Here is a 72,089-nt window from a genome sequence, read left to right on the forward strand (position 1 = left end):
TGGCCAGCTGTGGGTTCTTAGGGAGAAGATATGCATATTCTGATTTTGTAATCACCCCCTGTTCTAGACCATGTTGAAGGATCTCTTTCAATTGTTGCTGGAAGACTAGACTAGGGTCACTCGGTAGAACTCTATAGCTGGTGGGATCCCTAAGAAGGTCAAGACACATTTTTTTATAATTAGAATGGTCTAAAATTACTAGATTGCCACCTTTATCCGATGGTTTTATGATGATGGTGTTATCTGTCTCCAGGTTTCTAAGAGCCATCGCCTCGTCTCGGGACAGATTATATTCTCTCGGGTACTTGACATTTAGCTGTTCCAGGTCATTGCTGACCATTTTAACAAAAATGTCGATATGTTCGGAGCTCATAGGGGGTGGGAGTCTAGTGCTAGTGGGGCGGAGATTGGTAAAGGGACCATCTCCGGGGTTTTTGTTCCCCTCCTCATACAGATCCATGAGGTTTTGGAGGTCGGGAAAGTCCTCTAGGTCGATCCCCAAATCATGGCATGTTTGCCTATTACTATTTTGATAAAATTTATGCCATTTGAGCCTTCTGCCAAACAGATTAAGATCCTTAATCCATGTAAAGATGTTAAACCTGGTAGTTGGTACAAATGAAAGACCCTTTTGGAGGATGGTGATTTCGACATCTGTCAGGGGTCTAGAGGACAGATTGATTATTTGCAGATTGTCGGTTAAGGGCGACTCTCGCCTGCCCTTACCCCCTTCCTTAGATGATAGGGGCCCTGGCTGTTGGTTAAAAAAGGAACCAGGGGTTGTTGTTGAGTAGAAGAGGAGGTGGAGGAAGAGGAGGGAGGGGAGGACTGAGATGGTCCTCCACGTGTTTGACCCGGGTATCCCCTTTGTCTCCCCCATCTCTGCCACCTTCGTCCCGGTCTCCGACCCTGACCACCTCTATTATAGTTTACACTTTGGTCTATTTTGGTTGGTTCAGAATCGGAGAAATCGGCCTCTGAAGAGGATACTTCAGATTCTGAGAGAGTTGGTATTTTCGTCTCAAGCTTGTAGGCCCGATTTTCTCGGAATTCAGCTAAATCTTTAGTGAATTGGCGATGTTTTCTTTCCTTTAGGAGGTTTTGGAAACGTTCTACCGACGTCTGCAGTGAGGACTCCCTCTTATTGAATTCGGGATCAGTCTTGAATTTTAGGACCCCTTCAGTGAGGTCTTTGAGATTGGTTGACGTTCTCTCAAAGACTTTTTTCTCTTCCTCCAACAAAAGGGTCATCAACCTAAGGGAACTAAGGGTTAATTCCTGTTCCCACTTGGTGATCAATTGTGCTGAGAGGATACGATCGGCTGGTTTAATCGGGATGCGTAATCCCCTAGGGACAATTTTATGTTCTATATAGCTCTCCAGGGACCTGACTTCCCACCACGACTTGATGTTGTCTTTGTAGCCGGAATACAGGTCCCTGAAGGCTATTTTACAAGATGTGGATGAGGCTAAACCCGGAATTTCCTTATCAGAGAAGATGTCTTTGGCTTCTCTTATTAATTCCTCTGTAAAGAAAGTCCCAGACAGAAAGCTTGCCATGCTCTATATAAATTGTTATTTAAAGACACTTAACAAGATATCTATTGATAGGTTACACGTAGGAAATAGGTCAAAAGAAAATAGAGAGTTGACGTGCTTAATTAACGAAACTTGATACCTTTATTAATGAATGGGTATGAGCAAGAGTGATCAATATACTCGGATGCTCTTGATATAAAAAATTGCAAACAGCGAACCTCCTATTAGAGATAGGTGGTACAAGTAAATCACTATAGTGACGGGGATGATAATGGGTAGGTCTGTGGGAAAGTTTCTCTCCCTAGACAACCCTGCGGAACTATGTCCTGAAGCACAGGGATGTCCTCTAATGGTGGAGACACCCTGCCCCCGTACCTAAGCCTAGATATGGCCCTAGTGATGCCCTACTTAGCAAAGCTGGATCGAGAAATATTAATCCAGAGAAGCAAAACGAAAAAATAAGTCAAATATAAATGATAGAAAGAAAACTCCAACGCGTTTCGGCTGCATACGGCAGCTCATCAGGAGGTGATGGCAGTGTAGTAAACGTAGGGAATGAAATAAGCAAAAGAATTTCTATTATAAGAAACTGTGGTGCTTAGAAAAATAAGATGGTACTTAGCTCCTTGGCATACTTGATGGTGCTGTGTATACAGATATGTATCTCTTGTCCGTATATATGATGGATTCTGAGGGTAAAGAACGTGCTATATGTCAGACATTTATATAGGCCTGCAAAGACAAAGTACTCTGTGTCTAACATTCATATATGATTCTGAGCAAGTAAAGTACTTAGTCACAAGTGTTCATATAGCCATAGTGTACTGATCAATATAACAAAGTATATTATATGCCACTCAGACATTGACATCAGGGGACAAGTCAGTGGTGTAAGTGATGCAATGTACTCACCAGACAGAGGGAGACCCTGTAACAGGCACAGCTGGTATGCTGGGAGGCTGGAGGGCTCATAGCAGTGTCTCTGCGCTTGCTATTTAAGCGCTGGTGCCGGCATGTGTTTCCGGACGCCGAGAGGAGAGCACTTCCGGTCGGTGGACCGCATCGTAGTGACGCGATGCGTCACTTCCGGTCTATGGAACGCATATTGGAACGCATGAGCGGCCAATAATGCTGGAAGTTCCTGATCTATGTGTGCTTCTCACTAGCTGTTGATTTAACCATAGTAATTGGGTTAAAATGGTTCTACAGTCCCCTACTTATAAAAGACTTGGTGATGGGAGGACTATAACATGAATATTGAGCCCCAGAAGGTACCAGCTATTTAGTTGGAGGATTCTAATGATAACATAATATAAGCATTCTCACGTGTATATAGCGAAGATTACGGGAGCCACGTAGACGTGAGAAGGGATGATTAAAGTGACAGTGATGTATGTCACTTGTCCTAAAATATGGTGCTTCACGCACCGGCATTGGCAAAAGAGGGGACGAACAATTAGGGATATTTATATGGGATAGAACAGAGGAAAAATCTCTGATAGAGGAGTTAAGGGGTTTGTGACGGCATGTTTTCAATCAAATAAAACATGTATATGTGAGTCGCTCATTGAGACCGCTTGGTGACTGTGACCGGAATCGATAAATCCATTCGGATTCTTTTTGGAGTATCTTCCGGTCCCAGTCACCCCCTCTTAGAGGTCTAGGAATTACCTCAAGTACTAGAAACTTAAGGGTACCTGGGTCTCCCCCATGTTGATCATTAATATGGTTGGCAACGGGGGTGTCTTTTTTCTTTACTATGTCGTTGATGTGTTCGCAGACTCTGCGTCTAAGTTCCCTGAAAGTCTTGCCGATGTAATCTTTCGGACAGGTACACTGACATATATAGACAACTCCCTGTGTTTTACAGTTAGCGAAGGAGTCTAACGTTTGGACGATGTTGGTTGTGGAGCAGGTGACTGTTTTCGAAATACGTATATATCTGCAGGCCTTACAGCTACCGCATCTAAATGTCCCTTTTGGTTGTCTATCCAGCCATGTTCCCTCCTTTTTTATGCCAGTGTAGTGGCTATGCACGAGCCTATCTCTGAGGCTCCTACCCTTGCGATATGTTATTTGGGGGTAGTTAGAGATGGCTTTAGACAGGTCTTTGTCCATCATTAGGATTGGCCAGTGAGTTTTTAGAATGGCAGTGACTTCGCTGTTAGCTGTGTCATACGTAGAAATTAGACGAATGGTTGTGCTGTCCTTATTGTCCTTTGTTTTTGGTATTAGTAAATCGCCCCTATCCCTGTTCTCAGCTAACTGAAAGGCTTCCCTTAGAGTGGACCTAGGGTACCCTCTCTGTAATAGTCTGTTTCTTAGTTTTCTCGACTCCTGGTAAAAGTTTTCTTTGTCAGAGCAGTTACGGCGCATACGTAAATATTGGCCTTTTGGAATACCTCTTTTGACTGTATGTGGGTGGTGACTTTTCCAATGTAGAATGTTATTTGTGGCGGTCGGTTTTCGATATATATTTGTTTGAGTACAGTAGTTTTATGTTGAGACCTTGAGTATTGAGTACATATAATTTCAGCTGTATGGTGTTTGTTGGGAGTGGCCTATTATATGTAGGAGGAGCTTATAACAATGGGCTTGGCCTAAACATTTGCACAGCGCTCTATGCACCCAGCCTTTTTTTCTACCCGGACCCCCACCCTAGACAAAAATTCTAAGTTCTTCCCTGTCATCTCATCTGGCTCTGGATTCCTGTATGAACATGCATACAATAATCCTCAGTAAACTGCTGAAAAAGAAAATATGTGCATTCATTTATTAATAATTGGTGGTCATTCCTAGCATATTAAAGGGGCTGTCTCATAGGACAAATAGATATAGAGGGGGATTCCATGTGAATCTGGAATTCTCCACAGCAGATGCATTTTAATGAGGACCTGTCACATCCTTACAGAACTAAAACCAGCTTCATACCAGTAGAGTTGGCTCTTTACTGATTCCGGCATTTTTCCCCCATCATAATTATTTTTTAAACAGCTACAGTCGTTGCTGTTAGTTGCGGCATCTTAGCCTAAGGAATTATTAGGTGAGCGGTAGGTCTCTACCGCCTAGTGTCATATGAAACTGGGTCATGAAGAGACCTGACAGTTCACTAGTATCGTGCGCCAAAATGAATAGCACTGACTATGGGAAAACAAGAGATATAGAAGAAAAATAGCATTGGAACCAAAGATATGCAGCCAGTTCTAGTTCCACGAGGACAGTAGCTTTTTAATGGTATTTGATACCTTTCTTATTAGTTGGCAACCCGCAAGTCTATTTTTTTTTTTTTTTTTTTTTGCTGATCAAATAGTTTTCTAAGCTCAGATATGTTATAATTCACATCCCCTACTGAAAGCAGACAGGCCAAGCACAATAGATTCAATAGATAGTCGGCATAGCTTGTGTCCCCCCTCCCATTTAACAAGCTTTGTGCTTTTAATGTAATGCACTAAACATATGACAAAAAACATTGCCACAAGGCTGATGACAGCCGTTGCCAGCGCACCCTGTACTGACGGCATGTGAAGACTTGACATTAATATCTTCCTGGTTTTGTTTTAGTAGCATCAGTGGCATGCCTCTACGAGCAGAAGCTAAGAATGCATTCCTCAGAGCTGCACTCCTGCTGTATAAAGGTGGAAGTCAGGGTGATGGTTGACACCTCCTGCAAAAAAAAAAACTTTCAGGATGACTGATATCTCACTAAGGCCTCATGCACACGACCGTTCCGTTTTTTGCGGTCTTCAAATTGCGGATCCGCAAAACACGAGAGCCGTCGTGTGCCTTCCGCAATTTGCGGAACGGAACAGTCGGCCTATTGTAGAAATGCCTATTTTTGTCCTCAAAACGGACAAGAATAGGACATGTTATATTTTTTTTGCGGGGCTACATAACGGAGCAACGGATGTGGACAGCACTCCGTGTGCTGTCCGCATTTTTGGTGGCCCCTTTGAAGTGAATGGGTCCGCACCCGAGCCGCAAATACTGCGGCTCAGATGCGGACCAGAACAATGGTCGTGTGCATGAGGCCTAACAAAATTATTTATTGAAAGTAGAAGAAAAAAGCGGCACTCACCAAATCTTCACAATTAGTAGCTTTATTCAGGTTATAACATAGCGGGTCCCAATTTGCAGAAGAAAAAGGCAACAGCCGTTTCGCGCAACAATCGCGCTTTGTCAAGCCAGCTGTTGCCCTTTTCTTCTGCACATTGGGACCCGCACCCGCTATGTTTTAACCCGAATAAAGCTACGAATTATGAAGATTCGGTGAGTGCCGCTTTTTTCTTCTACTTTTTATGACACTTTTGGTCTGCTCGTTCTGGCTGAGCACCACTCGTTTTTTTCTGCATGGTTGCTGAGAGATACGTTACTGACACCGTAGCGCATGTAGTAGTGCCGACTGTGTCTTCTTCTTTTTACTGTAAAAATATTTATTGAGGCTGTAGCAACAGATGCAGATCCAACAATTTACCAACATGTTACTGTTGTTCTGAAGCCCCCCTGTATGTATTCCACTGGTAAACTTGTATAACTCTAGCTTATCATTTTTACAGGATGCAGTCTGGCCTGTAATTTAAAATGGTGGCCAGCAACCTGTCCTGGAATTTGAATAGAACTGGTTGCCACCATTTGAAGTGGCAGGGGATCACTACACACTGCACTGCTGTACAATAGATGGTAATGATGCGATCCTGCCTATAATATGCCATTATGGCCTCATGCACACGACCGTTGTTTTATTCCGTGTCTGTTGTTCCGTTTTTTGTGATTTTTTTTTTTTGTTGAAAACTCGGCTAATGCACCGTTTGTCATCCGCGTCCGTGATCCGTGATTCCAGTCCGTCAAAAAAATATAACCTGTCCTATTATTTTTCGCGGAAAACGATTTGCGGACCCATTCAAGTCAATGGGACCGCTAAAGAACACGGAGGCACACAAGATTGTCGTCCACGTCCGTTTTTTTCCTATCATTTGCATTGCAAACTTGACTTAGAATTTTTGTTTACTTTCCTTTATGTCTGTTGGTCCTCCAAAAATAAAGGAAGACACACGAAAACAAAAACGGAAACGGATCACAGAACAACGGAACCCCATTTTGCGGAACGGAACACAACAACGGTCGTGTGCATAAGGCCTATGGCTGAGCAGCCTGACAGGAACACTTACCAATATGTTGTATATGCAAGTGCAAGAGTGTAGTCAAAGTGCATAGTAAGGGCTTCACCACATCAACCCCTAGCAAGCTCTGCAAGTGGAGGAAACCAGCCCTGCTCAAATTCAAGGACAGGTTGCAAACAGCCATTTTAAGTTATCAAAACGGACATCAGGTGAATTTTAACAACAAACAATTGTTTTAGGTGACCGATGACAGACCATCATTAAAAGAAGTTGCACATATTTGAAATTTATTGAAAGATTCTTTGTGGATTAAAGATCTTTGAAAGAACATTTGGTGAAAGATGAAAGCGGGTGCGGGTCCCAATTTGCACAAGAAAAAGGCAACATGTTGCGCGAAATGGCTGTTGCCTTTTTCTTCTGCACATTGGGACCCGCACCCGCTATGTTTTAACCCGAATAAAGCTACGAATTACGAAGATTCGGTACATCTAATGTGTATGGCCTCCTTTAGATGGTGGTGGGCAGTCTAGCTCATCTAATAGTATAGCTGTGACCAAAGCTGCATGGAGCAGTACAGGTAACTGTGTGCCTGGCACCCTATAAAAGCTTTATTTAAACGGGTTGTCGGCTTTCCTCAAGATAGATCATCAATATCATATTGGCGAAGGTCCGACACCCGACACCCCCGCTGATTGAAAATGAAAAAGCCGTCTAATTGAAGTGACTTGACAGCGTAGTTGTAATTACACCTGCTAACCTCTGCGGTAGCGATGATGAGCAGGTAAACAGCAGCGCTGCATTCTCTTGAAATAACTGATTAGTGGGTGGTGTCAGAAGTTGGACCCTCGCCAATCTGATATTGATGACCTATCAGATCAGTGGACAAGTACAATACTATGGTAGATGTGTGATTGGCTGTGTAGTATTTTGTATCCCATGGACTTCCCTCATATAAAATTGGGGCTATTCTTCATAATGCTGGTGTTTGAACATGCCCTTGTATAAGTAAGTAGGGCCTTTTTCTGTGTGTTTTTTCGACTGGTAGGTGGCAACAGAAATCAATAGACCCCCATGGCAAAACTAAAAATGGGCTCTACTCAAAACACAACTTGATAAGGGTTGTAATACTTGATATAAAAACTCACTGAAAAAAGTGGCCTAAACGGCTGGAAATGCTCCAAACCCAGACACTGTAGCAAGTCTATAACCGGGGGAGCAATTCCTCCGCATGCGGTCCACAGGCAACGGCAATCCCCAGCAAAAAATGCGTACAATAGAGGATGCCGGGGCGGACCGCATGCACCACACGGACATCTTACACAAAATGATACATTGTGCAGATGAAAAAATATACATACACAAATCACTGCAAAAAATGCACCAAAATTATACGCAACTGACAATACTAGCCAATTCCTCAAGCCAATGTCAAAAGCTGAGAACTTTGCCAATATCTTCCAGTCAGGAACATATCGCAGCCCCTTATGCACCACGTCACGGTGTCTCAGCACGCATGGGGTCCCACCACTCAACCACCCGTTGTGTGTAAACAGGGTACCTCACAGTGCATTGGTGATACCACTATGGAGGCATGCGAGAGTCTGGCTGTGAGTTGGTTTCTAGCACTGTTCAGACCCTGTTCACACACCATGGGTGGTTGAGTGGTGGGACCCCATGCTTGCTGAGACACTGTGACGTGGTGCATGAGGGGCTTCGATATGTTCCTGACTGGAAGATATTGGCAAAGTTCTCAGTTTTTGACAACGGCTTGAGAAATTGGCTAGTATTGTCAGTTGCGTATCATTTTGGTGCATTTTTGCAGTGATTTGTGTATATATATATATATATATATATATATATATATATATATATATATATATATATATATATATATATATTTTTATCTGCACAATGTGTCATTTTTGTAAGATGTCCTTGTGGTGCATGTGGTCCGCCCTGGCATCCTCCATTGTACGCATTTTTTGCTGGGGATTGCCGTTATCTGCGGACCGCATGCGGAGGAATTGCTCCCCCGGTTATAGACACACTACAGTGTCTGGATTTAGAGCATTTCCAGCCACTTAGGCCACTTTTTTCAGTGAGTTTTTGTCTTTATGTGTATGGAATGTGCCACTTCATTGTGGAGGTAACGTTCTTTTGGTCTGTTGTGGGTGCGGCTCACAGCTTTATTCTACCTCACAGTGCATTGGTGATACCACTATGGAGGCATGTGAGAGTCTAGCTGTGAGTTGGTTTCTAGCACTGTTCAGACCCTGTTCACACACCACAGGTGGTTGAGTGGTGGGACCCCATGCTTGCTGAGACACCGGGACGTGGTGAATGAGGGGCTCCAATATGTTCTTGATTGGAAGATATTGGCAAAGTTCTCAGCTTTTGATATCGGCTTGAGGAATTGCCTAGTATTGTCAGTTGCGTATCATTTTGGTGCATTTTTTGCAGTGATTTGTGTCTGGTCTTGATATACCCTGCGCAGGCCTCTATATAAACTAGGCGCATACTCTGGCAGTCCATGTGTCTAAACAGAAATCTATGGCAGTTCTGAGCTGCCGTAGATTTCTGGCTTTATTTAGGCCAGAAAACTGGTGTAATTGAAGATAAATCTGTCACAGGTGTTGGCCACGTCCCGTTTTTGCCCCTTTTGGAAAAGTGGTGAGGGTGGTGTAAAAAGAGGCACTTGCCATTTTTTTTTTTTAAGTTGCATTTAAAAAGTCACAAACGCACAGCTTGTGACTTTTTAAAGCCACTTTTCTAGAGCAGAGGTGATGATAAATCACTTTCCCTTTTACAAAGTACATGTTATAACTCTGGCTGTCTCCAACCATATCAATCCATATGAGTTTATACAGCTGGAATTGAACACATAAAAGTATGTACCGTATATACTCGAGTATAAGCCGACCCGAATATAAGCCGAGGCCCCTAATTTTAGTATATAATGTTCTGCCATCAAAACCTTTTTGTACAAACACATCTCTCTGTATAATTTGAACACCTCTGGCTCTCTGCTGTCACCATCCTAGGACCAGTTGCCAGGGCAGAAGGACCTCCTTAGACACTTCCTTGCAGCAGCTCGGTAAACAATTGCTGGACACTGGAATCCTATAAGCACCCTGGCCATGGGGCCTTTATAAACAGGCTGAATTACATCTTGCGGATGGAGGAGCTGATGGTGGTTGGCAATAACACCCACTCCTTTTTTATTTCCTGGTCTCCCTGGTTCCTTGTTTATGATTCCAGTTCTTTGTGCATGGCTCATTCTCAGCTTATAATTTTAGCAAAATTTTTTTTTGATTCCCTGGGGCAGAATTATGCACCTGGTTTTGGCTCTAAATCACTGATGGAAATCACTAACAAGAACACTGATGTGTGAATAAGGCATTAGGCGGAGTTCACATTTCAGTTTTTTGGTCAGTTATTTCCATCAGTTATTGTGAGCCAAACCAGGTGGAGGTCAAAAACACCGAACAGATGCAAATCTTTCCATTATACCTTGTCTCTGTGTAGGCTTCACTACGGTTTTTGGCTCACGATAACTGATGGAAATAAATGACCAAGGCTACATGCACACGACCATTGTGTGTTTTGCGGTCCGCCTTTAATATAACTGCCTATTCTTGTCTGCAAAGCGCGGACAAGAATAGGACATGATCTATTTTTTTGCGGGGCCACGGAACGGAGCAACGGAGTGCTGTCCGCATCTTTTGCGCCCCTATTGAAGTGAATGGGTCCGCATCCGAGCCGCCAAAACTGCGGCTCGGATGCGGACCAAAACAGCCGTGTGCATGAGGCCTAATGCCTCATTCACAGATCACTGTTTTGCTTAACGATTTCCATCAGTGATTTTGAGCCAAAACCAGGTGCGGCTCTAAACCCAGAAGAGGTGCAGATCTTTCCCTTATAGCTTGGCTCACAATCACTGATATAAATCACTGACCAAAACACTGACATGTGAATGAGGCTTAGGCCTCTTGCACACAACCGTATGTATTTTGCGGTCCGCAAAAAACGGATCCGCAAAAAATATGAATGACATCCGTGTGCATTCCGTATTTTGCAGAACGGAACAGCTGGCCCCTAATAGAACAGTACTATTCTTGTCCGTAATACGGGCCATAATAGGACAAGTTCTATCTTTTAGCGGAACGGATATAAGGAAAAACGGAATGCACGCGGAGTACATTCCTTTTTTTTTTTTGCAGAACCATTAATGGTTCTGCATACGGACTGCAAACAAAAACGGCCAAAAGGAAACGGAAATAAAATACGTTCGTGTGCAAGAGGCCTTAAGGTCTCATCCACATTTCCGTTTTTCACTTACGTGTCCTGTCTGCATTTTCCACGGACAGAACACGTACTCATTGATTTAAATGTGTCTGTTCACATTTCAGTATTTTTCTACTGACCATGGGTGAATTACAGTGAAAATCAGATGACACACGGATGGTAAAAAAGGACACACGGACCAACCACAGATCCTTTACGGACATCTTCACGGATGAAACACGTACACTTTTCTTTTCACGGATGTGTCACTGACACGGAAATGTGCCATCTACATGTGGAACCTGCACTCCCTAAATTTTATGGTGGCCGTTATGGCACATAACAGGTAGCATTTAGTGTTAGGTTCCCGTCTTATAGAGATCGCCTTGACGTGTGGCAGACGGACCCAAATAATTTTGTACAAAATGTATTTGCAAGGAATCTCAAATTTGCTAAATAAGCGTAGCATTAGCACCAGACAATTTTTTTATTACTATGATATTATTGTATTCTATTTGGTTTGCAGAGTGCTGTTGCATTGTATTTTTTTTTTTTCTATGTGTTTCTAGCCATGGCAGCGCGCACGTGCGCATTGGGTTGTGCTGACTGACCCCCTTTTTTCTTTTCTGAAATTACAGTAATTTATAAATTTGATTTACCTTTTTCTCCATAATTGTAACAAAGTGAAAAGGACTATTGCTCCATCTAGTGGATTATTTGCAACAAGACAATAATAGTGAAGGATTTGGAATTCAGTGTTAAAGGGATTATTGAGAGCACCATTAGGCATGACTGTGCTGTTAAACAGAAAACTCAGACCTGACTAGTGGTGAGTCAGGTCATTTACATAATGGGGGATATTTATAATCTCCATACCCCAGAAAACTGGTCTTGATAAATCTCCCCCAAAGTTTGCATCCTCTGTAATGTACCTATTTTTGTAAAGTCTGATTATATTTCAGCCTTCACACATTACATTATCCAGGTGATCGGTCACTCTGTCTCCTGTCTTCCGTCACATTTGTGCTGAAGCTGGGTGGACTTGTTCTAGCTTCATCTTCATGCCATACATCCACAGGAAGGTGGAATACCAAGAGACAGAGATATGAACAGATTCTAGTGATGAAGGAGTCTTTTTGAAAGTCATGCTTCAATCAGCAAGGTTACAGCACAGACTGCATGGCTATTCATAGGCCTGGCCCAGATGACTAGTAGGAGGTCATTTGCATACAGTTCTTAACATAACTGTCATGCCGGGGAGTGGGGGAAAACCCCCAGCCGGTGGTGTCAATGGGTAAAAGGGAATCAGCCTGGCCAAAAGGAGTAATAAGGGAGCAGGTCACCTCCTACAACCCTAATCCACTCCCTGACTCCTCAACGTATGAGCGGACCCTGATGGTAGGACGACTCATACTCAGGATACCTAGAGACCCTAAGTCGCCCTGGTAATCCCTCACCAAGGAGCAGGGAAGAGACGACCTGTTCATCCCAGTAATGGAGGAACAGGAGTCTCTATCTGAGGCCAGGCTGCAAGGAGAGGGGAACCCATACAGCTTAAGGAGATGGCAGATAAGCAAAACAAATAACACACTTACCTGCCACAAACACACTGACTGGAACCTGTGCACAAGTGCTGGTGTCCACACCTACATTAAAAGGACACAGCACACACAACAAACCACACAGGAACCCAGGACACCATAGCTGCAATAACATGAGACTGGGGAATGTCTAGTAAACATGACACCAAGCACCACCAGACATATAACACCAAGCTAGACACCCAAACGCCCTGAAAATAACCCCCTCCATACAAATAGGGACAGGAAGGGAAGGAGACACCGGGATGACATAGAACATCTATGACCACAAGGGTGGCCCTCACTGGACAGATGGTAAAGCCAGGAGCAGTGAACCACCAGCACACACCAAGCCTGGAGGAACACTGAGCTACAGGCTTCCAGCAGAGACTAAATAAGCCCAAGCAGCCACACCCACAAAACACATAAACCCAGTGTTCACAAAACACTAGGAAGGGAGTTAACCCTTCCAACACCAGACAGAGGAAGGAAGCCACATAAAGGGGAAATGCACACACAAGCAAACTAAGCCACATGTTACCACCGGCAACAGCATGCGTGGCAACCATGTCACGGCAATCATCCAGAAGGCCGAGACACTGCCACCGGATGCTCTAACAGCAACACGTTGCTGCGGGCAACCCCAAGTGTGGCAACAGGGTCACAGTGCAAACCAAAGTCTGTGACAATAACTTTTTTCTTTACAGTATTCAGTATCAGATTATATAAAAGCATCCTGCTAAAGCTACTAACTGGCTGAATAACATGTTGGTGGTATATAGAGTTTACTTTTTCTGTATACTTTATTTCTTTTTTTGTTACATTTTGTGTGTCCCACCAAGGAACTTGACCCTGCAATTATTTAATCATTTAGATAAAATAATAATTCTACTGTATTGCAATATAATATGCCAGTCACTAATATGCCTGGCAGGGCCTAGTAGGCTCTCTTACAATAAAATCCTGAGGTCCTTTTTGTACCACTGGCTACCATGGCAAGCGATCAGCATCCAGAGATCACTAGGGTGCTAAGGGGTTATAAAATAAGGCTGATTATAGACAGTGCAGCAGAATGTCAGCTGTATTTTACACCTAAAAGCCATTGGAACAGCTTTTGAGCCTACACCATCCATGCAGTCTACCAGCAATGCCAACAAGATAGATATACTGTATGTACACAATATTAAGTGCATCACTAGTCATATATTGTATCACATATTCTCAATGTACACCAAAAGTATACCTAGTGCATACAATAACTATATAGACCTACAAAACAACGCACCAGACAAACCACCAAATATTCTAAAACCATCAAATCTTAAAAAAAAAAAGAAGGGGAGAATAAATATACAAATGGTAAAACAAAATGTCCATTAGCATTATTGCTAAAATCACCAAAGTAAGATGGCCAGCCTAGACTATAAAAGATTGTAATGGTTAATGATAATGCACAAATAATCTAATACTTGCAGTAGTGCTCAGATTTGTGATATTAAAATTTGCTAAGCAAAGTATGCTGAAACTAAAACCATGCAATCAAAATGAGCATCAGTCATTCTATCTTACCCATGTTGCTCCCATGCTCCAGGATGGCACCTACCCCATTGTGCACTTCGGTGCTGCCTTCTTCCATGGAATATCTTCGATGTGACCCTAAGCTGGTGGTACCAACCCCACTATGTTAATGCATTAGGTAAGCACTTCGGAAAATAATAGCTGCATAAAATAAGCGTGCCTATGTGTCACGGCGCGGTGTGGGTGGTAAACTTCACACTGAACACAGGAGGGAAGGGAAAAGGTACTAGGCCTGGAAACTAGGGAAAGGTCACCACCTAGTGAATCCCTAAACCGAGCACTGACTACTATCAGTATGAACAAACCTTGATGGTAGGAATGTTCATACGCTGGAACCTAGAGTCCTATCTGATCCTAAAGGGCCCTGGAAATAGTGTCAGGACAAAAGATGACCTGTTCCTTCCCAGCTGAAGGAACAGGAGACTCCCTCAGGCCTAGTACCAAAAGATAGGGAAATATAACAAACTAGAGATAGGGAAAAGACACTTAACTCTGAAGTACGCGGATGAGCAGGAACTCAGAGAAGATCCAAACTCCAGCACTTCCACAACCAGAAAGGAGCTATCAACCGCATAGCATGATGGGTGAGACCAGGCTAAATAGAGGAATTGAAATGACCACTTAAGCTACACCTGAGACAAGAGGTGTGGTCACAACCAGCACCAACACAGAAACAAGTGAAACCAAAGAGGCTGTCAGATCACATCACATGCATCCATTCTCTTAGATCCCTGACCCCTGTCACGGGAGAGACCATGACAGTACCCCCCTTTCTACGGGTGGCCTCCGGACATCAAGGACTGACTTTATCTGGATGAGCTCTGTGAAAGGCTTTCACCAGATGACTAGCATAAACGTCGGCCGCTGGACCCCACATCCTCTCCTCTGGTCCATAACCCTTCGAGTGAATGAGATACTGTAGGGATCTACGGTGAGTTCGGGGGTCCACTTTCCTGGCGATCTCAAATTCCAGATTACCATCCACCATGACAGGAGCCTGGAGACAAGGAGGACTGTTCAACAGGTTTGACTTATCTCTTCAACGACTTATTGAACACATTATGAATCTTCAAAGCCTGAGGAAGTTCAAGACGAAAGGCTACCGGGTTAATAATGGAAGTGATCTTGTTCTGCTTCGCGTTATTGAACTGTTGTATAACACTAGTCAGACAGCTTAACAATAATTCAGAAGTCAAGAAACGTGAGACATTAGATCTGTATGTATTCTTTTTTCTGAATAACTTTGTAAAACTACAACATAAGCATAAACAAAACATATGTGTCAGTACATTAAACATAATTCAGCAGCCTCACTCCATCAGTGAGAGTACTCACAGACAATTCCATCATAAGTCCAGGAATAGATGAAGAGCTCCTCTGCATGCAGTCTGCTAGATCAAGGAGCAGTCATGAAATGGAGGAAATATAGTTCCAGGTTAAAGGTTACTGCCTCTGACTCAGAGAAAAATACACTTTTTGTAAAGTTCTGGCAAGGTAGTAACTAACTTTGACCACTAGATGGCAGCAACGTCAAACATAACATTGCAGTATAATCTTTTCAGCACATTACATACATTTACTATGCACAATATGGGCAGAACAGATCTTATATGGACCAATAATCCTTGGGCCCAACTTCCAAGAAGGTACTTTCAACTTAATGTTTCTTGTAGACAGCCACACAGAATCACACACTCTCAGGTCCGGACCATTCATACGTCTCTTGTTAGCCATACGTTTATTCTTGTTGCACATTTTTTTCTGATTATTTAGAATTTTCCTCCAAATAGATGACAAAGAAGAGGAAAATAATTCCTCCTCAGGTATACCAGAAGTCTCCGTACCAGAAAATGTGCCAAATTGCGGGTGGAACCCATATGCCCCAAAAAACTGCGACTTATCGGTGGACTCCTGTCTACGGTTATTTATAACAAACTCAGCTAAAGACAAAAATGAAGACCACTCCTCCTGGTTCTCCGAGACAAAACATCTCAAATAAGTCTCCAGATTCTGATTAGTGCGTTCAGTCTGTCCGACTGAGGATGAAAGGCAGAAGAGAAGGACAATTGTACCCCCAGACGAGTACAGAATGCCTTCCAGAATTTGGAAAAAAACTGTCCCCCTATCAGACACCACATCAGAAGGAATACCATGTAATTTCATGATGTTATCGACAAACACTTGTGCAAGAGTTTTATCATTAGGTAGACCTGGCAATTCTATAAATATCTTACTAAAGTGATCAACAACCACCAAAATCACAGTTTTTTCCTGAAGAATTAGGTAAATCTGTGATAAAGTCCATGGATAAATGAGTCCAAGGTCTGGACGGGATGGGCAACGGAAGTAAAAATCCGTAGGGCCGAGTGTGTGTCACCTTAGTACGTGCACAAGTACTACAAGAAGACACATAGTCCTCAACACACTTACGCAACCCCGGCCACCAGAATCTACAAGAGATGAGATCGACAGTGGATCTGCTCCCAGGGTGTCCTGTGAGAACCGTAGAGTGATGTTCCTCGAACACCTTGTGATGTAATTCAGAAGGAACAAACAACTTCCCCAGAGGACAAGAATCTGGTACATCTCCCTGGGCCTCCAACACCTCTTCCTCAAGGTCCGGATATAGGGCGGATATAACTACCCCTTCAGACAATATCGGGCCAGGATATACCGAATCACCCCTTACCCAGTAAAGCTATGTGACAAAGCATCAGCATTGACATTCTTAAGCCGTGGGCGATAGGTGACGATGAAATTAAATCTGGTAAAAAACAATGACCATCTGGCCTGCCTTGGGTTCAGTCATTTAGTAGACTCCAGGAAAGCCAGATTTTTGTGATCAGTAAACACAGTAATAGAATGGATTACTCCTTCCAACCAATGACGCCACTCATCAAAAGCCAACTTAATGGCCAGCAACTTTCTATTACCCACATAATAATTCCTTTCTGCAGCCGAGAGTTTCTTAGAGAAGAATGCACATGGGCACCATTTACTAGGTGAAGGACCCTGCGACAAGACTGGTCCTACCCCTACCTCGGATGCGTCAACTTCCACAATGAATGGCTGTGACACATCTGGTTGCACCAGTATAGAAGCAAAAGCAAAACATTCCTTCAACTCAGAAAAAGCTTGTAATGCCGCATCAGACCAGACTGAGACATCCGAACCTTTCCTAGTCATGTCCGTTAAAGGTTTAACCACAGTCGAGTAGTTCAAAATGAATTTACGGTAGTAGTTGCTGAACCCCAAAAACGGAGCAATGACTACTATCAGTATGAACAGACCTCAATAGTAGGAATGTTCATACGCTGTAACCTAGAGCCCTATATGACCCTTAAGGGCCCTGGAAATAGTGTCAGAACAAAAGATGACCTGTTCCTTCCCAGCTAAAGGAACAGGAGACTCCCTCAGGCCTTATACCAAAAGATAGGGGAATACAACAAACTAGAAATAGGGAAAATACACTTAACTCCGAAGTATGCAGATGAGCAGGAATTCAGAGGACAACCAAACACCATCACTTCCACAACCAGAAAGGAGCTATCAACCGCAAAGCATGATGGGTGAGACCAGACTAAATAGAGGAGTTGGAATGACCACTTAAGCTACACCTGAGACAAGAGGTGTGGTCATAACTAGCAACAACACAGAAACAAGTGAGGCTGTCAGATCACATTACATGCAGTCAGTCTCTTAGATCTTCTGACCCCTGTCACGGGAGAGACCGTGACACTATGTGTTTCAACTGGACTGTAGGGTCCAGTCTCCTTGGGGGAATAAAGGTACAAGTATGCAGGAAGATTGGATAAAGGTATGCTACCATACAGCCTACAGCTATTTAGCAAAATATTGTAAGTATAGCCAGGCAATTTTTACAGCCTCACTAGCTGCAAGTCCTTTTTTTTGTCAGAGTGTATGGCTGTAAAGGACCGAGCAAGAACGTAGTCTTGAGGTGTGTATGGCAGGTGCTCCCCTAATACATTAACATAGTGGGGTTGGTATCACCTGCTTAGATCATATGGATTGTCAAGGGGAGTTGCTCATTTTAGGGCAGGTTCTCCACCTATATGTATGTAATTACCATGCCAGGCCAAGTAGGGTGAAATTATGGAAAGTTACTCACCCTGCCTTGACCCACTCTGGAGCAATATGTGTCTCTCCCTCCATCTGACCTACATGGGGCAGTAAGACTGTTCTTTTGTAATGTATGTGCACTGGTTATCTCTGTCGTACAAATGGACCTATTATTTTGTACAAAGGGGATACAGGTGCCCTTAACAAATTTGGGCCTATCCACCTAAGTGTTTGATGGGTTTGTGTTTATTATTGATTCATTTTTGATCTTTTAATTGAGATTTATTTTAACTGGTGTGAAATTGTTAAATTGTTGAATTTCACTGTGGTTGCCCTCAAAGTAGTTCCCTAGCGCATCTTCCATATTTCAAAGCAATTTTGGAATTGGTTTCGTGGAATGGCCTTTAGCACCACTGTCATATTACGTTTAATGTCATCAAAATGCCTTCCTTTCAATATTTCCTTTATCTTTAGGTACAGAAAAAAGTAATTGGGGGACTAGATCCGGTGAATAGGGACAGTGTTTTTTGTTTACTAGCTAAAAACTCCCTTACAGACAGTGTCTCACTGTTTGTTGCCCTAAATCAAGCTCCGATCATCTGTGTGAGGAGATGGCACGCGCAGCGGACAGGAAGAGAGAAGGGAGATGGCACATGCACACTGCACGAGTCACCTACTCATACAGCTGATCGGCGGTGGTGCCGGGTGTAGGACCCTGGATGATCTGGCATTGATGACCTATCCTGAGGACAATCCCAATAAGAGATTGCTGTGTGTTTACAAAAACGCAGTTGTAAAACACTGATATGAATAAGGTTATGGAACAATATTCAAACCTCTGTATAATGCTGCCCACGAAAAATTCACCATGAGGAATTTGTAAACTTTGTTGCCAGAGCTTGTATGTATAGATAAAGCACCTCCAATGTCCACAGAAAGAACCTACTGAAGTGTTCCCCAAATGTGACCTTGACATTTGGGGCCCACTATTGCATCAGAGTCTGGCTGGAGGATCCTCTGGTACTCTGGCTGGCCAGTTTAGGGTCAGTACTGGGATCAATAAAATAAAATAGAGATGTCAGTCCTGTGTCCCAGAACACGGACAGTTACTTGCGCTGCTGGTTCCGGTGTAGTGTGGTGGGTAATTCACACTCGAGAGTCATACAGTAAAAGGTTTGAGACCGCGCTGCTTAAGATTCAGCCAAACGCTGCACAGGTGAAAGAATCAGGGTATTTGCCTTCATCCTCCTCGTTCAAGGGGTTCGATCCTCCTCAGACCTCCTCCTCTGTAGGATTAAATGACCGGCATATAGTGAAGTACCCTCTTAGTTGTTGGTAAAAAAGGTTTTATTCTACTCACAGACAATGGTAGATAACAGGCATGTCACAATAAAATCAATTCAAACTGGGCAGGAGTTTGAATTGATTTTATTGTGACATGCCTGTTATCTACCATTGTCTGTGAGTAGAATAAAACCTTTTTTACCAACAACTAAGAGGGTACTTCACTATATGCCGGTCATTAAATCGTACAGATGAGGCGGTCTGAGGAGGATCAAACCCCTTGAGAGAGGAGGACGAAGGCTAACACCCTGATTCTTTCACCTGTGCAGCGTTTGGCTGAATCTTAAGCAGTACTGGGATCAGGCAGCTCAGGGTCAAATCTGAGAACAGGCAGAAGTCAGTATGTAAGCAGATAAATGTAGAACAGCACACCTTTGCAGGACACTAGTGGACTACAGCCTATTTCTTGGGCAAATTCCTATAGGCTAGCCAGTCATTGGCTGTAAGCAGAAAGAGGCCTAGTCAGCAAGAAGCAGGCCACAGCCTGCATGGAAAAACAGAGCTACTCCGGTGGCCATGCCTGCTGGGAAGGAGGAGAGCGGGCTGGTGGATAGAGATGTCGCGAACATAAAATTTTCCGTTCACGAACGGCGAACGCGGATTTCTGCAAATGTTCGCGAAAGGGCAAACCGCCATTGACTTCAATAGGCAGGTGAATTTTAAAACCCACAGGGACTCTTTCTAGCCACAATAGTGATAGAAAAGTTGTTTCAAGGGGACTAACACCTGAACTGTGGCATGCCAGAGGGGGATCCATGGCAAAACTCCCATGGAAAATTACATAGTTGACGCAGAGTTGGATTTTTTTTTTTTTTTAAATATTTTATTATTATAATACAAAAATTTAAATCCATATTACATAATTAATATTATAGAGTCCATAAATCCGCCAATTCTAATCTGTGAACATAATTAACAATAATTTCATACAAGTATACATAATAGTGTCAACATTTAAAAATCAAATGGAGGTCTCCTACTGGGGAGGGTGACAGGACTCACCCGACATCCAAAGCTTAATAAAGCAGATGGACAAAAGTCCCTTTTAGCCCAAATTCTATATAGACTACAGGGATAAGAGGCCTGAAGTCCAGTCAGCCGCCAAGCAGCGAGCGCCGCTCGCGCACGCCCTCCCCCAGACACGGGTAAGTACAAACGGAAGGATTGGCACCCATGTGGCCGATCGCTTGATATTCCCATACTGCGAGCTTACAGCGATCTTTAATCGCAAGCATTTGATAAAGCAAATACCGGAAGGGGGGGGGGGGGGTCCAGCAGTCTTTTACCACAGTGGTGGAAAACCCACTCGCATATTTTACTGCCTCATCCCCATATGATTAAATTGAATATCCGGACCATGATTCGCCGTGCCTCGCGTTTATTCACATAGATATTTCGTGCGGCAGAGAACTCAAATCGAGTGTCACTCGGCAGTCACCGGCAGTTGAAAAGAATATAAACAGAAAACAGAGCCAGAAACCCGCTCTGTCTCCTTAAAGGAACACATAATAGCGTGCCCATCACGTGTGACACATCCCTGCCCGCAATCGAACCCCATGTCTGACGGGAAGAGCTGTACCCCGAGCCGCGCCCGGTCCCCGGACGCCCCCGGGTTCCAACCCACAGTCCCCTGCCCATATACCGCTCGATATTATAAATAGATGAGAATTCCCACCATTATTTAATGCCGGGAAGCCCCCCCTCCACCAGTCCTAGAGACCCTCCTGTGCTCGGATATACCTTCACATTCTTCATCTATAGAATACATACAGAAAAGCCGGACAAATAGAATTTCCCCCAGCTCACCCCACCAACCCCCCCCCCCCCACCTTGCAGGAAAAAAAAAAAAAACACCTGAACTGTGGCATGCCAGAGGGGGATCCATGGCAAAACTCCCATGGAAAATTACATAGTTGACGCAGAGTTGGATTTTAATCCATAAAGGGCATAAATCACCGAACAATCCAATTTTTTTTTGAACAACACGGTTTAAAACATCCAGTGTGTGTATACGATCAGGTATGATGTTGTATCGATCAGGTAGTGTAAGGGTTACGCCCCGCTTCACAGACATTGACAGACCAAACTCCCCTTTTAATGCACCGCAAACAGTCCATTTGCCCAACCGCAAACTTTCCATTTGCACAAGGTTTGATACCAAGCTAGCCATGTCCCGTTGATGTCATTGAAGGTTTCTTCCTCCACCCAGCCACGTACAACACCAAGGGTCCACGAAAGGTGAATTCAATAGATTTTTCCAACGGGGAGCTAAAAAAACGCTTGCTCCCTCCCCTTTGTTTGAATCCACGCCACGGTCACTGCGTCTGCGCCGTGCAATTTACTGTCACACCCGATATGAGTGTTATTTTCTGTAGTACTATTCTCATCAGTTCAATCCCTGTTACGTCCCATATCAGGGATTGCCTTTTGTGAAAAAAAATTTAGGCCGGGTACCTTCGACTGCCTTCACAGTGACAGACCAAACTCTGATACACCAAACTAAATTGATTTTAGGAACCGGGAGATGGAAAAAGCAGTTTGGTCGGTCCTCTTACTACCAAGTTGGGGCACTGCGCGTGCACGGAGCAATGTGCTGTGACACCCTATATGAGGGGTGTCTTAACTAGTACTATTCCTATCAGTTTAATCCCTGTTACGTCCCCTATCTGGGGACGTGTGTCGAATTGATTAATCATTGTCAAATTAACGACATCCTGAGATAATTTTGTTCTGAGCTTTGTATTGGAATTGATGGGAATTTTTTTAATTGTCTGCATTATTTCTAATAAAAAAATCATAATAAAGTCTCTTAATAGTTTATTTTATGTATTAAAAACCCATACAACTTAAAAAAAATAAAAAATAATGTTTTTTTTCTATGAAAAATTATCCAGCCGATCGCTTTTCATCTGATCATAATGAAGCAACGGCCTTATCTGGGGTGTGGCAACATTGCCAACACACTCATAGAGGTGATGATCGCTTCATTATGATACGCAAGCCCCTTCACCACAACAAGGTACCGATCAGGAAGGGGAATTGACACATGTATGTGCCTTTTTTTTTGTTTTGTTTTTGCAGCCACAGTGCAGCACTAGAGGCCAGAAAAATTAGGCATGTACACATGCCTGAAAAATTTGGTATTGTTGCAGCCGCTGCTGTGATGTTTTCCAGGCAGAAAGGTGACTAAAACATTGCGGCTTGAACCCTAGTTGGTGGCGGAGAATTCACGAAAGTCATTTTGAGGCCAAGGCATGTCATCAGGCCTTTTGTTAGTCGAAGGTATCCCCCACTGTCAGTCCCTTCGGGATCCATGCCTCATTCATCTTAATGAAGGTGAGGTAATCAACACTTTTTTGACCGAGGCGACTTCTTTTGTCAGTGACCATGCCTCCTGCTGCACTGAAGGTCCTTTCTGACAGGACACCTGAAGCGGGGCAGGCCAGAAGTTCTATCGCAAACTGGGATAGTTCAGGCCACAGGTCAAGCCTGCACACCCAGTAGTCAAGGGGTTCATCGCTCCTCAGAGTGTCGATATCTGCAGTTAAGGCGAGGTAGTCTGCTACCTGTCGGTCAAGTCGTTCTCTAAGGCTGGATCCCGAAGGGCTGTGGCGATGTGACTGAAAAAGCTCTGCATGTCCTCCTTTAACAACACATCTGTAAAGCGTCCTGTCCTTGCCGCCGTGGTCGTGGTAGGAGGAGGATTACTTTCACCTCTTCCCTTGTTAGATTCCCGTTGTGCTGTGACATCCCCCTTATAAGCTGTGTAAAGCATATTTTTTTGTTTGGTTTTGAACTGCTGCATCCTTTCTGACTTCTGGTAATTTGGTAACATTTCTGCCACTTTCTGCTTATACCGGGGGTCTAGTAGCGTGGCCACCCAGTACAGGTCGTTCTCCTTCATCCTTTTTATACGAGGGTCCCTCAACAGACATGACAGCATGAAAGACCCCATTTGCACAAGGTTGGATGCCGAGTTACTCATTTCCTGTTCCTCGTCCTCACTGATGTCATTGACGGTCTGTTCTTCCCCCCCAGCCACGTACAACACCATGGGTCCCAGATAGATGTCAACAACGAGCACCCTGGGATGCCTGCTGTGGTTGGTCTTCCTCCTCCTCAAAGCCACATTCCTCCTCTGACTCCTCTTCCTCATACTCCTCTTGCAGCGTTGCCGCAGGTCCGGCAAGCGATGATGACAAGGCTGTTTCTGGTGGTGATGGTGACCACCACTCTTCCTCTTCACGCTCATCTACAGCCTGATCCAGCACTCTTCGCAGGGCACGCTCCAGGAAGAAAACAAATGGGATGAGGTCGCTGATGGTGCCTTCGGTGCGACTGACTAGGTTTGTCACCTCCTCAAAAGGACGCATGAGCCTACAGGCATTGCGCATGAGCGTCCAGTAACGTGGCAAAAAAATTCCCAGCTCCGCAGAGGCTGTCCTAGCACCCCGATCATACAAATACTCGTTGACGGCTTTTTCTTGTTGGAGCAGGCTGTCGAACATTAGGAGTGTTGAATTCCATCGTGTCGGGCGCAAATCAGCCGCCTCACTGGCATGTTGTTTTGACGCTGAATGTCTGAAAAGTGCGTCATGGTCATGTAGGAACGCCTGAAATGGCTACACACCTTCCTGGCCTGCTTGAGGACGTCCTGTAAGCCTGGGTACTTAGACACAAAGCGTTGTACGATGAGATTCAACACATGTGCCATGCACGGCACATGTGACAACTTGCCCAAATTCAATGCCACCAACAAATTGCTTCCATTGTCACACACCACTTTTCCGATCTCCAGTTGGTGCGTTCAGGGCGGACAGGAGTGCTGGTCCGGTGTGCCTCTCTGCTTTCAGGCAAGTCAACCCCAAGACAGCGTGACACTGTCGTATCCGGGATGTGGAATAGCCCCTGGGGAGCTAGGGGGATTCAGTTGATGTGCAGCCAGACGCCGCAGCAGAAGAGGACTCAGCCGAGGATGTTATGGAAGAGGATGGAGTAGGAGGATAAAGGAGGTGGCAGGAGGCCTGCCTGCAAGTCGTGGCGGTGTCACCAACTCCACTGCAGAGCCACGCATTCCATGCTTGGCAGCCGTCAGCAGGTTGACCCAATGCGCAGTGTAGGTGATATACCTGCCCTGACCGTGCTTACCAGACCAGGTATCAGTGGTCAGATGGATCCTTGCCCCAACACTGTATGCCAGAGATGCCATGACTTCCTTTTCAATCACTGAGTAGAGGTTTGGGAATGCCTTATTTGAAAAAAAAAAATTCGTCCGGGTACCTTCCACATGGGTGTCCCAATAGCGAATTTTTATTTTGAAGGCCTCAGACTCCACCAGCTGGTATGGTAAAAGCTGGCGTGCTAAGAGTTCCGTCAAGCCAGCTGTCAGACGCCGGGCAAGGGGGTGACTCTGTGACATTGGCTTCTTACGCTCAAACATTTCCTTTACAGACACCTGACTGTGGGCAGATGAGATGGAACTGCTGAAGGTGAGAGGTGGAGTGGCGGGTGGTTGAGAGGGGGCAAGGAGGACAGCAGTGGTTGACGTGGTTGAAGATGCTGGACCAGGAGGAGGATGGTGGCTTTGAGCTTGTGTGCTGCTTCTACTCGTCATCATGTGTTGATCCCATAGGCGTTTGTGATGTACGATCATGTGCCTTCGCAAAGCAGTTGTACCTAGGTGAGTGTTGGATTTCCCACGACTCAGTTTCTTTTGGCACAGGTTGCAAATGGCATCTCTGTTGTCAGAGGCAGACACACAAAAAAAATGCCACACTGCTGAGCTTTGCAATGACGGCATTCTGGTGGTGGCAACAGCATGCGTTGATTGGCGTGCTGTCTGGCTGACCCCTGGTGCCGATACATGCTGTCTGACTGTGCCACTAGCTCCTTGCGACGACCTCCCCCTGCTTCCAACTCGTCTCCTCCTTCTCTCTGTCTCCCCTTCTGAACTTTCCCCCTCTTCTTCTTCTCTTCGAGCAGGCACCCACGTGGCATCCACGGACACATCGTCATCATCAACCACTTCACTTGTATCTGACACCTCAGCAAAGGAAGCAGCAGCGGGTACAACATCATCATCATCATCATCACCACACTGTACGTCCATGTGTGTAATGCTGCCTGACTGAGACATATCCCTGTTATCTACATCCCCTGGCAATAATGGTTGCGCATCACTAATTTAATCCAACTGATGTGTAAATAACTCCTCTGAGGGATCAAGTGAAGCGGCTGTGGTGGCTGTGGTGGTAGTGGTGGCGGCGGGCGGGAGAGTGGTAACTTGAGAGCAGGTGACCAAAGCTGAGCTGGAGGAGGATGGTGCGTCAAGGTTCTTAGCGGAAGCTGTTGAAGATTGGGTGTCCTGTGTAAGCCAGTCAACTATTTTTGGGTTCAGGGTACGTGGCCTCTGAACACTGGGCATTATTCCAGGGCCAGTGGAAATCACAGCACCACGACGGCCCCTGCGGGGTGGCCTGCCTCTGCCTGCCATTTTTTTTTTTTTTAGATAAGTGGTGCTATGCGTGCAAGGTACTGTGCCACCCTATATAAGTTGTGGGCAGTGGGCACAGTACAGTCTGTGTGGACCTGACATACACGGGCTTGCAATTTGCAAATGTGATAACATCACAGAAAAATTTTTAATATAATTTTTTTTATCTGCAAGGTATTTGAGTGAATGACACCCTGTAACGGTATGAGTGGAGGCCTAGCCAGTGGCCACAATACAGTCTGTGTGAGCCTGACACACACGGCCTTGCAATTTGCAAATGTGATTATATCACAGAAAAATTTTAATATCATTTTTTTTATATGCAAGGTATTTGAGTGAATGACACCCTGTAACGGTATGAGTGGAGGCCTAGCCACTAGCCAGTGGCCACAATACAGTATGTGTGGGGGCCTGACACACACGGGCTTGCAATTTGCAAATGTGATTATATCACAGAAAAATTTTAATATCATTTTTTTTATATGCAAGGTATTTGAGTGAATGACACCCTGTAACGGTATGAGTGGAGGCCTAGCCACTAGCCAGTGGCCACAATACAGTATGTGTGGGGGCCTGACACACACGGGCTTGCAATTTGCAAATGTGATTATATCACATACATTATTTTTTTATGGAATTCTTTTTTTATCTGCAAGGTATTTGAGTGAATGACACCCTGTAACGGTATGAGTGGAGGCCTAGCCACTAGCCAGTGGCCACAATACAGTCTCTGTGGGCCTGACACACACGGCCTTGCAAATGTGATTATGTCACAGAAAAATATTAAATATAATTTTTTTTTATCTGCAAGGTATTTTCTGTCACACCCTGTATGAATGGTGTGCACGCACTGTCTGTGACTGAGCCTGCAGGCTCTCAGACACGGGCAGCCAGGCAACTACAATATATATATATATATATATATATATATATATATATATATATATATATATATATAAAAAAGCACACTGATGTACCAGCCCTGAAAAGGGCTTTTTGGGGTGCTGTCAGGACGCTGTCCTTACAGCAGATGAGTCTGTGGACACAAAACAATGCCCTAGCTAACGCTTTCCCTATTGAATCAGCAGCAGCAGCACTGTCCCTCCTCTCACTGTGAATGCAGCTTCCGAATTAATCTAAAATGGATGTTGTCCAGGAGGTGGGAGGGTCTGGGAGGGAGGGTCTGCTGCTGATTGGCTGGAATGTGTCTGCTGACTGTGAGGTACAGGGTCAAAGTTTACTCAATGATGATGTATAGGGGGCGGACCGAACACCGCCGCGGCGAACGCGAACAAGCTATGTTCGCCGGGAACTGTTCGCCGGCGAATAGTTCGGGACATCACTACTGGTGGATCTGAGCTGCCAGAACCCGGCAACGCCGAAACATGAGAGGAAAGCGGTAGGTATGAGGGCTCATGCACACGACCATATGTATTTTGCGGTCTGCAAAAAATACAGATAGCGTTTGTGTGCATTCCGTATTTTGCGGAATAGAACAGCTGGCCCCTAATATAACAGTACTATCTTTGTCCGTAATGCGGACAATAATAGGATATGTTCTATTCTTTTATGGAACAGACATACAGAAACGGAATGCACACGGTTTTTTTGCGGCCCCATTGAAATGAATGGTTCTGCATATGGTCTGCAAAAGAAAAAAACGGAACAGACACTGAAAGATAATACGTTCATGTGCAAGAGCCCTTACAGTGTGGGTTGTAATGATTGTGTTATATATTTGATTTTTTTTAAACCCCATGATTGCATTGTTTGGGCAACTATTGATTGATAAAGGGCACAACCTCTTTGATACCACAGTAGTGATGCCAGGATCTGAATTATCACAAAACCAAATACAAGTACATGCTGCAGAATGGACGCACACCAATAAATAAAGATATATACTAGTTTATTGGATCAAACTTAAAAACTGTTAAGTTTTTTTTTAAATCGTTTTTAAGCTTGATCCTATAAACTTGTATATATCTTTATCTATTGGTGTGCGTTCGTTCTCTGGAATGTACTTGTATTTCGGAAATTGTGGTATAGTGGGCACTCAATATCTGCAGCTACACATAGGGTACAACACATTTATTACATGACATCATATAACATCCGATTACAATTCTATAAAATTGCATAAAATTTTGCAGTTTAGAGAATGACAATTAGTAAAAATTAATAAAAATCAATAATAATTCATATCCTATATTGTGAATTCATTAGATCAAAAATTATCCATATAATCTCCTAAAAGTTCCTTTAAAATATCTTCACACTGGTTGATATAAACAATATATTATAATATAATTCGATTCATCTGGTGCCAATATTCAATGTGCTGTGTCCATGTTATTCACAGGTACTGATTATCAGGGTGGTATTGGTAGATATGGGGTTAGTTTGATGCAGTATATTAGTCGTACTTACTGCTTGTAGTCCGGTCTTTTTCTGTTTCTGACTGTAATGGCGTCCCACTACAAGTCAGGTCACTCACCCCTCTTCTTCTGCCCGGTAACGTGTGCAAGTCTGCGGCTTGTCCTGATCACGATTACCACATTGCTTGGTGGAGTTCTTCCGGTTTCTGTTCAGCGTCCCACGTGTTGGAGATATCTCACGTGATCGGAGCTTGGAGAAATTCCACGTGATCTGCGCTCTGTTCCGGAGGCGGTACCAACCTCTATACGAACAATTTCTCTCACAGATATTCCATGAAACTTTTTCGCAATAATGCCGGTAGTTAAGGTGCCGGCATTATTGCGGAAAAGTTTCATGGAATATCTGTGAGAGAAATTGTTCGTATAGAGGTTGGTACCGCCTCCGGAACAGAGCGCAGATCACGTGGAATTTCTCCAAGCTCCGATCACGTGAGATATCTCCAACATGTGGGACGCTGAACAGAAACCGGAAGAACTCCACCAAGCAATGCGGTAATCGTGATCAGGACAAGCCGCAGACTTGCACACGTTACCGGGCAGAAGAAGAGGGGTGAGTGACCTGACTTGTAGTGGAGAGAGAAGTCGGCCGGCACACGCTACAATGCACGCCGCTCAGGGATAGGGTTAATTCCACGTGTAGTTGAAGAAAGATCCCAGCAGACGTGACTTTCAATGCTCTTGAAAATTTATTTGCACATAATAATATGTCCCATAGAAAAGGACGCGTTTCGGCTCATTTGCCTTTTTCAACAGGTAGATGTACATAACTAGTAGCTCGTATATATATATATATATACACACATCAATGAGTAAAGAAAGGAACCTCCCTGTGATGTCAACGCCCAAAAGGGGCGGTACATGCAGGTTAACATAGTAACAAAATAGACAATCAAAAAAGGCGGAACAAATATCAAAACACGTAATTATTTGCTAAATACCAGTGCAGCTGAGATATTCCTTCATTATGTAGTCGATGTCTAGAAAATAATAAGGAAGAATTATAATACAGTAAAAAAAATTGAAAATTTTTTTAAATTTATATTGAATGATAGTTAGAAGGCACTGACTAAGTTCAAATATGCATAATTTCGTAGTCTCTGTTAAGGCCCCTTGGATGCAGGATGTCAAGAGTGTGAATCCAATAGGCCTCGCGGCGCAAAATAAGTTTTTTAATGTCACCACCCCGCCTAGGTCTAGTGATCTGCTCTATGACTTAAAATTTTAGTTGTGCTATTGTATGATGATGTTTTTCAAAATGAGAAGGAACAGATAAAAGAAGATTCTTGGTCCTAATGGTGGATTTGTGTTTTCCAATGCGATCTTTTACGCTCTGTATTGTTTCCCCAATATATAACAACCCACAAGGACACTTCAATAAGTATATAACATTGGCTGATTCACATGTGAAAAATCCATTAACTGGGTATGTCTGTCCAGTATGTGGGTGGTAGATATTGGGCCCTTTGATTACGTTTGAGCACTGGAAGCAATGTAGACACGGAAAAGTGCCCTTCCGCTGTGTAGCCAGTACTCCCTGTTTGAGGGTGCCACGATTACTTCCAATATCCGCCCGTACTAGCTTGTCTCTATAACTTGGATTTTTCTTGTTACAAATAAGGGGTGGATTCTGGAATTCTTCAATCTGGGGATATGCTTTTCCCAACAAATACCAATGTTTCTTTACAATATTGTCTAGTTTGGAATTAAATGGATGAAACGTGTGAACCAACGCCACTCGTGAGCCTTTATCGTGTTCTTTTTCTATATCAGGGCTACAAGGGGTTTTTAATTCCTGAAGGGTTTTTGTTAGGGTAGATGATGGATACCCTCTTTCCTCAAATCTCTTGGTCATCTCCTGTATTCTACATTCCCGTATTGAAGGATTAGACACAATCCGTCTAACTCTTTGGTATTGGGACTTAGGGATAGATCGTTTTAGAGACGGTGGGTGGGCACTGGTATAGTGGAGGATACTATTCCTATCTGTCTCCTTGCGGAATAAATTAATGGAAAGGTTACCATTTGAATCTTTGATTACCCTTGTGTCCAGGAAGCTAACCGTGTAATTATCACTTATGACTGTGAATTGTAGACCAGTGCGTGCATGGTTCAGATGTGTAACGAAAGACATGAGGGTCTCATGTGGCCCCGCCCATATGCAAAAAATGTCGTCGATAAATCTCTTCCACAATAAGATGTGGTTGTGATACCAATCACTGTTGTATACAAAGTCATCTTCAAAACTTGACATATATGCATTTGCATAGGGCGGGGCCACATTCGACCCCATCGCGGTCCCCCGCTTCTGCAAGTAGTAAGAGTCTTCAAACATAAAATAGTTCTCATACAGTACCAGGTGAAGTAGTTGTACAAAGAATTCACGTTCTAAAATGGAGTAGTTACTTTTTTCCAAGAATGACTTCATAGCCTGTATACCTCCATTGTGTTCTATGGAGGTATACAGGCTGACCACGTCAATTGTCACCAGCATACTTTCTGGTGGAACTGAGCCCAATTGTGCAATAGTGCCTAAAAAATCTTGTGTATCTGCCAAATAACATGGAATATTTTTTATCAAAGGTGTAAGGATCTTCTCGAGCACTATTGCCAATGGAAACAAAATGGATCCCACGGAGGCCACAATGGGGCGACCTGGGGGGTCAATTAAGGTTTTATGCACCTTGGGGAGCACGTAAAACACTGGTGTTATCGGTGTATGGTTTAACAAAAAAGTACACATGTTGTTATCAAGGACACCTAATGTGGCAAAGTGATCTATGACCTTCATTATTTTACGTTTTATACAAAAAACTGGATCTGCAGTTAAAAGTTCATACGTGTCATGATCAGAGAGTTGGCGGTTCACCTCTGCCACATATTTAGTCCTATCCATAAGGACAATGGCGCCCCCTTTGTCTGCTGGCTTCAAGACGATTCTCTTGTCATCCATTAGTAATTTAATGGCAGTCCTTTCTTCAAATGTTACATTATGTGTGAACTGCAGTTCACCCCTCTTAATTCCATCTACTTGTGCCTTGATATCCCTGTTCACCAATTCGATATAGGTCTCAACCGGGTGATACAATTTGGAGACCTATATCGAATTGGTGAACAGGGATATCAAGGCACAAGTAGATGGAATTAAGAGGGGTGAACTGCGGTTCACACATAATGTAACATTTGAAGAAAGGACTGCCATTAAATTACTAATGGATGACAAGAGAATCGTCTTGAAGCCAGCAGACAAAGGGGGCGCCATTGTCCTTATGGATAGGACTAAATATGTGGCAGAGGTGAACCGCCAACTCTCTGATCATGACACGTATGAACTTTTAACTGCAGATCCAGTTTTTTGTATAAAACGTAAAATAATGAAGGTCATAGATCACTTTGCCACATTAGGTGTCCTTGATAACAACATGTGTACTTTTTTGTTAAACCATACACCGATAACACCAGTGTTTTACGTGCTCCCCAAGGTGCATAAAACCTTAATTGACCCCCCAGGTCGCCCCATTGTGGCCTCCGTGGGATCCATTTTGTCTCCATTGGCAATAGTGCTCGAGAAGATCCTTACACCTTTGATAAAAAATATTCCATGTTATTTGGCAGATACACAAGATTTTTTAGGCACTATTGCACAATTGGGCTCAGTTCCACCAGAAAGTCTGCTGGTGACAATTGACGTGGTCAGCCTGTATACCTCCATAGAACACAATGGAGGTATACAGGCTATGAAGTCATTCTTGGAAAAAAGTAACTACTCCATTTTAGAACGTGAATTCTTTGTACAACTACTTCACCTGGTACTGTATGAGAACTATTTTATGTTTGAAGACTCTTACTACTTGCAGAAGCGGGGGACCGCGATGGGGTCAAATGTGGCCCCGCCCTATGCAAATGCATATATGTCAAGTTTTGAAGATGACTTTGTATACAACAGTGATTGGTATCACAACCACATCTTATTGTGGAAGAGATTTATCGACGACATTTTTTGCATATGGGCGGGGCCACATGAGACCCTCATGTCTTTCGTTACACATCTGAACCATGCACGCACTGGTCTACAATTCACAGTCATAAGTGATAATTACACGGTTAGCTTCCTGGACACAAGGGTAATCAAAGATTCAAATGGTAACCTTTCCATTGATTTATTCCGCAAGGAGACAGATAGGAATAGTATCCTCCACTATACCAGTGCCCACCCACCGTCTCTAAAACGATCTATCCCTAAGTCCCAATACCAAAGAGTTAGACGGATTGTGTCTAATCCTTCAATACGGGAATGTAGAATACAGGAGATGACCAAGAGATTTGAGGAAAGAGGGTATCCATCATCTACCCTAACAAAAACCCTTCAGGAATTAAAAACCCCTTGTAGCCCTGATATAGAAAAAGAACACGATAAAGGCTCACGAGTGGCGTTGGTTCACACGTTTCATCCATTTAATTCCAAACTAGACAATATTGTAAAGAAACATTGGTATTTGTTGGGAAAAGCATATCCCCAGATTGAAGAATTCCAGAATCCACCCCTTATTTGTAACAAGAAAAATCCAAGTTATAGAGACAAGCTAGTACGGGCGGATATTGGAAGTAATCGTGGCACCCTCAAACAGGGAGTACTGGCTACACAGCGGAAGGGCACTTTTCCGTGTCTACATTGTTTCCAGTGCTCAAACGCAATCAAAGGGCCCAATATCTACCACCCACATACTGGACAGACATACCCAGTTAATGGCTTTTTCACATGTGAATCAGCCAATGTTATATACTTATTGAAGTGTCCTTGTGGGTTGTTATATATTGGGGAAACAATACAGAGCGTAAAAGATCGCATTGGAAAACACAAATCCACCATTAGGACCAAGAATCTTCTTTTACCTGTTCCTTCTCATTTTGAAAAACATCATCATACAATAGCACAACTAAAATTTCAAGTCATAGAGCAGATCACTAGACCTAGGCGGGGTGGTGACATTAAAAAACTTATTTTGCGCCGCGAGGCCTATTGGATTCACACTCTTGACACCCTGCATCCAAGGGGCCTTAACAGAGACTACGAAATTATGCATATTTGAACTTAGTCAGTGCCTTCTAACTATCATTCAATATAAATTTCAAAAAATTTTCAATTTTTTTTACTGTATTATAATTCTTCCTTATTATTTTCTAGACATCGACTACATAATGAAGGAATATCTCAGCTGCACTGGTATTTAGCAAATAATTACGTGTTTTGATATTTGTTCCGCCTTTTTTGATTGTCTATTTTGTTACTATGTTAACCTGCATGTACCGCCCCTTTTGGGCGTTGACATCACAGGGAGGTTCCTTTCTTTACTCATTGATGTGTGTATATATATACGAGCTACTAGTTATGTACATCTACCTGTTGAAAAAGGCAAATGAGCCGAAACGCGTCCTTTTCTATGGGACATATTATTATGTGCAAATAAATTTTCAAGAGCATTGAAAGTCACGTCTGCTGGGATCTTTCTTCAACTGACTTGTAGTGGGACGCCATTACAGTCAGAAACAGAAAAAGACCGGACTACAAGCAGTAAGTACGACTAACATACTGCATCAAACTAACCCCTGATCTACCAATACCACCCTGATAATCAGTACCTGTGAATAACATGGACACAGCACATTGAATATTGGCACCAGATGAATCAAATTATATTATAATATATTGTTTATATACTATCAACCAGTGTGAAGATATTTTAAAGGAACTTTTAGGAGATTATATGGATAATTTTTGATCTAATGAATTCACAATATAGGATATGAATTATTATTGATTTTTATTAATTTTTACTAATTGTCATTCTCTAAACTGCAAAATTTTATGCAATTTTATAGAATTGTAATCGGATGTTATATGATGTCATGTAATAAATGTGTTGTACCCTGTGTGTAGCTGCAGATATTGAGTGCCCACTATACCACAATTTCCTATATACTCCATTGTGGTTGGGGTGAACCACACTTTAGTGTGAGCACCTGTTCATGTTATCAGGAGGGGTGAGCTACTATATATATACAATCTCTATACTTGTATTTCGGTTTCTGATAATTATATACATGCGGATAGCACCCTAGTCTTCCTTTAATTTTGGTGGTGCTCTCCAAATGGCGTTTGAAACTAATTAGAATCTGAATTATCTCTGACAGATGTCATCCTCTGCCGATGTTGCAGGTATAGCTCTAGTGCAGGGGTCAGCAACCTCCGGCACTCCATCTGTTGTAAAACTACAACTCCCAGCATGCTTCATTCATTTCTATGGGAGTTCCAAGAACAGCCAAGCAAGTATGCATGCTGGAAGTTGTAGTTTCACCACAGCTGGAGTGCTGAACGGTGCTGATCCATACTCTAGTGCCTGCACCATTTCTGATTTGTACATTTATAGTGTAGAGTGGAAACTGCATCCCTTCTACATCATAAATGTCTGGGAAGGGGTTAAAAGCGAACTTACTCCAATGAAAAACAAAAATATTGCCAAGATTCAATGTTTTTGGGTTGGCTGTGTAGAATGAAAGAAACGCGACAGGAACATATTATTATGTTATCACGGGACAATCACAGCTTGGCTGAATAACTCGCACCTAACCTGCAACAAAAACACAAGTCTAAGAAACTGGACAGTGGGCGTTTTAGTGAAAACTAATGATATATGCACCGCAGTTCAAATGTACGAGCAACAGCAGCTCGGGAGCAACAATATAAATGCTACTTTCCCAGGTTTTATCATAAATAACCATCAAAGCTCCGCTCCAAAGCTTTCCTCAGAAAGGTCTCTCTGCTTCCTGTATTTGTATGAAACTTCCTACACATGTTCTTTTTGAGGCTATCCCTCAATAGTTACTACATGCAGACTGCAAGCATTCACCTGTCAGAGGGCACTACATTCATCTTCACAATAGTACCTAACTAACCCACAAATGGCTGGCAGTAGTAATGTGTGGCCTTTAGATGATGAAATAACTTCTTTGTTGCCATTATAGTTCTAACTTCACTGATAAGAAAGGAACCAAAAACAATATTGAGGTCATAGTTGTTTTCTTGGGTTTGTTAAAACAAAAGCATGAGTCTGAGAGAGTTTGAGCCCTTAAGAATGCTGACAGAGCTACAGAGGTGTGGGGAGAACGGTGTAGACATACCTGGTGTAATGGTCATGAAGGTTGACTGAGAAATCAAAGTTTATATCCCTCTCTTGTCTTGACCACAAGTGTTCCAGAGGTGGTTCCTTCATGTTCATTGTCCTGCATTGAATGGCGCCCAGCTCTGAGTGATCTGAATCTTGAGATTGAACACCAGAGCTGTCTCTCTAAGAGGGGCTGGGGAGCATTTAGTCGCTTCAGTAACTAAAAAGCATGCTCAGTCAGTAGACTGAATCAGTCATTAACCTCTTTAATGGGTATTCTAGGATACCCTATTCTCAGGATGGGCCATCAATATCTGAATGGGGGTGTCCAGCACCCTGCTTCGGGGTAGCTCCATCCATTGTGTAGTGGAGGGTGCTGGTTACTGCAATACTGCTCCCATTCACTTCAGTGGGATCAGGCTCTGTCCTCTACTCTATACAGTGGATGGAGCTATGTAGTTCTGGTGTTGACTTCTGGTGCCGGAGCTACTGCACTACAGCTGATTAAAGGTGTTGGAGGTGCCAGACCTCTGCTAATCAGATATTGATGTATTGCACGTACTCTGCCTGCCCTTACCTGGGCCCATCCCTGACTACCTTTTTGCCTGTCCTCTCTGCACCAATGTCTCTGACCCCTGTGGGTCAGCGGTCAATCATACAGAGACAACTCTAGGAGGTAGTGGCCTGGTGGTTCCCCTTTATCAAAGTCCAGATCCCTGTACAGGAGTTATAGGGTGAATGCTAAGGGACTGCCAGGATAGTGCCCTTATTTTATTCTGTTGACACAGTGGTTCCACACCAACTGCTATAACACAATTTTAATAGGTATTGCTAATGTTTTCTAACATTTATTGTCCCTTTAAACCAATCTATCGGTCCACCAACTTCGGGACATTTTTCCTTATGCTCAGTGATTTCTAATTTAGATGTACAGAGTAGCGCATAAAAAAAAAAAAAGAAGAGAACTGAATGTGAAAAACCTCACATTTAGGCCTCATGCACAAGGCCGCTGTTTGGGTCCGCATCCGAGCCGACGTTTTGGCGGCTCGGATGCGGACCCATTCACTTCAATGGGGCCGCAAAAGATGCGGACAGCACTCCGTGTGCTGTCCGCATCTGTGGCTCCGTTCCGCGGCCCCGTTAAAAAAATATAACATGTCCTATTCTTGTCCGCGCTTTGCGGGCAAGAATAGGCATTTACATTGCCGGCGCCCGTTCCGTTTCACAAATTGCGGAATGGAACACGGGCGGCTTCTGTTTTTTGCGGATCTGTGGTTTGCGGACCGCAAAAAACATCAGGGCTGTGTGCATGAGGCCTTAGGCTATATTCACACGACTGTGCCATGTTTTGCGGTCTGCAAATTGCAGATCTGCAAAACACGGATGCTGCCCATGTGCGTTCCGCAATTTGTGGAACGGAACGGGTGGCCCATTATAGAAATGCCTATTCTTGTCCGCAAAACAGACAAGAATAAGACATGTTGTATTTTTTTGGCGGGGCAACGTAACGAAGCAACGGATGTGGATAGCACATGGAGAGCTGCCCGCATCTTTTACGGCCCATTGAAGTGAACGTGTCAGCATCCGAGCCGCAAAAAATGCAGCTCCAATGCAGACCAAAATAACGGTCATGTGAATGTAGCCTAACTATGTGCTAACTCTAGTTAAAATTTTGCTGTAGATTTGCTTGAAGAATGTCACAATCATAATTAATGAATATAGATGCGAGAAAAAAAAATTATAACCCTAGTGTATAGTATAATGTTGGTTATATACTGTAAATGTCACCTTCGTTACAACATAGTTTTTTTGTGTATTCATTCTATATGTTACACGCAATGTTTTGGCTAAGGCTACTTTCACGTTCAAAATGGATCAGTTTTAATTGCGGTATTGAGATCCTTTGCCGGATCTCAATACGAGAATTACAAACGCAAGTGTGAAAGTAGCCTAAGTATGAAATACCTTCATTAAGAGAGAGAGTGAAACCTCTTTGAGACAACCACCCTAAATCACTATAAAAAAAAGGGTCCTTTACAGGGGTGGTCCTTTTATAGAAGAGGCCAGCATAAATGGCAGATATGGAAATTGAAAATCCATCACAAAAAATCTGGTCTAGATGGAGGGTGATCTTCTCAACGAGATGGTCTTTTGGAGAGGTTTCTCTGTATGTACTGTATATATTATTTGACAACACAATACATTTTTGAATTTCCTCTTATTGTTTATGCAGCCAATTCTGTCTGGAAAATGGTAGCTAAAATGGGTAAAATAATTCTATAAGTCATAAATCCATTTGCTGTATGTATATTATGTGCATTGTGGTTCATGTCTCCATAAATCTTTTTATAGTATTTTAAACAATAATCATTATAGTAATGGAATACAGTATTAGCAGTATACTGCTCTCTAAATATAGGATTTTTTATGTTTTAGACAAATCATTTTGAATTAATAGAACATATGAGATACCAATGAGCAATAAAACACAAAACTGGAATACGGTTGTACAACACAAATAGAACGCAAGTGTCGAAAATGAATAGCTCCTAGATGGGACAAACCCAGGCACTCAGCATATAAACAGATATAATACAAAAATGTATATAAAAAACTTTATCTTTATTGAAATCGATAAAACAAACAAAAAGATGCATAAATTGGCAAAGACAAACACAACCACATGGAGAGTGCACAAAACCCGTCTGGACATCAAGTTATAGCATTACATGCAGTGGAAAAGGTGGGATGGAAAAACAAGTATAAATAAATACAAAATCAAACTGCGTGTCTCCCCCACCTAGATAAAAAAACATGATTCACAACATATACACAATAGAGACCCAGCTAGTGGCACCTCCTAGAGACCCCGACACGTGTTTCATGTCAGCTTCCTCAGGGGGAGTAAAACATTCGTTGTCTGCTCTATCTGCCAGTGTAAATAGGCCCTAAGTGCGCAATCAAACAATTACATTTAGGGCTAGGGTTTTACTAGGAGGTGTCCTTCTTCCTTCCCTAGTTCTCAGGCCTGATTCCCTGTTTCCCCCTTCCCTCTTATGCTCGGTGTGGTGTATCCCTCCCACACTGAAGCGTGACAATCGCTGCATGTAAGTGCCGATCATGGAATTATTGCAAACTTTTAGTTGATTTCCAATGATTGCCTGAAACATCAGTCCGTGTAACAAGACCTTAACTCACATGAATGTATTTCATGTTCGTGTGCTGTCTGTTGTAACAGTGGACAGCACACAGATGACCCATATGGGTCAATAGACCTGTCTGTTTTTTCAACGGGCTGTGTATCCATTGTGAGAAACTAATTAAATACTCTATTCTGGGCCATTTTTGCAGACCAGGGACATAGGACATGTTCTACAGGAGGCCTAAGGCCTAGGACATGTTCTATCTTTTTGCGTAACGGAAGTACGGGACAAAACCCCATGGAAGCACTCCGTAGTGGTTCCGTTCCGTGCTTCCGCTCCGCATCTCCGGATTTGCGGACCCATTTAAGTGAATGGGTCCGCATCCGTGATGTAGAATGCACATGGAACGATGCCCGTGTAATGTGGTCCGCAATACGGCAACGGGACACCTACGGTCGTGTGCAGGAGGCCTAAGGCCTGATTTTGCGCTCTTGTGACCCTGGATGGAGCCAGGACAATTATGTAGTGGGTCCAAGCACCCGCAATCTATGATGTACTATGTATATTGTATCAATCTCTGTGCTGGTAAAGCCATCTGTCCTTGCTAATAGCAGGGAGATAAATACTTTGTCGGTCGGAGAGATTTACTAATCAAAATGCGCCAATTTGGCCACAGTTTGTGCAAAAAAAGTGCTTTATGTCACATTTATTGTACAGTTTTAGACACTTTTCTAACCTTTTTATGATGAGTCTGACATGGGGATGGTTTAGAGGAAAAGGGTGTAGCTTCAGGAAATGGGTATGGTCTAAATGTGGTGCAGTTTGCCAAAAGATGCACTAAGATGATTTACTAATGTGTCTGCACCCAAAATCTGTCTAAAAAATTGTGCGGATTGACACAATTTAGTATAAATAGGGTTGGTATAGAGTTATACAAAAGTGTCTATCTCTGTTTCACATTTATCATCCAGCCTGAGCCACTGTGATAAAGTGGTGCAGGTCTGGACAACCTGGCTAAATTTATGCCCCTAGAGGATTAGTAAATCTACATTTCATGGGCTGACACATCAGACAATTATCGGAAATGTTCCATTTGCTCCCGATAATTGACTGTTTGTCAGAATAGAGGTCTATTTACATATACAGTTGCAAGAAAAAGTATGTGAACCCTTTGGAATGATATGGATTTCTGCACAAATTGGTCATAAAATGTGATCTGATCTTCATCTAAATCACAGCAATAGACAATCATAGTCTGCTTAAAGGATAACTGTCACACTTAGACCCTAATTTAAATTTTTATATATGTAGCTACTAATAACATGATATTCCAGAATCAGTTACTATTAGACTGACTTACCCCATATTTAATAAGATTCAGCCCTTAGCAACCTGTCTGCATAAAACTGCAATTTCACTATTCCGTTAAGATGGCCGCCACTGCCCTCACCCTGAGGCTAATCCCGCCTGCCCTCACTAGCCGGTAACAATAGCCCCCCAAAAGTGTCAGTAACCAGAGCCCTCTCCCCTAAAGGGTTAATCTCCTGCAGCACAAAGGGGTCCTCTTACCACATGTTGCTTTCATTTATACACTGAGCAGACGGCAGATCTCCCTTCCCTGGTCTGCGCTGCTTCCACTCTGCATTCTCCAGCTCTGCTGAGTGAGGGAGCGTCTGCCAAGTGCAGGGACAGGGAGAAGCGCACACAGCCCAGGCACTATTATCAGCTGCTGGGGAGGACCTGGCTTTAATCATTTACACACAGTCCCTGGCTGTCAGGAATGTGACCTTGCACGCAACCTGCTTCTGCGTCCTCCGTCCTTCAACACATAGACAGTAGAGATGGGAAGTTCGGATCTTTTTCATGAATCGGTTCATTTGAATCAGTTCATTCAAAAGAACCGATTCATGAATCGGATCTTCGGTTCACTTCCTGAGCCGGCAGTAGCAAGTGAACCGTAGATCAATGCGCATGCTCAGCTCATCGAATCTTCGGTTCACTTTCTCAGTCGGCTCTCAATTGAACCGAAGGTACTCGCTCCTAGCAAACACAGCTCTGCTGCAGTGAATGCAGTGGAGCAGACTGTGATGTAATTACAATGTATAGTTATTCCAGGGACTCAGATAATTGTCTGGGAGTTTATTAGTTAAAAGAATCGAATGAGTCAGAGACTGTGTCACCGAGTCCCTGCCAGACTTCCTGCTCTGCTACATGCTACACTGCTGCATGCACCCTGTACACACACAGCTCCGCTACATGCTATCCCCCCCCCCCCCTGGACGGACTTGTCGGGAGACAGGGAGCCGCAGAGCAGGAAGCCTGGCAGGGACTCGGTGACTCGTCTCTGACTCATTCGATTCTTTTAACTAATAAAAGAGTCCCTGCATGACTCCCCCTGTGCTGTGAGTCAGTGCTGGCTGCCTCTGATTGGTTGGAGGGCGGGGCTAGCTTCCACTATAGGCTCCTATTACACTGCCTGCTGCTGCCTCTATGCTAATCTGACTGAGCGGCTTTACACGGATCAGCTCAGTCAGAGGAATCGATTTTTCCGGTTCAGTGAACTGAATCGATTCAAAAGAACAATTCGTTCATGATCCGGACATCACTATTAGACGGACCATGCCTAGCAACCCTATTTTAAGCAGAGGTAAAGTAGGCAGTACAGGGAACAAAACTGTGGAATTTAAGGGGTAATACACAGTGAAAAGTTTAAATAGGGCCACCAAGGAGATATTAATCACCACAATCCCCCCCAAAATATATGACAGTTATACTTTAAACTAATAGCACACAAAGAATTAAATGTTACCATGTTTTTATTGAACACACCATGTAAACATTCACAGTGCAGGTGGAAAAAGTATGTGAACCCTTGGATTTAATAACTGGTTGAACCTCCTTTGGCAGCAATAACTTCAACCAAACGTTTCCTGTACTTGCAGATCAGATGTGCACAACGGTCAGGAGTAATTCTTGACCATTGCTCTTTACAGAACTGTTTCAGTTCAGCAATATTCTTGGGATGTCTGGTGTGAATAGCTTTCTTGGGCTCATGCTGCAGCATCTCAATCGGGTTGAGGTCAGGACTCTGACTGGGCCACTCCAGAAGGCGTATTTTCTTCTGTTTAAGCCATTCTGTTGATTTACTTCTATGCTTTGGGTTGTTGTCCTGTTGCAACACCCATCTTTGTTGAGCTTCTTCAGCTGGTGGACAGATGGCCTTAAGTTCTCCTGCAAAATGTCTTGATAAACTTGAGAATTCATTCTTCCTTCGATGATAGCAATCCGTCCAGGCCCTGACGCAGCAAAGCAGCCCCAAACCATGATGCCTCCACCACCATACTTCACAGTTGGGATGAGGTTTTGATGTTGGTGTGCTGTGCCTCTTTTTCTCCACACATAGTGTTGTGTGTTTATTCCAAATAACTCAACTTTGGTTTCATCTGTCCACAGAATATTTTGCCAGTACTGCTGTGGAACATCCAGGTGCTCTTGTGCAAACTGTAAACGTGCAGCAATTTTTTTTTTTTTACAGCAGTGGCTTCCTCTGTGGTATCCTCCTGTGAAATTCATTCTTGTTTAGTGTTTTATGTATCGTAGATTCGCTAACAGGGATGTTAGCATATGCCAGAGACTTTTGTAAGTCTTTAGCTGACACTCTGGGATTCTTCTTCACTTCATTGAGCAATCTGCGCTGTGATCTTGCAGTCATCTTCACAGGACGGCCACTACTAGGGAGAGTAGCAGCAGTGCTGAACTTTCTCCATTTATAGACAATTTGTCTTACCGCGGACTGATGAACAGCAAGGCTTTTGGAGATACTTTTATAACCCTTTCCAGCTTTATGCAAGTCATCAATTCTTAATCGTGGGTCTTCTGAGAGCTCTTGTGTGTGAGGCATCATTCACATCAGGCAATGCTTCTCGTGAAACGCAAACCCATAACTGGTGTGTGTTTTTTATAGCGCAGGGCAGCTGTAACAAACAGTCCAATCTCATCTCATTGATTGGCTGACACCTCATTTCAATTAGCTCTTGGAGATGTTATTCGTCTAGGGGTTCAAATACTTTTTCCACCTGCACTGTGAATTTTTACATGGTGTGTTCCATAAAAACATGGTAACATTTAATTATTTGTGTGTTATTAGTTTAAGCAAACTGTGATTGTCTATTGTTGCGACTTAGATGAAGATCAGATCACATTTTATGACCAATTTGTGCAGAAATCCATATCATTCCAAAGGGTTCACATACTTTTTCTTGCAACTGTATATGGAGACAAGGGATTGGTGCTGTGATTTCTCAAACCCTTAGAGAATCATTGTTTCTAGGCAGCAGATTGCTGTTTAGACTGTGCAGTCTGCTGCCCAGAAACAATGATTTATGTGACTGCATCCGTGATACCCAGCGAAAAAGCTTGCTTGTTCATCAGGTGACCAGCAGCACCTTTGCTCAGGGCAATTATCTGGAAGGAACTTTCCTAGGAGCACTGCTTTCTAATAATTTCCTTAATTATTAGCCTTTGTAAAGAGGCCTTAAAGGGATATTCCGGTTGTTTCAAGTTATCCCCTATCCACAAGATGGGGGATAAATATTAGATCGGTGGGGGACCTACCTCTAGGCCCCCCACTGATCACAGCCCCCCATCATTTCAGGGGGATGAAGGGGGTATGGGGCCCCCATTCTTGTGATCGGTGGGGGTCCTAGAGGTAGGACCCCCACCGATCTAATATTTTACCCCTATCCTGTGGATAGGGGATAGCTTGAAACAACTGGAATACCCCTTTAAGTTGACACTCTTATCTTTAGACAGTATTAGTTAATGTAGACCATTGTATCTAGCTCTGCTAACCTGTAATCTGCCACTAAAGCTCTTTTTCTGATTACAGAAATTCTGTCCCTCTCCTCAGTAACACACCTATACTGTATGATAAGCCTCCGGGTGAGATATAGATCCAACGCTTTCCTGCTAGTAGTAAATGAAGTCTGAAGTTTGCCAGTCGGTCACTCCTGAGGATAGGCCATCACTTAAAAAAAGCTGGACAATGCCTTTAGAAAATCCATGTAGTATTTTGGAAAAAGAACTGCATGGTCCATTTGTGGTAAACCATAGGTGGCGCTATTGTACAGTGTAAATTCATTTTAATTCCTCAAACACAGGATCTTTTTCGTATCTAAAACTGAAAGGAGAATAATGACTCCAGTAACTCATTTGTGCAATTCGCATAATGATTGTATTCTATGTTTCATGTCTAGTAAGCCAGACCACTTTTTAATGAGCCATAGAAAAATGCACGTTGGCAAATATGTAATCTAATATAATGTAATATAATCCACACAATAAGAACAACGGTTAAACTGGTAAAATATTAATTGACTGTTGTTGACTGACTGCTGTACTATTATACTACATGCTTAATTAGTGTATATGTTATACTATATATCAAACTTATATGATCTAGCCTTCCGTCTGTCTGTGTATCTTATCTTCAAACAGCTAGACATCACTGGATGCTCATGAATACAACGTATTTCTTTTATATTTCTTGATATTTCAGCAAACTCACATTATATAGGGGTGAGCAATCATCCTCATAAAATATTTAAAATATTTATGAGTGTGATACAAAATCAAACATAAAATGCAACAGCACCCTGCAAAGATTGAATATATAAATTATATAGGGTAATGAATAAAAATACGACCACACACCTTTCAGCTGCCCTTTGCCACTCTATAGGATTTACACAGCTACACTATATGAGTCGGCCCTGTTACCCTTTCAAAGGACCCATTGAAAGTATAGTAAAGGTCTAAAAAAATGCTTCAAATGAATACACACATATACACCACAGAAAACAATGAAAAAAATAATAATCAGTAGGTGTACAAGTGTGTGCTGAGCCGCATCCAGAACTTTACATTCTCAGCATACACATTTAAGGATTTTGTTCCAGAAAACTTGTATGATGTGCACAGAAAGTTTTGGGAGTTTTATGCTCCTCACAAAAAAGTGGATAGGGTTTAGCGGGAGGCCTCCTACGGCCTTACTGTAATTATGCCAGAAACTGTAAATTAAAGCACAAATGTACCCCAGCTTTGCATGGACAGGTCACGAGATGCTACAAATTTACTAAGAGGTCTCTTAATAAATTTTTTGCACCTTAGGCTACTTTCACACTTTCGTTTACATTTTCCGGTATTGAGATCTGTCATAGGATGGTGTTCATGACGAATCCGTCATGGCTATAGAAGACATAATACAACCGGATCCGTTCATAACGGATACAGATGGTTGTATTATCAGTAACGGAAGCGTTTTTGCTCATTCCTGCCGGATCAGGCAAAAACGCAAGTGTGAAAGTAGCCTTACTCTGGTGCTCCTTGAACTGTCTTAGTAAAATACCCCCCATAGATTTAAAACATAACTTGCTAGTTGTCTAAGCTCACCACTAGAGGGGGTCTAGGGGCTTACTGCAGGAATATTGTTACTAGGGGTGAGCGAAGCAAGCTTTGGATCCTAGATCTGAAGGCATACTAATCTTATTGATTTTTTTGATTGGGTGACTAAAATAATAGATGGCAGAGGTGCAGTAGACATCGCTTATCTAGACTTTAGTAAGGCTTTTGATACTGTCCCACATAGAAGGCTTATCAATAAATTACAGTCTTTGGGCTTGGACTCCCATATTGTTGAATGGATTAGGCAGTGGCTGAGGGACAGACAACCAGGGGCGTAGCTATAGGGGGTGCAGAGGTAGCAGTCGCTACTGGGCCCAGGAGCCTGAGGGGCCCCAAAGACCCTTGTACCACATGAGAAGACACCTGTTTTATAGAAGGTACATGCTGGTCAAGTTACACCTCTGGCTGGAGGAAAGGTGTTAGGTCAAGAATTTGGCATGGTTGGGGGTGCAGTTTAAATTTTTGCCTCAGGCAGCAGGAAGGCAATGTGCTTCCCTGCCCCTGGCCACAAAGCAATGAGGGATGGGGGGCCCAAGCTAAACTCTTGCACCAAGGCCCATGAGCCTTTAGCTACGCCCCTGCAGACAACAGAGGGCTGTAGTCAATGGAGTATATTCAGACCATGGTCCTGTACCAGTGGGGTACCTCAGGGATCTGTTCTGGGACCCATATTGTTTAATATCTTTATCAGCGAAATTGCAGAAGGCCTCGATGGTAAAGTGTGTCTTTTTGCAGATGACACAAAGATTTGTAACAGGGTTGATGTTCCTGGAGGGATACACTAAATGGAAAATGATTTAAGAAAAACAAGAGGAATGGTCAAAAATCTAGCAACTAAAATTTAATGTTGATAAGTGCAAGATAATGCACCTGGTGCGTAAAAACCCAAGAGCAGAATATAAAATCAGTGATACAGTCCTAACCTCAGTATCTGAGGAAAGGGATTTAGGGGTCATTATTTCAGAAGACTTAAAGGTAGGCAGACAATGTCATAGAGCAGCAGGAAATGCTAGCAGAATGCTCGGGTGTTCAGGGAGAGGCATTACCAGTAGAAAGAGGGAGGTGCTCATGTCGCTCTACAGAGCACTAGTGAGACCTCATTTGGAGTATTGTGCTCAGTACTGGAGACCATATCTCCAGAAGGATAGTGATACTTTGGAGAAAGTTCAGAGAAGAGCTACTAAACTGGTACATGGATTGCAGGATAAAACTTACCAGGAAAGATTAAAGGACCTTAACATGTATAGCAGAAAAACTTCCACAAGAGGACATCGTTTTAAATTAGAGGGGCAAAGGTATTAAAGTAATATCAGGAAGTATTACTTTACTGAGAGAGTAGTGGATGCATGGAATAGCCTTCCTGCAGAAGTGGTAGCTGCAAATACAGTGGAGGAGTTTAAGCATGCATGGGATAGGCATAGGCCATCCTTCATATAAGATAGGGCCAAGGGCTATTCATAGTATTCAGTATATTTGGCAGACTAGATGGGCCAAATGGTTCTTATCTGCCGACACATTCTATGTTTCTATGTAAGGCATTGGGTGAATGCTGTATGAAGATCAGCCTCTGTACAACATTAAAATGTATGGCCTCTGACAAGGCAAAGTGAATTATTCCTGAAGTCTTGCAAGACTGCGGTGAATAACTTCGGTATTTGATTTTTAAACTGAAAAACCATTTTAAAACTGGGATCCACACTTGGCTTCAGATGCCATACATTTCATCAGAGGCCATACATTTTAGTGCTACATGGAGACGGATCTATGTAAAGCATTAAACTGAAGTTTTGAGTAAAATGACTTCGGATCTAGGGATGAGAACAATTAGGGATCGCTTCGCTCATCCCTAATTGTTACTCATCAAGCTCAGTAATAAACCAGTATGCAGTATGCTGCCAAGCTTCCTGTAGTGGTATTCCCATTAGCATGGCATCTTTTGAATCTATGTCTTTCCATGAGACTTTGGAGCATTTTATCCGAAAAACCAATCTCTGACTGCTATAGAGATATTATATTTTTTTAAAGACAAGATGGAAGTTCATAGATCTTATTATTTCCCTCTTCTCTTTCTTACACTGGAACTAACATATTATAAAATCGTATAATTTATAAGGACCATGACCTCCCTAAAACATCCTCATTCAGTTTCCCAAAAGCTGTACATAGATGTGCAGCGAGTTGCAAGGGAGACACAGGGCAGAGAGGATGGAAGTGGTGGTAGTGGCTATGATGGTGGTGGTAGTACTCACAATTCACGATGGCAGTCCTTACCCTGGCTCTCCCTGGGCCATGCAGTGAATAGAGGGTGCAAATTTTTTCCCTCGGGACGCACCCTGTTTTTTTGGGCTCCTGTTGGGTGTTAGGGGCAGTGCCCTTGATGTTACGAGGATTAGGAGTGCAAAACATGGCTCTCTCAATCAAGATGTAGGCAGTGCAATGGTGGTCCAAAGCAATAACCAGGCCTGTGTAAGGGTAAAAAATTTGGTGTTCTTTACTGAGGTAGTTTAGGCAGTTCATAGACAAAAACACTGGTAGCATTCATTTCAGACTCTGGTCCCACAAAGTCTACAAATTATGTACCTTTCTCTCTTAGAAGATGACGGACGTTGGTACACATGCAGGGTGAAGGTTCCTTACAGCAGGTCTCACTTCTGCACAGGAATATGCAGATGCTACCTCTCACTTAGACAGCTTGAGCTACTCTACCAAGCTCCTGACCCAGAGAAGAAGGGCCCACTTCCTCCCACTGAGCAGGGCAAGATAACTAACAGCGTGCCCAGTTTAGCTCTTGGATTACAAACATCACATGCAAAAAGTGCATTAACATTAATAAGATACATTAACCTATTTCGTAGCAAAATTAACCGCATAGCCCTCTGAGGTATTGCAAATGGAGGATATGAGATGAGCAACATAGCCCAGAAAGCTCTGACTATTTTACTTTAAGAAAGGTTTTGCAAATGGGAGCCCTGGCAGGGTTGTCGTCATCTCCCATTGTATTCTTCCTGCTACAATTTCTTCAGTTTTTATTACACTCCTCAGCATTGAAATTTCAACACCAGGAAGGAAAAGGAAATCACAGGATCGACAGACAAGTTAAAGGGGTATTCCCATCATAATGATCACTGTTAAATCTGTTAATGATTTGACAGTGATCATTTTTGTAAATCCCCACTTACCTGATTGTTGTGACTCGGTCTCCCCTGGTTACGACCACCGCTCTTCTCCAAAAGCCGGAAGGTCGCGCTTGCCCAGAAAACGACTCCTTTTCTCCCGGCCAGTCCGCTCGCTGTTCTGAACGCGCACGCTGCCGTGCATGCACGACGGTGACTTCTTCCCGGCCAGAATAGTACAGAGCTGCGAACGCGCACGCAGGCTCTGTAGGAATAAGTCACCATTGCGCATGCGTGGCGGCGTGCGCATTCAGTCCAGCGCGGGGCACGGCCGGGAGAAGACTTCAATCAAGATGAAGCCCGCCCCCAGCCAGAATCCAGGAAGTGAACGCGCGGTGGCAGCAGGTAAGTATAAAAACGCTAAGTGGGATAACCCCTTTAATATTATGCAAATTGTATACAAATGGAAACAAAATATTTAAAACATCTTGATTTATTTTGTATCAAATAGTAGCACCACATGCAGAAATACAATTACTTACACGCCTTGGCTAGAAGATTAATGGTTGTCTAAGGAATGTTCTGCCATGCTGATTGCACTTGGGCATGCAAATCATCAATATCCCCTGCTGGCAGGTCCCTTTGTAATTGCCGACCAATGATGTCCCAGATGTGCTTGATGGGAAATGCTGCAGGCCATGTTAGCACGTTTAGGCCATGTAAGCTGCTCACAGTAGCACAAGTAACATGCGGCCTTGCATTGTCCTGTTAAAAAGCTTCTTCCTGGACACTTTGGAGAAATGGCAGTACAACTGGTTCCAGAACCTAATCAATGTAGCACTGAGCTGTTAGTGAACCTGAAATAAAGACTAGAGGGGTCCGCCCACTGTACATTATGCTACTCCACATTAACCTTGGAGTAGGACCGATGTGTTGTTCTCTTTTGAAAGCCTCTTCATGGTGCTGCCCACATTGTCTCCAGACTAATCTCTGGCTATTATTGTGTCCAAGACAAAAGCAGGTGTTGCACTGACACCCCATGCCCACCTTGCTCCCTCCTGTAGGCACAGGTGCTACTCATGTTCCTGCTGTTCAGCCCCGCTCCTTTTCCCTCAGCTGTGGGGTTCAGGCCACTGGTATCCTCTAAGGACCTTCAGGTCTGCTCCATAAGGCGCACACGCTTACTCTCAACCTCCTAAATAGCCAGTGAGTGCGCACTCAAATCCTTCCCCAGCCAATGGCTGGTCATCCCTATGTATTTAAGGCACCCTCTGAAGTGGGCTTTAGGTTCCTAGTCTCTAGTTACCAGCAAAGGTATTTTCTTTGACTACCTGTGTAGTCTGACTCCAGCCTGTCAACCGACTCTGACTGCTAGCCACCTGCCCTGACTTTAGTCTGTTTCTTGTTATACACATTGCCACCTGTACTGACCTCAGACTTGTTTCTCGGATTATGAATGTTAATTGACCCCTCAGTGCTTGCACTTGTGTCTCTGACCCCCATGGGTTAGCTGCCAACTACAACCGGACTATCTCAAGAGGTAGCGCCATGGTGGCTTCTCTGCAGCGAAGACCAGAACCCTGTATAGGGGTTAAAGGGTGAAAATCAGGAGACTGCCAGGATAAAGCCCTTAGAGTTAGCCCACCCAGTTAGTTGGTACAGTGGGTCCAAATCCACTGCCATTACAGACTCATCTCTGAAGAGGATAGACCTCCATTCCAACCTCCTTTGCCATTTTGCTGTGTACCATGATAGTATTTGAGAGGATTCGGGTGAGGTCAGAGGAATACCTGTAGCTGGATGCCTGGATCCTAGCCCAATGTCATGCAAACACCTTCTGATGGTTTGTGTAGACACTGTTTGTTGCTCTAGGCTTGAGATGTGATATCCAGATTCACTTGCAGTACAGAATGGATCACTATGAGCAATTATTCTAATCAGATAATCCGTCCGCCAACCTCCATGCACCTTTTGCTGTCATTCCAGTTCGCCGTTGTTCTCTTAACCATTGGGAAAGGCCATGTTGAAAATTGCTGACATACCAGCTTAGGCATGTAGGAATCCGATGGAGTGATAAACTATGGTCTCTCATTTCAACGATTCTGTCCCTCTGTTTGTGACAAGTGGTGATAACTGGCATGTCAACAAACAGAAGGCATCACACAATCACCCCACATGACTTGATTTGATTTCTAAGGTTTCATGTGGCTAAAAATCTTTGCTTTCAATCTGTTTTTCATGCCCCTCCCACATGCCACAGATTGGAGCTAGGCGCTTGAAAATTGATCATTTGCAGATCTTAGTGATACCTGCTACTTCCTTGATTTGCCTAACCTTACGGCTTGTCCTTCTTGGTGTTGCAATTGCAATTTCAGTGTTGAGGAGTGTGTAATATTTCTATATCTGTTGTTGAAGGTGTTGGGGGGACAGATCTACTTACAATTCTTGTGCCACTGTATAATATTTATTTTCTGGCATTGTTTTTAATGGTATGTTTTCAATACTAATCAGGTTATATCACAATAACATGGTGGCAATTAGAAGAGATGTCCTTTTATTTTAATTTCTTTTCAACTTTATGTGAGCTTTTATTAGTATTCTGGTTGCATTACATACATACACACACAATAGCTGCACATGAAGCAGAAGTATTACCCTGTGAGATGTGAGAGAAGTTCCACTCCTTTTCATATTCATTTGGCATACTTGTCTACCTTGAAACGTTCTGACATTAAAATGCTTGGCTTTTGATCTGCATGAATTATATCCCAGAGGTGTCAAAATATAGATAACCTCTTTAGCTGACGTGACAAGTATATTAATCGAAGCAGTTTCATGAAGAATATCTACAAGAGTGAATGGAATAGGAGGCACACTGAAGGCAGGTGCTGCTTATCAGACCCTAAAGGAAATATCTTTTCCTGTGGATCAAGGGTCAATCTCTGTAACAACCATTCCTGTTCAATCCATCAGTTGGCCTTTCTCCATTTTACCCATGTCAGTTATTGGTTATACAAACTGAGGCATGCTACGTATAACAGCTTTATTTGCAGTCTATCAAATTCTTAATAACTTGAATGTCCACCTTGTCCAACATTCTATGTGGATTAATTAGTTTATATAGCTTTACAGTGATTGTAGCTTGTTTTATTTTCAGATACAGAACTTCACATGCATAGATGCATGACCTGAAAAACTCAGGGCCACCTGTAGCCACCATTAGAGGATGCATAGGAGGTAGACTCATGCTGTTTATTACTGAATTCAATGTATAACAGTATCTCCCAAGCTCCCTCTAGTGGTGGATGCAGTCAGTCAGCATTTTATCATTTATGCAGTGTACTCATATCATTGTACTCTGAATTAAATCAAATGCAACCACCTACTAATGGGCATCTTCTATGTCTTTTATGAGTATAATACTATCACTATTATGTTTCTTATATAAATTGTATATGTTTCTGGTTCATATTTTCAATGCATGATGTACTACAGAATAATCCACATCAAATATCTATCATGTATTCCTTAAAGGCATTGTATTTTTTTGTTTCTACCCCTCCACAGTGAGGAAATCTATATTTATCTGGTCTCCGCCACTCCATTTGAGCTTCATGGCTCCAGGACTGTCATTACTGGATTTTCGGCCCCTGTCTGTCAGCCACCAGACAGATGGGATCAATTGCGCCATTGCAGCCAATGACTGGCCTCAGCAGTAATATGTCCCCAAGCAGCACATCATTGTTAGGTCACATGCCATTTGAGTACCATCACTGCTGAGCCCAGTCATTAGCTACAGTGGTGCATATGACCTCGTCAGCCTGGAAGTTTACAGGAAGGGAACTGGAAGTCCAGTGAAGACAGGAGACAAAGACTTAGAACGGAGCGGTGGTGAGCAGTTAGTACAGATTTCTTCATAGGTACTGCTGGATGAGAAGGAAGAATTATAAAAAAATCTGGACAACCTCTTTAATATGGTATACATTACAAATTTCAGTACAAAATAATGCATTTTGTCCAGTTTTATTCACACTTTAGGTAAGTGACAAAACAAGCAGTCATAATCAAGCAAAAAGTCACCTTGTGGTGTTAGTGGCAATTCACACCATGCGGCAATTCTGCCTCGAAAGGGTCCTTGACCATAGCAGCACCAACCTGTTTTCACGCCAAACAGGTAGCAAGCCTTCATCCAGACACAAGGCTCCCAGATCCCATCACAGAGACCTGGCTTCTGAGCCCAGCTGCCTATTTAAGGACAGCCAGGTGCTGCCAAAACCAGGACTGGCACTTAAAATCCGGTCTAGTATTTGACCTCACCTGGCTGTAAATCAGCTCAGCAGCACATGCTGGGAGGAAAATACCTGTTTCCCAGACCAAACCTCTCACTGTGTCACATACCCCCCCCCCCCCTTTGTTCAACCCTGAGTGGGTGAACACACGCCAGACAGTGTAACAGGGACAGGGCATCCGCGTTTCGGAGGCATCAGTCTGTACTATAAACTCAATTTTGAAGTCGGGCATCACCAAAACCAGGGACCCGCACAGGGCCAACTTCAAAGCGGAGAAAGCCTCTTCTGCCCGATCATCCCAGCGAACCATCATTGACTTGTGTCCTTTCAAGAGTCCTGTCAAGGACACGGCTAGAGTAGCAAAGTGGGGAACAAACCTAATGTAATAGCCCACTATTCCCAGGAATGACTTTATTTGCCTAGTGGTGACAGGTCGGGGCCAATTCCGTATCGCCTCTATTTTGTTCACTTGAGGTTTGATGACTCCATGCCCAATGACATACCCCAGGTACTTAGTCTCTTCTAACCCTATCGCACATTTGTTTGGGTTAGCGGTTAGGTCAACTTTCCGAAGGGAGTCCACTACAGCCTGCACTTTGGGTAGGTGACTTTCCCAGTCGGTACTGTGAATGACAATATCATCCAGGTAAGCCAAAGCGTACCGACGATGTGCATGAAGCACAATGTCCATTAGTCACTGAAAAGTGGCGGGGGTGACATGCAGACCAAAGGGTAAGACCTTATATTGATACAGCTCCTCAGGCGTGATGAAGGCAGTTTTCTCTTTGGCAGCCTGCCAGTACCCTTTCGTGAGGTCCAAAACAGAAAAATACCGGGCTTGTCCTAACCTCTCGATGAGCTCATCCACCCGGGGCATGGGATACGCATCGAATTTGGAAACCTAGTTAAGTTTTCGAAAGTCATTACAAAACTGCAATGTCCCGTCTGGCTTGGGTATCAATACTATAGGACTAGCCCACTCACTTTTTGACTCCTCAATGATGTCTAGCTGCAACATTAGCTGCACTTCCTCTGATATGGCTCGTCGCCGAGCCTTGGGTACCTGGTATGGTTTTAATCGGACTTTTGCCTGAGGCGTAGTGACAATGTTATGCTGGATTATGGAAGTGCATCCAGGGAGATCCGAGAACACATCCGTGTTCCGACTAATGAACTCCCTGGCCTCCTGAGTCTGTTTTAGAGGAGAGGCTGCTGCTCTTGCATCAGACAGAGGGTCCGGTACCTCTTCTCCTAGAAAACCCAGCCGTGGGCTGTCTTTTGTACAGGTTTCCAGATCTTTCCACGGTTTGAGCAAATTCACGTGGTAAACCTGCTCCGGCTTTTGCCGCCCTGGCTGGTGTACCTTGTAGTTTACATCTCCAATTTTCTCGAGTACCTCATAGGGACCCTGCCACCTAGCCAGGAACTTACTGTCCACTGTCGGCACCAGATTTAAAACCCGATATCCTGGGTTAAAGATCCGGACCCGAGCCTGCCGATTATAGACCCGACTCTGGGCTTGCTGAGCTGCCTCCATATGCTCCCTAACAAGAGGCAACACTGTCTCTATCCGATCTTGCATCTGGGTAACGTACTTAATGACACTTTTATGTGGAGTGGGTTGTTGTTCTTACGCCTCTTTGACCACGTCCAAGAGAGTGTGTCAGCCATATAGCAGTTCGAAGGGCGAGAACCCAGTAGAGGCCTGGGGTACCTCTCGCACTGCAAACATGAGATAGAGCAGAAGGAGGTCCCAGTCCTTCCCATCTTTAGACACTACCTTTTTCAACATATTTTTTAATGTTTGGTTAAACCGTTCTACCAGACCGTCCGTTTGCGGATGGTAAACGGACATCTGTAGCTGTTTTATGTGCAGCAAATTACAGAGTTCCCTCATCACCTTGGACATAAAAGGGGTCAGAACCTCTTTAGGTAGTCCTACTCGGGAAAACATCTACATTAACTCCTTAGCTATGAGTTTGGCCGAGGTATGTCGCAGTGGCACCGCCTTCGGGTACCGAGTGGCGTAGACTAGGCTGTGTTGATGGCGGACTTCGATACTGGGCCTATGGGGTTCATAGCTATTCGGTCAAACGGTACTTTGATAATCAGGAGCGGTACTAGGGGACTGCGGAAATGTGGCTGGGGGCTAGTTATCTGAGCGGTTGGGCAAGACTTACAAAACTCTTCAACTTCTTTGAATATGCTGGGCCAGTAAAACCACTGTAAAATACGATCCTGAGTTTTCTGCAGCCCCAGGTGACCCCCGAGAATGTGTTGGTTGGCTAGATCTAACACAAGCTTGCGATGAACCTTGGGGACCACCAACTGTTCAATAGGCTCACCCCGTAGTTGGTTCTGATGAACCACAAAAAGTAATATCAGGAAGTGTAACTTTACTGAGAGAGAAGTGGATGCATGGAATAGCCTTCCTGCAGAAGTGATAGCTGCAAATACAGTGAAGGAGTTTAAGCATGCATGGGATAGGCATAAGGCCATCCTTCATATCAGATAGGGCCAGGGGCTATTCATAGTATTCAGTATATTGGGCAGACTAGATGGGCCAAATGGTTCTTCTCTGCCGACACGTTCTATGTTTCTTTAAAAAAACGGGGAAACACTGACTCTGCCCCAGGTTGTTGTGGTTCACCATCTACTATCAACACATTTTCCAAGGCGCGGGATAGGGTTGGGTCCCGATGTTGGGGCGGTACCAAAATTATCTCCGGAGATTGGGTCACTGTCACTAGTGGAGTACCTCAGTGGTCAGTATTGGGCCCTATTCGCTTCAATATATTTATTAATGCTCTTGTAGAAGGCTTGCATAGTAAAATATCAATTTTCGCAGATGATACTAAACTGTGTAAAGTAATTAACACTGAAGAGGACAGTATACTACTACAGAGGGATCTGGATAGATTGCAGGCTTGGGCAGATAAGTGGCAGATGAGGTTTAACACTGACAAATGTAAAGTTATGCACATGGGAAGGAATAATGCAAGTCACCTGTACATACTAAATGGCAAAAAACTTGGTAACGCTGACATGGAAAAGGATCTAGGAATTTTTATAAACAGCAAACTAAGCTGCAAAAACCAGTGTCAGGCAGCTGCTGCCAAGGCCAATAAGATAATGAGTTGCATCAAAAGGGTCATAGATGCCCGTGATGAGAACATAGTCCTACTACTTTACAAATCATTAGTCAGACCACACATGGAGTACTGTGTACAGTTCTGGGCTCCAGTGAACAAGGCAGACATAGCAGAGCTGGAGAGGGTCCAGAGTAGGGCAACTAAAGTAATAACTGGAATGGGGCAACTACAGTACCCTGAAAGATTATCAAAATTAGGGTTATTCACTTTAGAAAAAAGACTGAGGGGAGATCTAATTACTATGTATAAATATATCAGGGGTCAGTACAGAGATCTATCCCATCATCTGTTTATCCCCAGGACTGTGACTGTGACGAAGGGACATTCTCTGCTTCTAGAGGGGATAGAAGCAGAACATAGAAGGGGATTCTTTACGGTAAGAGCAGTGAGACTATGGAACTCTCTGCCTGAGGAGGTGGTGATGGTGAGCACAATAAAGGAATTCAAGAGGGGCCTGGATGTATTTCTGGAGTGTAATAATATTACAGGCTATAGCTACTAGAGAGGGATCGTTGATCCATGGAGTTATTCTGATTGCCTGATTGGACTCGGGAAGGAATTTTTTATTCCCCTAAATTGAGGAAAATTGGCTTCTACCTCACAGTTTTTTTTTTTGCCTTCCTCTGGATCAACTTGCAGGATGACAGGCCGAACTGGATGGACAAATGTCTTTTTTCGGCCTTATGTACTATGTTACTATGTTACTATGACATTGAGGTCTGCCAATTCAGGACCCAGCGGCAAGTCCTCCACGTCTCCCACCATCACACTTAGTGGGGTTGTCTCCCTCTTCCACCGAAGTGGCGGTCATCCCAGCCCAGAAATTCTCTCCCTATTATGTGTTCATAATGAACTTGAGAAAGGCTACTGCGTAGCCGAAATGGCGTACTTGTGTGTGCACTCTGGTCCCCAATAAAAGTCACACTGGACATGCTGCTGTGATATCTTCTGTGAACATTTCATGTCTATGGGACGGCGTTGGATTGGCTGTCCCTTCACAGCTGGTGCATTCCAGACAGGCCAGAAGGTCCATTTTGTGCTGCTCCACAAATACTGTTACAGCCACCTTGTGGGTCCATCTACCGGCCACCGTAGTTAGAGACACCAGCGCGGTGGGGTAGTCTTTTAAGTCTCTGTGGATGCACATCACTCCAACTTTCCGGCCAGTATACTCAGTGGGCCGCGCCAGGGTAGCCCTTACTAGGGTCACCAGACACCCTGAGTCCAGCAGAGCCTCCGCCAGAGTGTCTTCCACTTCCACCTGGCACAGGTGGTTTAGAGTTTTTGGGGTACCTGCTGCACACAGCTTGCTGGCATATAGCGACTGACGGTAGCCATAGTTAGTGTCCATGCGCTCAACTCGATGGGAACAATCAGCCTTTACATGGCCAGGCTCCTGACACCGCCAGCAGACTTTAGGAGCCAGGTCTGCCGTGGGTACATCCCGGGTGGGTTTTATCGGCTCAAATCTCCGGGCCTTGGGTTTGCCGACCCCCCTCCCGACAGTACCCTCCTTTTAGATTCCTGGTAGCTTCATAGCATTCCACCAGGTCCACCATCTCAAGGGCATTGCCAGGAGACACATGACCGATCCAGTGCTGTAGAGTGTATGACAAAGCCCTCCAGAACATATCAGCTAACAGACGTTCCAGCATAGAAGTGGGACTCAGCACGCCAGGCTGTAGCCATTTTTGCAAGAGGTGAAGTAAGTTAAAATACTGGGGTCTTGCAGGCTCAGCCGGGTTGAACCACAACTGATGCACCCGCTGGGCCCGGACCAACATATTCACCCCCAGTCTTTCCAGAATCTCACCCTTGACTTTCTGGTTGTCGGCCGCTTGATCATCCGACAAGTCAAAATACACCCGCTGGGATTCGGATGCCAGGAACGAATTGAAGACCTCAGCCCACTGGTCACTATGTAGCTTTTCCCTGATGGCCACTTTCTCGTACATGGCCAGGTAGGTTTCGATGTTGTCTGCGGGAGTCATCTTAGGAATCGTGGCACGGACTGCTTTCCGGGCATCGTAGATGCTCGGGCTTGCTCCTGCTGTCTGCAAGCTATAAAGTATAACTGATTAGTCTCCTGCTGCTGCTTATTAGCCTCACATTGCTGCAGGTTTGTCTCTTGCTGCTGCAGATTACCCTACATGAAGGCCTTCACAACAGCCTCCATTTTGTCATGGAGCACTGGTGGAAAAATGCAGAAAACAAAAATATCGGCGTTCACGCCAGCCTCACTGCTCTTGCCCACATCCTCCACCAAGGTAGCAAGCCTTCATCCAGACACAAGGCTCCCAGATCCCAACACAGAGACCTGGCTTCTGAGCCCAGCTGCCTATTAAAGGACAGCCAAGTGCTGCCAAATCCCGGACCGGCACTTAAAATCCGATCCAGTGTTTTGACCTCACCTGGCTGTAAATACTGTTTTTCCCAAGTTAAGTCAAAATAATAACATAAGTCAAAATAAATGCTCTCTAAATATTAATGGATCAACTGTGAACCTGAATCACATGTATGCAGAATAATACATAAAGGTCCCAAAAAGGGATACCAATCACTGCAATACAAACTCAATAAAAAAAAACATTATATGCATCATATGAAACATGGTTCACATAAAAAAGCAGTCAAGTAGGGCAACATACATATTAATTAGATGTGTGGCCCGGTGCAACTGACGCCGCTACTAACTCGACATGCGTTTTTGCCTACCCACTGACTTCGTCAGGAGGCAAGCATGATCTTAGACTATTATCTGCTGTAATATATGAGTAGTACTACAGATAACTACTTTTTATTTTCCTACTGCCCCCGTTGTCAAGTTTGCTGAAATGCATTGTTGGGACTGCTATGCATGTGCACAAGTTCTCTCCATAATGTTAGCACAGCGCAGCAGTCCTGACTGTATTCCTTACTCCTGTCCTTACCTGCAATGCTGCTCATATATTACTGCAGAATTAATTTATTACTGCAGATATATAATTTGATGGCTTGGAATACATGAACGATGTTGTTCAGGTTCAACAATAGTCTCCAGTATTAGACAGTAACTGCCAATGATGATAGACTAATGGGATGACTTTACATTGTTTTGACTTATCCCATCTAACGCCATTGTCATTCCTAGCCACTAGCTTCATAGCCACAATGTCAGCAAAGCACAAGATTTCTATAGCATGCAGTGGTGCATACGGTACATCAAGAACAAAACTCTGCCTTATATACCCAGTCTGATTACAAGCTATCAATAAGTAACACATTTAGATAGGCTGCTATAGACCTGGGTAAGTTCCACACATAAACATTCTTTATTCTGTTTAGTTTTTGTATTTTACTCATAAGATCCTGTTTCCACTAAATGTCAGCTATTGAATAATGTGCGCTATAGATGTAAAGGAACCATCTTCAGTAATGCTTATATTATCTCAGAGGAATAAACTATTTAGGAAGCTGTTGAGAAAAATGACCACAAAAGGCCAAGACCTCTGCAGATAAGAAATCCAAATGCTACGTTCTTGTGGCATCCACAATTATAAGACAATTTATTAATCAATTAACATGTGTTAATAAAAAAAGTGTGTAATAACCTCCTAGGTCTCCATATGAAAATTTATGTTGGCAAGACTCAGTGACAAAACAATCTGTTCACTCGGTGGGGGGTCATTTACTATGTCGCTGTATGCCAGAAACTGGCGTAAAAAAAGTTGCAAACTGCAGGTTTGCCACTTTCTAAACGCCATTGTGTTTAAATGTTTATTTTTTCGGAAAAATGAGTGTGACAGGGAGCAGTATGGGCAAGCCCAGTGGCTCCAACACATGTACCATCATTTACATCAGTTTATTAGCGTAAATGATGCTCAGAGCTAAATTATATTTCAATCTAGGCACATTGACTTCTGGATGATGTGCTTAATTTATACATTTTCTGAAATTAGGTGCATTCTCTAGGGATACAGGGATAACAAAGAATTGTGCCGAAACAGTTAAAAATGTGCCAGACCTGTAATTTTATTACATTACAGTTTTAGCATTTCAGAACCAAATGCTAAAAGTTTCCCACTCAAGAGAACAGCCACACATTGCATAAACGCTAGGGGTTTTCCGCTGTGGAACCACAGGAGGAAAATCTTCAGCATTTTACGTTAGTAGCGTGGGTGACAAATCTCATCCACATACTGTGCAATAAATCTGCAGTGGAGATTGACCTGCTGTGCAGATATTAAATCCACAGCATGTCAATGCTGCGGGTTTTCACTGTAGATATCATCCTTCCAATGGATTGGGTAAAATTCATGGCAAATCTGCAGAAAAATGTGATTCTCTAGACAGGTCATCAGTATTTGATCGGTGGGGGTCCAACACCCAGGACCCCAACAAATTAGCCTTCTCTCAGCTCTCCCTAGGCCAAGTGATGACATGTTCATGGGCCACCTGGCCTAGGCTCAGCTCAGCCTCATTGAAGTGAATTGGGCTGTGCTGCGATACCAAGCACAGCTATGATACAATGTATGGCACAGTGCTTGGTGAGCAGAGAGAAGGGTGCGGTGTTACTGCGAGCAGCGCTGTCTTCTCAAAAAGCTGATGGTGGGGGGTCCTTTGATGTGGAGAGCTTTTACTGTAGCGTAGCTGTCACTGGCAGGGGGTGGAGCAGTGTACTTGCACCAGTGCTGACCTGACTGTGGGGCCAATTTCTATAGAAGGCACTTGTATAACTGGCACTTCCTCCACATGTCTCTTAGTCTAACCAGACTGTATATTACTCTGTATTTACTCTAGCACCGTTCTATGGAAACAGTAGGTTTAAAGAGCACACCAAATAACTTCTTTATTAACTTTAACTTTTCTTCATATAACACTTGTAGCTTTCAATTTGTATCTGCAATTGGTGTAACTGTAAGTAAACACACATATAACTGGTTCAGTGTACAGTTCTGATCACTATATTAACAGTATGAACATTATATAACAGTTCTAAATACCTATTTTTGGCCTCTTGTTCCCATAAAAACACAGCTCTCAGTGGAGTGAATGTCTCTTCAGCTCCTGTCTCTGGTGAATAATGATTCTAGCAGCAGGAGCTGGGGGAATTCCCAATCTAGACTTCTGCCCAGTAACAACAGATTAGCCCTATGCTTTCTGTTGTTTCCGCTGTGTCACTGAGCTTACCTTACACTACAAAATTAATCTTAAAGGCATAATATCTTTTTATGCTTCTGTGAACACAAACTATAACAGTTATATGACATCCAAAACATGATGTCACAGTAAATAACTCTGCTCTTGTCTCACATAAACATAGAAACTGTATTAAGGCTATTGGCAGGTCTAGCTGTATACACATATAAGCTATACTAGCAACCTAGGACAGGTCTTAGCTGGCCAGCTACACTCCCACCAAAATTACCTATAATTCTATGTTCTTAGTGGTAGCACTTGAACATGAATTTAAGGAATTTTCCATCAGGTTCTCACCTCTCAAGTGTCTTTTATCACTCTCAAGTAAAACAACTAACTTCTGTATAGGACATTCCAACTTGAGTGGAGTAGTGAGACGTTTTCCTTTTTTGTCAAGTTTTGAGTCTCCTATTTGTAACAACACTCTTCTTACTAGTTTGTCTTCATCCTTTTGAACTTCTAGAACTTTGTCCAAATTCCATTGACTTCTAGGTAAGTCTTCTTCTTTTACTTACACTATGTCACCAACTTGGACATTTCTTCTGGGTGTTTGCCATTTACTTCTTAGCATAAGATTAGCTAAGTACTCTTTCCTCCATCTATTCCAAAACTGTTCTGATAGATATTGAACTCTTCACCATCTTCTTCTGGCATATAAATCCTCTTTGGTGAACTTGCCAGGCGGTGACCTTTCACTACTGTACAAACTAAAAACTAGATCAGTGGGCAGAGCGGCGCCCAGGGGTCCCCCTGCAATTACTAGTGTGTCTGGGCGCCGCTCCGTTCGTTCGGTATAGGCTACGGCAGTGATGGCGAACCTTTTACAGACCGAGTGCCCAAACTGCAACATAAACCCACTTATTTATCGCAAAGTGCCAACACAGCAATTTACCTTGAATACTACAGTCCAATATAGAATATCTTCCATGTACTTGATCATTTATCTACAATAGCCTGCCTACATTCCATGTGCTGCCTGTGCTGTTCATAGTGCGCCCTGCGCCGTTGACTGATAGTTTAAGTCTAAGGCATATTGGTACACCATAGACTTTTTCCAGGGTGTGGGTGCCCACAGATAGGGCTCTGAGTGCCACCTCTGGCACCCGTGCCATAGGTTTGCCATCACTGGGCTACGGTGTCTGCGCTCCCTCTGACTGATTTTTTGTAGGAGGCGTGTCCCTTGTTGCAGTGCTGGCCAAAGGCAGCGCACAGCTCATAGCCTGGCTATGAGCTGTGCGCTGCGATTGGCCAGCAGTGCAGCAAGGGACACGCCTCCTACAAGAAATCAGTCAGAGGGAGCGCAGACACCGGAGCCTATACCGGGTGAACGGAGCGGCGCCCAGGCATACTAGTAAGTGCAGGGGGACCCCTGGGCGCCGCTCTGCCCACTGATCTAGTTAGTTTTTAGTTTATACAGTAGTGAAAGGTCCTCTTTAAGGTGAAGTAGATGGTTGGGAGTTAAAGGGTCAAAACTTGTTGGATCGTTGATGTTATCAACTGTAAGTGGACGACTGTTAACAATAGACATTACTTCATAGAATAGGGTCCTAAGTGAAGCATCATCTATTCTTCCGCCGTTCTTTTTCAACACTGAACTTAACACATTTCTCACAGTACTGATTTGTCATTCCCAAACTCCTCCTGTATGGCTTGCATATGGAGCATTCATATGAAAATCAAACTGTTTCTCTAACAAATACTTATTTACTTTATCTTTATTGATCTCTTTTAGAGCTTTCTTCAATTCATTCTTTGCTCCGACAAAATTAGATCCTTGGTCAGATCTAAGCTCTGATAAATGCGTCAGTTGACATTAGGGTTGGATATAAAAAATATTTCCACGATAACGATATTAAGAAATTTATCACGATAACGATATATATCGCGATAAATGCCCATTTAGAAGAAAAAAACACTTGGGGTCACAAGGAGATATTATACTGTATGGGGGGCCACAAGGAGACGTTATACTGTATGGGGGGCCATAAGAAGACGTTACACTGTATGGGGGCAGCCACAAGGAGACGTTACACTGTATGGGGGCCACAAGGAGACGTTACACAGTATGGGAACAGCCACAAGGAGACGATATACTGTATGGGGGCCACAAGGTGACGTTATACTGTATGGGGCAGCCACAAGGAGAGGTTATACTGTGTGGGGCAGCCACAAGGAGACGTTTCACTGTATGAGGCAGCCACAAGGAGACGTTACACTGTATGGGGGCAGCCACAAGGAGAGACTATACTGTATGGGGGCAGCCACAAGGAGACGTTATACTGTATGGGGGCAGCCACAAGGAGAGACTATACTGTATGGGGGCAGCCACAAGGAGACGTTATACTGTATGGGGGCAGCCACAAGGAGACGTTATACTGTATGGGGGCAGCCACAAGGAGACTTTATACTGTATGGGGCCACAAGGAGACGTTATACTGTATGGGGCAGTCACAAGGAGATGTTATACTGTATGGGGGCCACAAGCAGATATTATACTGTATGGGAACAGCAACAAGGAGACACTATACTGTATGGGGGCCACAAGAAGACGTTATACTGTATGGGAAAAGACACAAAGAGACATTATACTGTATGGAGGCCACAAGGAGATATTATACTGTATGGGAACAGCCACAAGGAGACACTATACTGTATGGGGGCCACAAGAAGACGTTATACTGTATGGGAAAAGACACAAAGAGACATTATACTGTATGGAGGCCACAAGGAGATATTATACTGTATGGGAACAGCCACAAGGAGACACTATACTGTATGGGGGCCACAAGGAGACGTTATACTGTATGGGAACAGCTACAAGGAGACGTTATACTGTATGGGAACAGCCACAAGGAGACGTTATACTGTTTGGGGACAGCCAGGCAGTCACAAGGAGACATTATACTGTATGGGGACAGCCAGGCAGCCACAAAGAGATATTATACTGTATGGGGACAGCCAGGCAGCCAAAAGGAGATGTTATACTGTATGTGGCAGCCACAAGGAGATACTATACTGTATGGAGACAGCCAGGCAGCCACAAGGAGACATTATACTGTATGTGGACAGCCACAAGGAGACGTTATTGTTATACTTTTATATATCATATTTTTCACCATTTCGGGTATCTGTAACTAGTCGATTGACTTCTAGCAACAGCAAAAACATAACAGGGTTAATTCTGTACCAGAATGAGTAGTTTATAGTAATCTTGTGTATCATCTCCTACTAGAAGGTGTATTGCAGCCTGTAAGCAGAAGTGTTGGTGGCGCTCCTGTCCTGTCCTGCGCTGCGCAGCCTCGCCTGTCATCTGATTCCGACATCAGACGTCAGTGAGCGGAGCCTGAATGGAGGAGCCGGGGTAGCCGCTGCGGGCGGCAATTGGTATGGAATCATGCTGGGGCAGGCGGCCGCGAACGCAGATTCATGAAGCGGTCAGCGCACATGACCGCTTCTATGACGTCACAAAATACAGCGGTAATTAGGAAACAGCGATATCGCCATATCGTTGTTTCCTAATACCGCGGTATACCGTCAACACCGGTATATCGCCCAACCCTAGTTGACATATCTTCTAACATTTCCAGGTGAATTGCTCTGGAGCTTAGACATGTAGATATTAGTCTATATACTCATTGCGGTTCTGTTTGGTGATGAATGGGCCAAAACAATCCATTTCGCTATAAAGAAATGGTGGTGATGGGTTTACACGATCTGCCGGTAAATCTGCCATTCTTTGTTCTTCTGTAGGTCTACGTGCCTTTCTGCAGACTACACAACTACTTATATTCTTTGCTATAGCTTTGCTTCCTTTCACAATCCAGTAGCCACCTTCTCTCAAACAACTTTGGGTAAAGCTTCTTCCTTGATGCAAGGATATGTTTTGGTAGTGATCAATAATCAATCTTGTGAAGGTCGAGTTTTTGGGTAGAATTGCTGGATGCTTCACTCTGCTAGGTAACTATGCATTTTCCAGTCTCCCTCCCACCTTCAGTATACCATCCTGCAGAACGAGATTAAGCTTGTACAATGGGTTGTTGTTTGGAAGCCTTTTAAGGTTCTTGACTAAGTCTCTTCAACTCTTCACTGTAGAATCTCTGCTGAATGAGTCTTATGACTGTTTCTTCAGCTTTTATGCTTTCTTCTACATTCAACAATTCCTTCTTTCTGATTCCCTTTGCCAAATGTTGAATTTGAGCTACTATGTTTATGACTGTATTCCATTTTGAACATCTGGCTAGTCTTTCAAGTATATAATCTTGACACTTGGCAGCAGTTTTCTGTTTGTACAACTTTTACTTCTGGATCACCCATAGACAATTCTGTGTAACCTTTACTGGGCATGTTTTTCTGTTTTCCAAAGGAACTCTGGACCGGTGAACCAGTTCGAATTTTCCAATTCTGTTACATTCAGGCCTCTTAAAACATGATATGCTGGGTTATGCTTTGTGTCAATGTGATGCCAATGTTCCGGATTTGTTATTTTACAAATTTTCTCAACTCTGTTGGCGACAAATATATGGAATCTTTGAGCTTCATTGTTTATGTATCCTAGGACAACTTGTGAGTCTGTCCAAAAATATTCTTCATCTATTTTTAATTCCAATTCTTCTCTCAGAAACTTGCTTACTGATGCTGAAACTACGGCTGCTGTCAGTTCAAGTCTTGGTATAGTCTGAATACTAGTAGGTGCAACTCTGTCCTTCCCCATAACCACGACACAGTGTATCTTTTCTTCTCCTGTCACTCTGATACAGGAGCACTGACCATAACCATAACCACTGGCATTTCAAAAATGATGAAGTTCTATTTTCTTATACTTTCTGAAATCATGAGGTACAAAACATCTGGGTATCCGAACTTCTCAAGTTTTGCAAGTCTCTTATCCAACTCTCCCACCTTGGCCTAAAACTTTCAGGTATGAGCTCATCCCATCCCAACTTCTGTCTGCATAATTCTTGCAGTATTTCTTTTGCTCAGAGGATTACTGGGGCCAAGAATCCCAATGGATCAAATATATAAGCCACTGCGGAAAGAATGGTTTGTCTAGTTGCAACTTTCTCTTTAATAGAAACTTCAAAGAAGAACTTGTCGTTCTCTACATTCCATCCCAATCCAAGTACGTTCTGAACTGGAAGATGATCATAATTGAGATCTACATTCTTCATTGTTGCTGCATATTCAGAGTCACTGATGGATTCCAGTACCACTCTGTTGTTTGAGATGAATTTGTGACGGCGCAGGTTTCCTCTTGTGCATAACTCTTGGCTTTCTTTCACTAGTTTAATTGCAGATTCTGTAGACTCTAGACTTATTAGACCATCATCTACATAAAAGTTTTTCTTCATAAAATTTTATGCTGACGGGCAGTTCTTTTCATTCTGATTAGCCAGGTACTTCATACCATAAATGGCGCAACCTGGAGATGATGCTTCTCAAAACAAGTGTACTTTTCATTCTGTATTCTGCTGGCTCTGTATCTGTATCTCCGTCCTCCCACCATAGAGATCTCAGGAAGTCTCTATCTTTATTTTTCACATGAAACTGGTGGAACATCTTTTCAACGTCACATCGGTCATTGTTACGGGATTCTTTCTGAATCTACAGAGTATTCCAGGCAGAGTGTTTGTAAGATCTGGTCCTTTTAGTAGATGATCATTCAATGCAATACCATTGTACTCTTCTGAGCAATCAAATACTACTCTAATCTTATCTGGTTTCTTTGAGTGGTAAACACCTTGATGTGGGATGTACCACACTTCTCCTTCTTTAGGTTGGTTTTTAACTTTCTCTGCATGTCCTTCTTCGAGGATGCCTTCTATGAATTTCAAATAATCCTGCTTGAATTTGGGATCTCTTCTCATCTTTTTCTTCAAACATTTCAATCTTGCTAAGGCAAGATTTCTGTTATTTTGCAGTCGAGGTATTTCTCTAAAAGTTAAGGGCATTTCAAGATGATTTGTTGATTCTGCTGAATACTTTCTTCTAGAGTGTGTTCAAACTTTGTCTTTTTGAGATACACTCTTTTCTTTAGAACTTATATCTGCAAAGTTGGATTCAAGGATCTTGATTACTTTTGCTGGACTTACAGTTGGTAACTCTTGGACAGATATTCGAGGACACAATCCTGTAACCTGTCTTGAGTTTGCGATCTGGTGTTTTCCTCCAACAACACCCCATCCTAGATCAGTTTGAACAGCATAGGGTTCTTCCTTTCCTCCTGTGATTACCTTTCGTGGTACCAAGGCTTCGAGACAATCATAGCTTATCAACAGTCCAACACCAAACTCCTTCAGTGGGTACATTTCATGAGATAAGACAGATAGGTGCTCCTATTCATTGGCTGTTATACAGGTAGGTATGTGATCTCAATCTAGAGGCATATTGTCTTTTGTATAAGCTGGAGGTAGATCTAATGTGCAGTTTGAATGAAGTCCTCTAACTCTCAGTCCTTTGACCCTTTGACTGTTCCCTTATGTGTCTCTCCCTGTCATTGTGGTGAGTTTGAGCGTCACTGGTTCTGTAGCCACTTGTAATTTCTTGCTGATTTCTTGATCAATGAAGGTGACATCACTCTGGGCATCCAGTAGCGCATAGGCGTATACCTTCTTGTTCCTCCTTTTAGGATTTAATATGCACACTGGTACAACCATTGATGTGCCATTGCTTTAACCCTCCCTCACTCTGCAAGAGAATACCGACACTCTCCTTCCTTACTCAGCATCTTTAGGTATCAAGGATCCATCTTTCCCTGGACATTCTTCATGCAGTGGTGTAGGATGGCATCCCCTGCAATGCTGCATGTGGCCTTTTCCCCACACTCCTTAGTAAAATGGCCTTTTCTTAGGCATCCAAAACACAGTTGGTTATCCAGCACAAATTTTTTCTTTTCTTCTTGGGACTTCGCCTTCAATTGTTCGCACTTATGCATGGAGTGGTTCTCTCCACAGAACATACACTTGAAGGTAGTCTCCAGATTTGTCGGTTCTGTCTCTCTACTGATCCCAGTAGTGACTTTGGACTTACTCTCGTAGGTATCTGGACCTTTAGCTGCTGCGTTGGTTGCAAAGCTAGTTGCTCTTGCACGTCTTATCTCTCTTGCAGGCCTTTCTTCTAAGGATTTTAAGACGTAAGATGATGTGACTGGATTACATGCTATTCGTGCTTCCTCATTGACAAACTAAGAGAACTCTTTAAAACTTGGGAAGTTCTTACCTAGATCTAAATGTTTTGTCACATAGCAATTCCATCTAGAAGCCACTTCTTCAGGTAGCTTAGTTAGCATCCTGTGGTTTTCTAGATAGTCGTTCAGTGCTTCCAGTCCTTGAACATGTGGGATGGCATTGCTGCATGCTTGCAGGAAGTCACCATACTTTTGGAGTCTGAAGTATTCTTCAGGACCTATTTTAGGCCAGTTATTCAGTTTCTCTCTAAAGGCTCTTTGTACTAAGAAAGGATGACCATATCGTGCATTCAATTTTTTCCAAGCTTGTTTGTAGGCTTCTTCGTCTTTTCTATAGAAGTTACCTTCAAGAACTTCCTTGGCTTCTCCACCAACATATCTCTGAAGGTAGAATAACTTGTCAACTGGACTGAAGCAATGATGCTCAATGATCATTTCAAAACTTGCCTTCCACTCTATAAACTTCAGTACGTCCCCTGAAAATACAGTATGTTCCGGAATGGTAAGTCTAGCTAGGACTGTTCTCTGCGGTCTTGCTGGGACAATGGTTGTAACATTCTCCTGAGCATTGCTGTGGCATCTAGGAATAGAATCATCCGGTTCTATTTTCTCACACACCTTTTTCCTAACACTGGACGAGGCCTCTCTTATGAGTAGGGATGGAAGGATAATAACTTATTTATTCACTACATGCTGGAGATTTTCTTCTATTCTCCTGGGCATATGAAGAAAAGTAGGAGTCAGGTTCAAATCTGTACTAAGTGAAGAAACAATCACTCATATCCTCCTCATATACTCTGAGTCTGTCTTCTATGATCTTAACTTCTTTCCGCCTTTCCCCACTTTTCAATTCAATTCAGCTTCCATTTGATGGCGCTGTGCCTCCATTTCAGCTTCCATCTGATGGCATTGTGCATCCATTTCAGCTTCAAACTGATGGCCTTGTGCATCCTTTTCAGCTTGCTTTTCAGCCATCAGTTGACGCTGCGCCTCGATGGCAGCTTCCATCTCAATTCTGCTTTCTTAACATCAAGTTGTTCAGCTAATTCCTTTCTTTTGGCTGAAGTATTTGAGGACTCTGATATGTGGGTGGCACTTCTGCTAGCAAAGTAAGTCACACTTGAGATTGTGGTTCCCCCTAAGGACCTAGCATAGTCTCTCATAAAAAGCTTGTTCATTCTACTTCTTGCTTTAACTTCATCATAGTTTGCTGCACATGATTGTTCTCTCATGAGCTTTACTAAATCTTAAGTGACCGCAGTACATGTGTCCATGTCCCTTACAATATCCTGGGAAGGTGTCGTAAGTGACTGCAGGTTGACATATGTTGCCATAAGCTCTGATTCAGATTCTTCTACCGTCTCTACCATATCACTCAAGTTCCCTTTTATACCTTCTTGCTTTAGCTTTCTATGAATGTCTTTAATGTACGATTTCCACTGGCAAACTTTTTTCCTTTTAATGCTGCTTCTTGCTCCAAATTTTCCAGCATCTTTGGGGTCAGTATTCTGGCACGTGATTAACGTCTTAGTTCGTCTGTTTGGGCTATATTTGTTTGAGGCAAGACTAATGCTATATCAGACTCTTCTACCTCAGACAGGTTCCCTTGCTCTTCCCCCTCTACTCTATCTATCTTTGTATCCTCTAACAGTGGCATGGTAATACTAGGTTCAGACATTTTACTTTAAATGCAATAATGACAATCAATATGAATATTAAGAGTCCTTTCACTTTAAATGCAATACTGACAAATGCTGAAATATTTGATATCTCTGACTTTTAGTCTAACCAGACTGTCTGCTACTCTGTAATTACTCTAGCGCCATTCTATGGAAACAAATGCTTGAAATAACTTCTTTATTAACTTCAACTGTTCTTCATATAACATTGCCACCTCTGCACGTGTTGAAAAGATATCACAAAATGGCGGTATGATTAAAATGGTGGTTCAACTGTTCAATTTTGTCACTCAACACATTATGGTGGATATATTTCTCTATTCAGTATCTGTACTGTCACTCTAAGTTATTTAAGCACTTTATGATCTCTCTGAGAGGTATATCTGAGGTCTAACTAATAGTTCTACTTGCAGTATGCAGTTAGCAGTGACTATTTGCAGATTTGTTGAGTATGATCTGGTATGGTTGTATGCAATTTGGATTGCAATATGGAATCTGAATGCTTGCAATTTGTATTTGCAATTGGTGGAACTGTAAGTAAACACATATAACTGGTTCAGTATACAGTTCTAATCACTATATTAACAGGGAACATTATATAACTGTTCTAAATACCTATTTTGGCCTCTTGTTCCCATAAAAACACAGCTCTCAGTGGAGTGAATGTCTCTTCAGCTCCTGTCTCTGGTGAATAATGATTCTAGCAGCAGGAGCTGGGGGAATTCCCAGACAGGCTGTGTGTGAGGCTGGCTGTGATTGGTGAAAACTCTTGCTGTGTGAGAAGCTGGCTGTGATTGGTCTAGACTTCTGCCCAGTAACAACAGATTAACACTATGCTTTCTGTTGTTTTTGCTGTGTCACTGAGCTTACCTTACACTACAAAATTAATCTTAAAGGCATAATATCTTTTTCTGCTTCTGTGAACACAAACTATAACAGTTATATGACACCCAAAACATGATGTCACTGTAAAAAACTCTGCTTTTGTCTTTAACACATAAACATAGAAACTGTATTAAGGCTATTGGCAGGTCTAGCTGTATACACATATAAGCTATACTAGCAACATAGGATAGGTCTTAGCTGGCCAGCTACACCACATACTTTAAGGTGACTGGAATTCATACACCATATACTGTATATGTACGGCTGTTGCATGGCACTATTAAAAAGCACACACTTAGAGAAGGAAAACGCTATAGTCCAGTTGGAGCCTATTTTGAGAGGATGAGGGTAAATCTGATTACATTCATTATAAAAAATATTTTTAGGGCATTTGGAATCATGTTTAAACAAGTTATGTGAAAGTTTAGGTACACTATAAGTAGGAGTTCTTCTGGCACTTACAACGGCACCCATGCGTGATGAAAATCTTTTGTGTGCATGTCCCCCTATTCTTTAAAAGTTTAGCTTTTGTGCTTGTTGACTCTCAACGTTTGGCTTAACTTGTAGACAAACATTGGTCATCCAGTTAAAAAAGAACACTATTATAATGGCTTGTCGGAAAAATGGTTTGAAAAAAATAATAATCCATTTGTAAAAACCCCAGCATTAGTGGTGAGCTCACACATTGAACAGGAGTGAATCAGCAGTCTGGTTATCCAAAGTCCACTTGTTCTTGTCATTAGCTTTCTTCGTAATTGCTATTTCAGTGCTAGATCACTGCCTTTTCCTATTTTAATGAAATCTTCATGATTCTACAGAAACTATGTGGTTTTTTTTTATGATATATTAGCTGAGTAGATTGTAGAGTAGATAGTAGAGTTGATTGTCATTGTACTGTTGTTGTAGGATTGGATAGGTGCTTCTGATCTGCAACCAAACCAAATCTTCATCCCCATAACATACCAGGGCATGGGGCACTCTTAGGATTAAATGCTGGTGGACGCCTGGGCAGCCAGACACACGTAGTACATCTGTTAGCTGAAGATACAGATGATTGCTGTGACAGCTGGACCAGTACATCTATAGGTGTATGCATGCTTGGACTGGGCCACTGGGGAACATGTGAATCCCCCAATGGGTCCCAGAGCAAGGGTGGGCCCCTAGTCCCCACACCTTGCACATGTCACAGTAGATTTACTGGGTGGATTATTTAAGAGACTACCTAGTTTATTATTATTATAGATGCATCAGGTGGTGGAGAAGACTTCTAGCTACAGAGGCAGGCCAGTTAGTGTTCTCTTTCCCCAGTGGCCTGCCCTCTCAAAGTCAATGCCAGGACCCCATAATCAATAGTTTTGAGTGTCTTGCTGCTGTCTGCCACTGCGTGAGCAG

The sequence above is a fragment of the Bufo gargarizans genome, chromosome 5 (assembly GCF_014858855.1).
Source record: "Bufo gargarizans isolate SCDJY-AF-19 chromosome 5, ASM1485885v1, whole genome shotgun sequence".
In the NCBI taxonomy this organism is placed as follows: domain Eukaryota; kingdom Metazoa; phylum Chordata; class Amphibia; order Anura; family Bufonidae; genus Bufo; species Bufo gargarizans.